This window comes from Rattus rattus, chromosome 6 (assembly GCF_011064425.1).
Source record: "Rattus rattus isolate New Zealand chromosome 6, Rrattus_CSIRO_v1, whole genome shotgun sequence".
Lineage (NCBI taxonomy): Eukaryota > Metazoa > Chordata > Mammalia > Rodentia > Muridae > Rattus > Rattus rattus.
This window is the reverse complement of record NC_046159.1, coordinates 24,244,402-24,304,477: the sequence shown is the minus strand read 5'-3', so window position 1 is coordinate 24,304,477 and position 60,076 is coordinate 24,244,402. Positions and strand designations below refer to the sequence as shown.

The 60,076-nt window shown below is 47.4% G+C and overlaps 2 protein-coding genes across 3 annotated transcripts; one reads left to right on the top strand and one right to left on the bottom strand.

Moving 5' to 3' along the window:
- The first annotated feature begins 19,822 nt into the window (after positions 1-19,822).
- Positions 19,823-46,603, top strand: Foxj2 (forkhead box J2). 2 transcript variants are annotated; one of them, XM_032905734.1, is made up of 12 exons: positions 19,823-20,870; positions 21,290-21,502; positions 28,148-28,494; positions 31,921-31,995; positions 33,301-33,369; positions 33,520-33,660; positions 34,013-34,208; positions 38,983-39,423; positions 39,829-39,930; positions 40,781-40,990; positions 41,509-41,607; positions 44,034-46,603. In XM_032905734.1, exons 2-12 carry the CDS (start codon positions 21,397-21,399, stop codon positions 44,120-44,122), a joined length of 1,875 nt encoding a protein of 624 aa, XP_032761625.1. In that variant the 5' UTR covers positions 19,823-20,870; positions 21,290-21,396; the 3' UTR covers positions 44,123-46,603. The 2 variants fall into 2 exon arrangements, with proteins under 2 accessions (XP_032761625.1, XP_032761626.1); XM_032905735.1 differs by lacking the exon at positions 21,290-21,502.
- Positions 46,604-51,268: 4,665 nt separating this feature from the next.
- C3ar1 (complement C3a receptor 1) lies at positions 51,269-52,775 on the bottom strand. The gene has a single exon (XM_032907393.1). It carries the CDS (start codon positions 52,773-52,775, stop codon positions 51,345-51,347), a length of 1,431 nt encoding a protein of 476 aa, XP_032763284.1. The 3' UTR covers positions 51,269-51,344.
- Between the last annotated feature and the right edge of the window lie 7,301 nt (positions 52,776-60,076).

Genomic DNA, 60,076 nt, shown 5'->3' with positions numbered 1-60,076 from the left:
ATAACACTTTTTGTGGGAAAACTCCCCTTGCCAGAGCAGAAATGTAACACTTCTGTGGGAAACTTTCTCCCCAAACAGGAGCAGATCTGTAATACTTCTGTAGGAGAAGCCTTTCCCTTTAGAGCTGCAACACTTCCTGAATCCAGGGTAACAAGTATGGTCCACCGCGCTTAACTTTGGTTTGCCTTTTTTTTTTTTTAAAGATCGATCTCTCTCTCTCTCTCCCTCCCTCCCTCCCTCCCTCCCTCCCCCCCCCCCAACTCTGGAAGGGCACCAAGCACTCTGAATAGCTGAGCCAGCTCTCCAGCCCTGGTTTTGGCCTTTTTTGGACAGGGTCTCACTGTGTACCATAGACTAGCCTTGAACTAGTAGCAGTCCTCCTGTCTCAGTCTCAAGTGCTGGCCTCAAACTCAGAACCACCACATATAGTCCATACATTGTTAATGGGTATGTAGACAGATAAATGGGACCCCTCCCCCAAAATGTTTGGAAAACTGGAAATACTTATCGAAACATACATAAGTCTACATATCATACAATTCAAAAAGTAGGTGTTAGAATGTTTGTTACAAGGACTTTGGCTTTTTTTTTTTGAGATAGGCTAGGCTCTCTGAGTATCCTTAGACCAGGCTGTCCTCAAACTCCGAGATCTGCCTGCTTCTACATCCCTTGTGCTGGGATTAAAGGCATGTGCCACACCGACCGGCTCTTGACTCTCATTAATACATTTATGAGGAGGTGCACGTGGAGGTCAGAAGACATCTTGTGGGAGTTGGTTTTCTCCTCTTACCACATGGGTTTGGGGTATTGAACTGAGTCATCAGGCAGGGCAGTAGGCGTCCTTTCCTGCTGAGCTATATCACAGCCTTGGTTCTCGAATTCTTGAAAGAATTAAGAGACACAATTCAAGCAGAAGTTCACTAGCAAAGCAAGCAGACACTCCGATGGGAGATGGGGGTGGGCTGCCAGGAAGAACCACTGAAGAGACCGGAGAACCAACAGCATCATGGTGGGCACTGCAGGCATCACGGTGGGTACTGCAGGCATCATGGTGGGTACTGCATCATGGTGGGTACTGCAGGCATCATGGTGGGTACTGTAGGCATCATGGTGGGTACTGTAGGCATCATGGTGGGTACTGCATCATGGTGGGTACTGCATCATGGTGGGTACTGTATCACAGTGGGTACTTCATCACAGAGGAAGGCCTGGGAGGAGAGGAGAGAGGGCAAAATTTAAAAGTTTCTATGAATATGAGGTAAGTGACATGTTCACAGGCTAAGGTGTCACCCTTTGGGTACTCCCCTCACAGTCCCCTAGGAGAGGCCACAAAGAAGGGGGAGTCACAACTTCCGTGTAAACAGCGGTATAATGAGGCTGAGGTCTTGGAGGCTGGTGCACACTTGTTTGAAAATGCTCTGATACCTTAGTTCTCAATATGCCCGGAACAGCCTATCTGCAGCCTGAGGAGAATCAACCACAGAGGGGCACTGTGCCCATCCGGGACACAGCTTCCAAGATAGAGCTGTGGCTTTCTTGCTTACCTCATCGCTAACTCCTTTTTGAGACTTCAAGGTCCTCCATGACTTACGGTGTTTGTCAGTGGAGACATTCTACTCAGTATTACTAATGGGTTTTCAAGATGGGGTTTCTCTGTAACAAGCCCTGGCTGTCCTGAAACTCGCTCTGTAGACCAGGCTGGTCTCTAACTCACAGAGATTCTGCCTCTGTCTCTTGAGTGCTGGGATCAAAGGCCTGTGTCAACAAGCCTGGCCTTTGTTATTATTTTTTTAAATTGAACCTTTATCATGAAAACTGGGGCCAGTGTTTTGAAGTTTATGCTTTTACAATTACGTGTATGTGTGTGTCTGAGCGGGTATGGGTGCCTTCAGAGGAGAGAGGTGGACCCAAAGGCAGTTGTAAGCTGATAGACCTGGGTCCCCTGGAGGACCAGGAAGTGCTCTGTTGAGGGTGCTGTGCACTGTGTGTTCAGATCTGATTTCCACGCCCAGACTAGCTGCATCATCTAGCTGCAGTCCGGATGGGCGATGGCGTGGGCAGGCATCTCTAATCTCAATGTTATGTAAGAACCGTTTTCCATCCTGATTGGTTAATAAATAGCTGATCAGCCAGTGAGCTGAGCAGACTAGGATAAGGTGTGATTTCCCATTCCGGTCAGGCAGGTCCCAGGGAGACCTGAGGGTGTAGAACAGAGGAGGAGAGACAGCGTGGATGGACCAGAAGGACTCACCATGAAGTCCCAATGAGAGAGCATCCACAAGGACACACAAGGACCAGATGGAGCCGAGGCAAGGCCAGAAGTTAAGTAACAGGGCACTTGGCTGGGTAGAGGTAGCCTGGTTGGGTTAGACTAGCTCAGCATCTGCCCAGCTTAGTCTTGTTAACAAAAACACCAGCTCTCTGTGTCTTTATTTGGGAGCTAAACCAGGCAGAGTGGGCATAGACATGCACTGCAGTTATTTGGGAAAAAAAAAAGAGGACAATCACATAAGACAGCCCCTCCTCTAAGAATTACATTTACAATCATCCTGAGTGAGGTAACACAATCACAGAAAAACACACTTGGTATACACTCATAGATAAGTGGATATTAGCCTAAAAGCTGTAACTACCCAAGATGCAATCCACAGACCACAGGAAGCTCAAGAAGAAGGATGACCAAAATGCGGATGCTCCCATTCCTTCTTAAAAGGGGGAACAAAAATATCCATAGGAGGGGATGTGGAGACAAAGTTTAGAGCAGAGACTGAACGAACAGCCATTCAGAGCCTGCCCCACATGCGGCCCATATATATACAGCCACCAAAACTAGATAAGATTGATGAAGCTAGAAAATGCATGCTGAAAGGGACCGGATATAGATCTCTCCTGAGAGACACATCCAGAGCATGTCCAATACAGAGGTCAATGCTATCAGCAAACCACTGAACGAGAATAGGACCCCCCCCCTTTGGGAGAATTAGAGGAAGGATTGAAAGAGTTGAAGGAGCTTGCAACCCCATAAGAACAACAATGCCAACCAACCAGAGCTTCCAGGGACTAAACCATTACCCAAAGACTATACATGGACTAACCCAGAGCTCCAATTGCATATGTAGCAGAGAATAGCCTTGTTGGGGCACCAGTGGAAGGGGAAGCCCTTGGTCCTGTCAAGGCTGGACCCCCAGTGCAGGGGAATATGGGTAGGGGGCAGTAAGGGGGATCAATGGGGGATACCTGTATGGGGTGGGAGAGGGTTGGGGGCTTATAGACAAGAAACCGGGAAAGGGAATAACACTTGAAATAATAAAAAAATTACATTTACAGTGCTCTTAAATGCCCAGCTGTCTCTCCAGCCCTTCTCTTTTTCTTTTTTTTTTTTTTTCCTTCTCTTTTTCTAGACAAGGTTTCTCTGTGTAGCCCTGCATGTCCAGAACTCGCTTTGTAGACCAGGCTGGCCTCAAACTCAAAGTTCCACTTGCCTTTGCCTCCTAAGTGCTAGGATTAAAAGCGTGTACCATCAGTGCCAGGCCCTGATTGTTTTTTTTTTTAAAGATTTGTATGAGTGTTTACTTCCCTGTATGGATGAATTCCACATATATGTCTGGTGTCCTAGAAGGCCAGAAGAGGGCGTCAAGATCATGCACTAGAGTCACAGCTAGTGGCTGCCATGAACCAGACTTCTGCAAGAGCAGCAAGTGCTCTCAACCTCTGAGTCATCTCCACAGCCCCCTAATTATTTTGAGACAAGGTCTCTCATATAGAAAGATGTGGCTGGCCAGGACCTTTCTGTGTAGACCAGGCTGTCCTCAAACTCAGAGATCTGCTTGCCTCTGCCTCCCAAGTGCCATTACATCTGCTTCCCCTAATGTTTCTTTTTAGGAAAAATTACATTTAGATGTGTGTGAATGCACGGGTCTTATGATATGGGGAGGAGGTCAGAGGACACTTTGCAAGAGTAACTTCTTTTCCATCACATGGGTCCTGGGGATTGTCCTTAGATTGTCAGGTTCAGTGGCAAGCACCTTCACATAAGGAACCTTGTTATTGTTTATTTTTTAATTAGTAAGCAAACTATGAGTTTCTTTAGGAGTTTTTCCATTTATTCACTATACATCCCAATTCCAGCCCCAGCCCTCCTCCCAGTAGTCCCTCACACAGTCCCTCCCCCTTCCCTTTACCTCTGAGAAGGCGGAGGTCCCCCTTGGGTACCAACACACCCTGGCACTTCAAGTCACAGCAGGACTAGGTACAACCTCTCCCACTGAGGTCAGACAAGACAACCCAGTTAAGGGAACCGCAGGCAGGTAACAGAGTCAGGCTAAGTCTCGGTTGTTGGGAGACTTGGATAACTGTCAAGCCGCATTGCTGCTATACAAGTGTAGGGTGGCAGGGAGCGGGGGGTCTAGGTCCAACCCTTGTGTGCTCCTTGGTTGGGGTTTAGTCTCTGGGAGCCTCCAAGGGTCCAACTTAGTGGACTCTGTTGGTCTTCTTGTAGAGTCCCTATCACCTCCAAACCCTTCCCCCCAACCCTTCCATAAGACTTTGGTCTAATGTTTGGCTTTGGGTCTCTGCATCTGTTTTGGTCAGTTGCTGGGTGGAGTCTTTCAGAGGATGGTTATGTTAGGCTCCTGCCTGTGTGCAAGAATAATAGAGCATCATTAATAGTGTCAGGGACTGTTTCTCCCCCATGAGATGGATCTCAAGTTGGGCCGGTTATTGGTTGGTGAACCTTAGGATATTTTCATACATACATTGTGTTTTGCTTAGAGTCACGCTCCTCATTTGCCCTTCCTTGGGCCACCTCCCCCTTTCCTTGGTCCCCTTTCTGCTGATCCCTTGTGCTTCAAAAGTGTTTTAGGGGAATTGGAGAGATGGTTCCGGACCCAAGTTTGATTCCCAAATACCCACATTGTGTGGCTCAAACCTGTGTTTAACTCGAGCTGCAGAAGGTTCTGATAGCTTCAATAGACTCTGGTCTCCATAGGCATCTGTACTCATGTACACTTTGGAGGAAGAGACAGGCAGATCTCCATGAGTTCAAGGCCAGCCTGATCTATAGAGCAAGCCCCAGGTCAACTAGGGCTGCACAGTGAGACCCTGTTTCAAAATAAATAATAAAAGTTTTTTTTTTTCCATCAAAGTGAGAAAAGGCTGAATCATTAGATTTCTCTCAATTTCAGTTCAACGAATACTCACTTTAGAATCACTACTATAAAACCCTAGCAAATACTGAGGGTACTTCGAGGGATAGCTCTCTGACTTTGTGGAATGCATAGGAGGTGATCTATACATAAGAGTCATTGCTTGAGAGCAGTCTGATATGGCTAATTAAAATAAATATTTATTTTTACATGTATGTGTGTGTGCCTGAATGTACTTACACACGCCACATGCATGCAGAAACCTGAGGACATCTGAAGAGTCCCCTGGGGTTGGAGCTACAGGAGATTGTGAATGGCTTCCTGGGTGCTGAGAACCTAACCCGGGCCTCCTTCAAGAGCAGTAAGAGCTCTTACCTTTCAAACCACCTCTCCAGCCCACGATAGGGCAAATTGTTAGGGAAAGTTCAGAATGCTCTATCTGAAAGGAAGCTGGGGAAACACTGATAGAAGAAACCGAAAGGCCAAGTATGGGGGCCTGCACCTATGATCTTAGCCCTTCTGAGGAAGGGGCAGAACATCAGGAGTTCTAGGTCATCCTTGCCTCTAAATAGCTGTGTACCATCGTGGTTCTCTCATGGTTCTTGTAGGCAGGAAGTAGGGTGATGTACTATCTCAATTTTCCTAGAACTGAGGCGTGGCTCTTCATTGTTAAGTACAGACGAGAGGCCAAATCTTTTAAATTCAGACTCCATTTTAGAAAACCTGACCAAAGTTTGAACTAACAGGCTGGTACCTAGCATTAGTTTCCAAGTTATCCCCCAACAAAACCCAAGCCTAACTCAAGTCTCTAGGCTCACCCCCAACAGGACTTGTATCTCCCATTACGCCCCCAACAAGACCAGCATCTCCAGGTTATTACCCCAAAAGATCTGCATCCCCAGGTTACAATCCCACCCGCTGCTTAACGACCACCAATGCAGAGGGAAATAGAGATTAAGTTTATGATTTGACTCCCAGCACCAGCCAATTATGTTAAAGGCCATAGTAGCTTTCCAACTAGATGCTTGCATACTAAACCCCTCCCTCATCCCTGCACTTGTCCTGATAGACATTCAGGGCTCCCTCTCCACCAAAAACCGTCCTGCATGATGGTGGTGGGCCAAGGGCCCAAGCTAGCTAGAATAAAAACCCTACTGTTGAGTTGCACTGGATCAGCTGTGTGTGTGTGTGTGTGTGTGTGTGTGTGTGTGTGTGTGTGTGTGTGTGTGTGACTAACATTTCCCTGGCACTACACAGAACAGTCCTGGATAACCTGGGTCTGTGGTCTTAGTAGCAGGGACCTGGTAGCCTGACATGCCTTCCAGCTGTTGAAGTATCTCACAGGAAGTTCGGTACACAGCAGGTGCTGAGAAATGTCAAAAACTACTTATTGGAATTATATGAGGCGGGGGGGCGGGAATCATAAAGGAGGCTAGCAATCTTGGCTACAAATTATGACCTGCATACTTTACAGAATGTAAAACAGAACACCCGCGGCTAGTCAGTGTGATTATGGGGCCGTTTCAGGCCTTAGTCTACCATTCCAGGACCTAATCACTACTACTTCATGGGCATGATTGGTTATCAAGGCCGTGGTAGCAACAACAGTAGCTTTCTGACCCGGATCACAATACAGTTCGGTGGGTTCATCAAGTTAACAATGTCAGCAATACGGCGCTGATTCCTTATCCTCCGAGGCTTCCCTGGTAGATGGGTTTAGTCATTGAATTCTTGGAGTCATTTCTAAGATGCTTGCAATAATTTTGTAAGCGCCTGAGTCCCCGTCATTTAAACCTTTTTTTTTTTTTTTTTAATTTTTTTTTTTTTTTTTTTTCGGAGCTGGGGACCGAACCCAGGGCCTTGTCTCTACCACTGAGCTAAATCCCCAACCCCATTTAAACCTTTTATTTATTTATTTATTTTTTATCCAAACATGTATTTTAAAATAAGTTTTAAACCTTTTCTACATAAGGCCCTTTCTGTTCACTGTAACCTACTCTGTTAAATATAACCCACGGCTAAGCAACTTCCCTTACATCTCCCCATAAACATCCATTGCAATAATATATTATATATGTATATATATAATATATACATATATTATATATATATTACACACACATATATACACTTTTTTGTTTTTGTTTTTTGAAGACAGGGTTCCTCTGTGAAGCTCTGGCTCTCCTAGAACTCAAGTAGACTAGGCTGTCCTCGAACTCAGATTTGCCTGCCTCTGTCCCCTAAGTGATGAGATTAAAGGCCTGAGCCACTACACCTTCCCTTCCCCTCCCCAACTAGCCTTTTGCGGTCTTATAGCTGGTTTTGGGTTTCCAGATATAACGGAAATTGGCGACTACTGTTTTGGAAGAGGGAGCCAGACTTCAGTGAACCAAGGATTTCCCTAGAGTCCAAGGTTCTATCTGACTCAAAAATCTCAAACTACCTTTTTTTCAAAACTTAATCATGAATGAATGAATAACGTAATTATTTTTATGTGTATGGGTGTTTGGTTTGCATGTATGTCTGTGCACCACATGAATGCCCACACAGGCCAGAAGAGAGCATCAAATCCTCTGGAACTGGAGGTACAGACAGTTGTAAACTGTTACGTGGGTGCTGGGAACAGACCACTCAGCTATCTCCTCAGGCCAAGATCTCATGTATCAGTCAAGGTACTGTCTAGGGACCGAGGGTGTAGCTCAGCGAGAGAATGCTTGTCTAGCATGCTCCAGACCCTGGGCTAGCTTCCCAGCACCACAGGGGATGAGACAGTACTGCCCATGTCGGTGGACTTGGATTTGTGATTAGAACAATTCTCTCAGGCTTGGTTCTTGGCTCTAGTTGCTAACTCTACTCTTCTGTCCTGACATTTTAAAAAATTTCCACTTCTACTTATCGGGTAATGTGAAAGTGAAAGTGATTAGGCTGAGTTTATCTATTTACTTTTAGGAGTAGTTTTTTTTTTTAAAGATTTATTTATTTATTTAATGTATATGAGTACGCTGTGGCTTCTGGTGTCAGACACACCAGAAGGGGGCATCAGATCCCTTTACAGATGGTTGTGAGCCACCATGTGGGTACTGGGAATTGAACTCAGGACCTCTGGAAGAGCAGTCAGTACCCTTAACCGCTGAGCCATCTCTCCAGACCAGGTTTATTTATAATTAACCCAAAAGGAATAAAGTATTTCTTTAAAATTCTTGAAAAAATCCAACGTTTTTGTTTCCTTCTGGCGTAAACATGTGCAATAATTATCTGTAGTCTCATAATAATTTCCCCAGGACAGTTTTGCTATTAGAAATGACCATGCTTCTAAATGACTTTTATAATGATGCTAAAGAAAAGCATAGTATATACTCTAGTTGTTTAATGTATGTACATGTGTGGGTGTGTGTGTGTGTGTGCAAGTGGAGGTCGGACAACATTCTTGGGTGTCATTCTCAGAAATACCATTCACTTTACCTCCTTTGAAATGTGGTCTACCATTGGCCTGAAGCGCTAGTCAGTGGTAGGTATTTCCTTTCCTTTGCCTCCAAGCAGGGGACTGCAAGCATCCACCATCTTGGCTGGTTTATAATGTGTATTCTCCGTATCAAACTCAGACATGTTTTTGAGGCAAGCACTTTACTGAATGAGCTAACTTCCTCAGTCTCAGTATACAGTCTTGAAACCACCTGGGTTAGAAGATTCTAGAAGAATCTTGCAGATATGGGATCCCTTTGGATTAGTAGAAAATGTCTATTTTAGAGTCCCGACCGATAGCTCTTGCAGTGTCCTATGGTTCTGTGACATGTGGATATTTTATTTATTTTATGTATATGAGCACACTGTAGCTGTCTTCAGACACACCAGAAGAGGGCATCGGATCCCATTACAGATGGTTGTGAGCCACCATGTGGTTGCTGGAAATCGAACTCAGGACCTCTGGAAGAGCAGTCAATGCTCTTAACCGTTGAGGCATCTCTCCATGGCTCACATATCCTGACATGTGGATATTTATTCATTAGTTAGTTGGTGGTGTCTGGGACCATTCATGCTTTTACCCATATTAACACTGCATGGGTACTTTTCTCAGATGGTAAGTTCTTTCTAGCTTCTATCCTTTTCCAGGTTAAACATGTTTATTATTCCCTTACTGACTGTAGAGGACAGCTTTTTCATAACATTGTGCCTTCCATTTTTTTCCGGGAAAGTAGCTTAAGGCGGGAGGTGGGCAATCTTGCTTCAAAATTTAAAGGCCTCTAGGTATTAAGGAAAACCAAAACCCAAACCAGTCGAGACTGGATCGGTAAAGTGCCTCCTGGCATGCTTGGAGCCTCGGGTTTCATCTCAAGCACTTTATAAAAGAGGCACAGGGGGTTGGGGATTTAGCTCAGTAGTAGAGCACTTGTCTAGCAAGCGCAAGGCCCTGGGTTCAGGCCTCAACACAGAAAAAAAAAAAAAAAGCAAAAAAAAAAAATAAAAGAGGCACAGAGATATAAGCCTGTAACTGTGGACAAGGGAGGTGGCACCTTGAAACACCGCCTCCCTTGCACAGTGAGATCAGACCTGTGGGCTTTGGTGACACTGTTTCCATGAAAACAAGCATTTTGTCCAACCCCCCTCTCCCCCAGCTTTCCCGGAAGACTCCGGAAGAGACCCATTTCTGAAGTTATGGTTGAATTAACCCAAGTGGTTAAGTGAGAATTTAAAATGAGGGAGGGTTCATAAGATATGCAAAAACACCTTTAAAAATATTCCCCCCTCCTTATACATTGTCTTCTCACTTCAACAGGGGTACACCACCTGTGTATTCACTGCCTGTCACTGCACACAAGAGGGTAAAGTGCCTGCCTATGCAGAAAAGTTTCAGAGGAACGCTTTTTTCAAATCTTTTTCTTTTTCTTTCCTTTTTTAAAATCTAACTGGGCTGTCCTGTATCTCGGTTTTTTTTGTTTTGTTTTGTTTTTTCTTTTTTTTCCGGAGCTTGGGACCGAACCCAGGGCCTTGCGCTTGCTAGGCAAGCGCTCTACCACTAAGCTAAATCCCCAACCCCCTCTGTATCTCGTTTTGTTAGAACAGGCTAGCCTCAAATTCAGACACTAACCTGCCTGTGTCCCAAACTCCAGGATTAAAGGGGTGAGTCACCAAGCTAGGTTATTTTCAGCTCTTTTCACTTTCATCCATCAGCAGCTCCCCTCCCTCCCCAAGTCAAAATTAATCCAGACTTGCTTCTCTATGTAGTCGAGGATGACTTTGAACTTTTGAACATCCTGCTTTCACCTCTTCAAATGCTAGGATAACAGGTGGGCGCTACCACGTCTAGTTTTGTCTTCTTGCCTGCATGAAGACAATCTCCGGCCCCACTCCTTTTTCGTTCTCCGCATAGAGCTAAATCCCCTGATTTCCTTTTCTCCATCTCATTCATTCTCATCGCTACCGTGACGAAGAGGAAAGCCTGGGTTCAAAAGTTAAGTGCGAATACCGGTTATATTCCAGGAAGCGAGTGTACACGCTCCCTCCCCAGGAGTAAGTAAACAGGAAACTATCGATCCCATGCAGGAAATGACCTTTGAGAGGGCAAAAGTAGGTGAGCCGGCTTCCCTCGCTTTCCCTGAGTTCCCTTCCTAACTCATTTCCGGGTGTCAACCCATTTGGTCCTCCCTTAACAAAAACAGCATCGGCTGGTTCTTCACAGTCCAACCTAGAATTCCTCCCTGAAAGACTGGCCAATAGGCCCCGTACCTTTACGGACATTTTTATGCCCTGTTTTACTTCACCGCAAACCTCCACCAATCAGTAACTGGGAGAGGAGGTACCAAAATAATCTTCACTTCCTCCCCAAATGGCCACCCTTCATCGCGTCATCCTTTGATGGACTACCCAGGTGGCCAATCCTCGAGAACTCCACGGCCCAGCCCCTCCTCAATTCCACCAATCGGGACAAAGGAGAGGCATGGGGACACCCCCCCCAGGTCCCCCCTTTTTTGGAAATGCCTTGACGCTAGGCGCCGGGCACCAGGGAAGTTACAACTTCGTATAGTCCGTGCTGCCAGCCTCCGGGTCTATCTCGGATCCAGTTCGTTCCCCTGGCGCCCACCCGGGATGACCCCGCGGTCCCCGACCCAGCCGCCTTTGCAGTGGCTCGTGGGCCCATCTCTGAGCCCGTGCTGCGCTCACTGTCCGGGACGCTCGGCCCGCAGCCGGGGGCGCGGATCTTTCCATCCGCCGCCGCTCTCCTCCCTCCTCTCCTCCGCGTTCCGGGCTGGGCTGACACCGGGGTGGGCGGAGCCGAGCGCTTGCTCTGAGCGGGGAGAGGCTGGCGCCTCTTAAGGTGGAACAGACCCATCGCTGGGCCTCCCTGGCTCTTCGACTCCCGCCTCCAGCCTTGCTCCAAACGCTTGCTCTCATTTCCCCTATGAGCCTCGATTCTCCACATAGTTTAGAAATTAATCAGGATGTAAAATGAATGCATAAACTTTAAAAAAGTCATGTCAAGAATTGCAAATTACCCAGAGAACTTTTGTGATTGAATTACTTGTGTTCTTTATTACAGGGACTAGTCTTTAAGTAGCAGTTTTTTTTTTCTCTCCCTCTTTCAGATGTTCAAATAAGAACTCACATTTTGCTTGTATGAACATACACAAGAATCATTTGTGTGTTGGCTTAGTGACACCCCCCCCCACGCCCCCAAAGACCAATACACTAAGAAGCAGAAACCTCGAGTCTGGTGGCTGTAGGCTATCCCTCGTAGTTGGCCAAGGATTCCTAGAGGGAGCTAAAGAGCAGAGGTGCCACTATCTCAAGGCCTTTGTAAAATGGATGAAAATCTGCTGCTTTCTGGATTTGGTTTGACCCAAACTGTTCCTGTCTAAAGGAAATGCAGGAACGAAAACGGAGCAGAGACTGAAGAAAAGGTTATCCAGTGACCGGCCCAACTTGGGGTCCATCCCATGTGCAGGCACCAAACCTCGATACTATTACACACAGGAGCCTGGCGCATGGCTGTTTTCTGAGAGGTTCTACCAGCAGCTGACTGAGGCAGATGCAGATACTTACAGCCAACAAACCATTGGACTGAGGTTGGTGACCCCCATGGGAGAGTAAGGGAAATGATTGAAGGAGCTGAAGGGAATTGCAACCCCATAGGAAGACCAACAGTATAAACTAAGGGGACCCCTGGGAGTTCCCAGAGACTAAGCCACCAACCAAAGACTGGTCCATGGCACATATGTAACACAAGACTAACAGCCTCGTCTGGGCTCAATGGAAGAGGACGCACCTAATCCTGTAGAGACTTCATGCCCCAGGGAGGGGGGCAGTGAGAGGGGTGGGTGGGAGGCCCTTTAAGAGGCAAAGGGTTGGTGGGGATGAGTGAAGAACTCTGGGAAGGGGAACCAGGAAGAGGGGGCAACATTTGCAATGTAAGTAAAATAATAATAATAAAAAGGAATGTAGTGTAAATGAAAGGTGCAGCTACGGGGTTGGAGATTTAGCTCAGTGGTAGAGCGCTTGCCTAGCAAGCGCAAGGCCCTGGGTTCGGTCCCCAGCTCTGGAGAAAAAAAAAAAAAAAGGTGCAGCTACGAGGCAACAATATATACACAAAACAGGATAGCAAACACCTTATTTCTTTTTTAGTGTATCTTAAAGCTCTGTTGTAAAATTTCAAACACGAACGTAGAGAGAACGATGTCTTACATTTTAATCCTATTAATATTTATTTATTGTGTATGTGTATAGATCACATTTCGTGCATGGTGCAGCAGAGGTCAGAAGAGGGAGTTAGTCTCCTGCAGCTGGGCGTTTACAGGCAGTTGTGAGCAGTGGACAGCAGGGCTGGGCTGGGGTCCTCTGGAAGAGCAGCAAACGCTCTCAATCTCTGAGCCATCTCTCCAGCCCTAACTTTATTTTCAATCTTGTACATGTATGTGAGCATGACACAGAGTAGTACATATGTGACTACACATGCCCTCAGCACCCAGAGGAGGGAGGAGCTGGAGTTACAGTAGGTGGTTGTAGGGCTGGACTTGCGTGCTGGGAACTCAATTTGATCCTGTGCAAGAGCAGTACTCTTAGCTATCTCTCCAGCCTGAGAATAACATGTATCCTTAAATGTCGCAATAAGCAATATTTGGCCAATGTTTTGCCATCTATACTTTTCTCCTGGTCACTTGATTATTTTGAGACAAATTTCAGACACTTCATGGTTAAGCACTCTAATACATATTGTCAAAAAAAAACCCTTTAAAATAATGGAACTTCATTAATCCACCTCTGATTGTTTTTCAAGACAGGGTTTCTCTGGTGTAGCCTTGGCTGTACTGGAACTCACTCTGTAGACCAGGCTGGCCTCGAACTTAGAGACGGTGTGCCTCTGCTCCTGAGAGACAGAGACCTATTTTATTTTAAATTACGTGTATGTGTTTGTGTATGGATTTGTGCATGTGAGGCAGGCGTTCCGAAGTGTCAGATTCCCTGTTTGTCCAATATGGATGGGTACTGGCAGTGGAGCTCAGGTCCTCTGGAAAACCATGTGCCCTTTCATCACCGAGTCTTCTCTCCAGCCCCATAATTATTTGTTTATCTAGGTTTTTGTTTTTGTTTTTGTTTTTTGTTCTTGTTTTTGAGAAAGACTGGCCTCCAATTTACTACCTACATAACTGAGAATAATTTTAAACTACAGGTTCTCTTGCCTGAACCTCCTGAGTGCTGGCGTTACAAGTATGTGTTGTTGGACCTGGCTCCTTTAACATCTCTAAAAATGTAGGAAATCTGGATACTAAGCAGTGTGCAATGGTACACATCTCTCTACCTACCGTACTTGGGAAGCAGAGGCAGGAAATACCTGTGGGTTTAATGCCAGCCAGGGCTCCATAGTGAGACTCAAAAGAAATTGGAATTCTTGATATTACCAAGTTGATTCAATCAGGATTCCCTGAGAAGGGTCCCATCCTGTATTTTACGGACATACCTCTTGGGCCACAGTCATTCAGTTTTAAGCCCCCTGCTCTCTAGCCCACTCCTCTAATCTAAGGGTGTTACGTGGATGAAGTCATCCGAGCCTTCTGAAAACGATGAAATATTAGTACCCCTCAAGTTCTGATGAGGAAACTGCACAGGAAGGCAGTTACAAAAGCAGTGATGAATTGAGTTATTACGTTTCAAAGCGGATGTTTCAGTATACAAACATTACTTATCACGTTTCACGCAATATATCATCTTTAAAAGTGACCATTTGATCAGGAGTTCAAAGTCACCCTCTGCTATCTAATTAAGTTCCAGGACAGTTTAGGCTACAGGAAAATTCCTTTCCAAAAGAAGAAAAAGAAAAGGCTTGTAAAATGTGTCTGTGATATGCTCTTCCAGAGGACCTGGGTTCACTTCACAGAGGCTCACGGCCATCTGTAACTCCAGCTCCAGTGAATCAAATGCTCTCTTCTGGACACAAGTACACAGACCAACATATATACACATCATCAAAACTAAACATACGTGATGCACGCTTTATCACAGAGGATGAGTTCTCACATTTTAATTTTTAAAAATTCATTTATTTTTTACTGTATGTTCATTGGTGTTTTCCCTGCACGTATGTCCGCATGAGGTTGTCAGACCTTGGAGTTACAGATGGTTGTAAGCTGCTATGTGGGTGCTGGGAATTGAATCCTGGGCCTCTGGAAGAGTGGCCAGTGCCCTTAACCACTGAGCAATCCTGCCAGGCCCTAATTAAATAAAAGAAAAGAATTATTGTGTGTAGAGGGGAATGGGTGCCACATATGTGGAGGTCAGGGGATAGCTTTGTGGAGTCTGTTCTCTTTCCAGAGATCAAAATTCAGGTCACCAGGCTTCTGTGGCAAATGCCTCTACTGTCTGAGCCATTTCAATGCCTTCCTCATTTTCTGTTTTAATCAACATCATTTTTTAGCAGAACTTAAAGGAAGGATGAATGTAAGTACCTCGTCCTGTTTTAGGTCAAACAGAACCAAACTAAAACAAACCCAAACCACGCCCGGCTTATGTTTTTTCTCCTCCTCCTCCTCCTCCTCCTCCTCTTCCTCCTTCTCCTCCTCCTCCTCCTCCTCCTCCTCCTCACGTTATTTTCTTCAGTGGTAAGTGTGTCAATGCCCAGGCCTCAGTGCGTGTGTGGAGGTCAGAGGACAATCTGTGGGAGTTGGTTCTCTTCTATCACACGGATTCCAGGGATCAACAGACCTATGGGCAAGTGCCTTTTCTTGTTGGGCCATCTCACTGGCCCCCAAACTACAAATAATCACATAAGCAAAACCCATATAAACACTATCTAGAGACAACAGTAAAAAACTGAAGAAAACTAAAATGACTCTTAAATTATTTAGTGCATTTCTATCCACGTGTAGATAGCACACAAATAAATATCACATATTAAACATGTTTTGAGCTTATATAATTACACCATTTATCTTTTCCTTTTCCACTCTTCTGAGGCTCCCATATGCACTCCTCCCTCATCTCTTTCAAATGTATGGCCCATATATATTATATAACCTATATACACACACACACACACACACACACACACACACACACACACACACACACACACACACACACACACACACACACACACACACACGCCTGTTTCAGTCCATCTAATGTAGCTCAGTATGTACATGTTTTCAGAGCTGACCATTTGGATAACTCATCACTGTGTCCTTCCCTGGGGAAGATCATTTCTCCTGCTCTCAGCTTTCCGTGGTTGCTTATAGTCCTTTGTCTAGGGTTGAGGCCTTGTGAGCTTCGTCCCTTCCAATGGCGTGTCTATTAGTGCCACAGCTGCTCAGATACATATTTTTTTTCTTTTTTTTTTCTTTTCGGAGCTGGGGACCGAACCCAGGGCCTTGCGCTTGCTAGGCAAGCGCTCTACCACTGAGCTAAATCCCCAACCCCCAGATACATATTTTTAAAAAGCACCTAGTTGATTAAATGAGACGAATCATTACGATGCAATTTTATTTAAATTTTTTACCTGTATGTGTATGTGCCTGATTGTATGTGCACTACAAGCACATAGGTAACCGAGGAGAGAAGAAGAGAGGTTGGATCTCCTGGAGCTGGGGTTAGAGAGGGTTCTGAGATGTCATGCTGGGAACTGAAGCCAGGTCCTCTGCAAGAGAAACGTTCTTACCTGATGAGTCATCTCCCCAGCTCCTGAAATGAAATTTTCTTACTCAAATACAGACATATAAAAATGATTGGTTAAAGTTATCATACCCACTTCAAAATATTTAAATGATGATCTATCTAGACATGGTGGTACAAGCCTTTGATCCCAGCTCTCGGTATATAGAAATAAAAACAACTTAATTATTCTCTTTCCACGATTAAATATAATTACTCTTTATTTTTGGGAAGGGTTTATTTGGGCTCACATAGAATTAAATAAAATTATTCTTTTAAATACCAAACAATATTCTTTTATGTGGAATTGTATAACTTCTTCTATATTTGCCTTATTTTGGAGACTAGTTTGTTTCTATAAAAATGCTAGAGCCAATGTCTTGTATATATGAGACAATATTTGAGCGTTTTAATTTTTGCCAATTTTTTAGAAAAAGAGATTCTAATTTTTAGTTTTCCACTTTTAAAAAAGGATTTTTATTTAAAATTTCAATTATGTGCACGTATGTGGGTCTTGCACATGAGTGCCTGTGCCCTCGGAGGTGCCGGGTCCTTCTGGAGTCACAGGGAGTTGTGAGCGCTGTACTTGGGTGCTGGGAACCCCACTCTGTCCTCTGTGAGAGTGGCGTGTTCCAGGCCCTAGCCATTCCGTTTTATGTTATTTCTACCTCTGGCCCCTGCCCTGCAAATATCAAATACCAGAAACACCAGAAAGTGTTGGAAAGTTAAACAGACCATCCAACACAGACCCAGAGACGTTTACAAATGCCTTCTGACTCTGAAGCCCAGGCTGGGCCTGGCATTCACTGTGTAGCTTGGGCTAGCCTCAATGGTGGCGACCCTTCTAGCTCAGCTTCAGATGTGCTGGGAATTATAGGCGTGGCCATCCGTGCGTCCAGCTCTTCTGATCTGTCTCAGAAAGCCCCTCGTTAGCTCGGCTGGTGGAAAGTTTGCCTCAGTATTTTGACTGTGCGGGCCCAGGGTGACGCTCTGTAGCTAACAGTATTTGCTGCACTTGCTGAGGAACTGCATTCGCTTCCTGGCACCCACAATCAGGCATCTCACAACCGCCTGTAACTCCAGCTCCAGGGGATCCCATACCCTCTTCTGCCCCACAAGAACATCCGAAGCCCCCATAGAGGTGCATAACTAAAAACCAAAGAGCCATCTTGAAACCAAACAAAACCAGTAACAGCAGAGTGCTTGTGTACACAGGCCTGCAATCCCAGCACTTGGGCAGGTGGAGGCAGAAGGTCAGAAATGGAAACTTATCTATTTATTTATTTTTATATGTATGAGTGTTTTACCTGCATGAGTGTGTGTCTTGGCGTGTGTTTCTTGTCTGCGTGCGTGGCGTGGAGTCTGCAGTGTGTGGCGTGTCTTGGCGTGTGTCTTGCGTGCGTCTGTGTGCAATGGGCGCGCGATGTATGTGTGCGGTGGGTGTGCGGCGTGTGCTGGCGTGTGTGTGCGTGTGTGTGTGTGTGTGTGTGTGTGTGTGTGTGTGTGTGTGTGTGTGTGTGTGTGAACCACCCGTGTGCCTTTGGAGGTCACTAGAGCATATTGGTTCCCCTAAGACTGTTACAGAGGGTTGTGAGCTTGCATGTTGATGCTGGGAATTGAACCTGGGTCTTCCGGAAGAACAGGTGCTCTGAACTTCAAGCCAAAGCTTCCCCCCAGGATCAAAAGTTTAAAGTCATCCTTTGCTACACAGAGAGTTTGAAGCTAGACTGGGCTAGAAGACCTATTTTATAACAATGACCCCCTTCCTTAACTCATTACCTAGTGTAGGCTGGCCTTGAACTCCTCATCTTCCTGGCTCCTCTTCCCCAGTGTTGGGACTATAAATACTTGTCCTTATATAGGGTTTGTGCTTTTGTGGTACTAGGGTTGGAACCCAGGGCCTCATGCTTGCCAGGCAAGCACTCTACCAACTGAGCTATAACCCTAGCCCCATCTTTTTCATGATGTAGTCTAGTTGGTCTTGAACTCAAGATCCTCCTCTGTAATCACAAGTGGGTGCCACCAGGCTGGAGGAAATGAATCTTTTTTTTTTTTTTTAAAAAGGGCATCAGATCCCCATTACGGATGGCTGTGAGCCCCCATGTGGTTGCTGGGAATTGAACTCAGGACCTCTGGCAGAGCAGTCAGTGCTCTTAACCGCTGAGCCATCTCTCCAGCCCATGAATCTTTTCACATGGACACTGGAAGTGTGGGGAGAGAAGCGGCTTTGTTGGGGTTGTTCACTGACTGGCAACTTGAGAATAACATGTTTTCCCAGTTCAAGCCAATGATATACTAGAGGTTTAGAACCTGGTTCTAAGGCCCTTTGGGTTCAACACCTGACGCAAAGTAACAGTACTAATTACATAATGGTGTGACTTACATGAACTCAGACACAAACAATATCTTCGAGCTGTACATACACTCTAAAAGGCATGACAGTGCTGCATGGAATGGCCACAAGAATCAGATGTGAGAACACATGAAGAGTGTGGAGCCTTTATGCCTGCACGTTGTATGTGTAATGTAGTTATATGTACACAGAACTTACGTAAATGGCAGTAGCATATATTTAGCCAGAAGACAAATGACATTGCTATCTAAAGGGAGACGTCAAACTGCAATCTTTTTGAGTAATTCAGATATCAAGCGAACAATTTCTTTTGCCTCACCATTTTATAATAGAACACAATTGGAGAAAAGTAAGTGGGAGGGTGATATACCTAAGGGTTTGTTCCAGAATAGCATGACTGGAGAGGTTAAGAAGAGATGGGCTACTCTGGTTGTATTTCCTGTCCCGGCATGGAGATTATTCTGTAAGAAGTAGAGGGATGTGTTGAGAGACCGTTCTATCTCCCTGTGGCACTCAGGATAACATATTCTACAGAAATATCACTTGACTTTGGCACAAAGGTAAAAAAAATGACATTTTATAGGCATGCCGAGGGAAATGAATAATTATGCTATGCACCCTTTGTACACTGTACCGTTTTAAAAAGTCATCTCGCAAATCATTTCCTTTGGTGACTGCGACATCCATATTAGTAGGCAGGCCAGAGTATCATAGTCCCTTCTTCAGAGACTATGCTTCCAGAAACTAGGGCCTTGCACATTTGCAGAGCCGAAACTAACGCAATACCCCATTTCCCGATGCTCATTTCCCTATGACAGCCTCATCTATCTTTTTATACATCTACGATCCAATCTTTCACTGACCCTCCAGGACAAGAGTAAACTTTAACTTCACTCCCGGCTCCATAACCCTTTATAAGCTGTCTGGAAGAGAAAGAGGAACCATCAAATGCGTTTTGAAGAAAACTGGGAATACTTGTCTTAGGCGTGGACCACAGCACAATGAGAGGTGTGCGTGGCAGTTAGCGTGGACGCTGGCCCCGCCAGTACCCGGGACCGAGGGCGGGCGACCCGCGGGCTGCGGGGCTCCGCGCTCCTCCTTAACCCGCGCCGGGAGGCGGCGGCCGCGGCGGCGGGAGGGGGAGGGGCGCGGAGCGCGGCGCCGAGGCCGGGGAGGAGCCGGGGCCTGCAGCGGAGCCAGAGCGAGCCTGGAGCCGAGCCCCTGACGCGCCTGTCCGCCTGCCGGCTCCTGGGAGCCCCGACCGGCTGGAGCCTCAGAGGTGGCAGCGCGGGGAGCCCCACGCGCCGGGAAGCGCGGCGGACAGGGGACGCGACCAGGGAGGCGCTGCCGCCCGGCAGCTGGTAACCGGAGCCGGGACCGCGGCCTCCGGGACCCTGCTGCCCAGGCCGGCCGGCCGGGCGGGAACGGGAGTGCGAGGACCCCACCCTTGGGGCACCCAGTGCCCGGACCTGCCCCTCTCCCTTGGGAGGGGGGACCCTCCCCACTCCCGGGACAGCCAGAAGAGACCGCCGCAGGGCACGCGGCTGTCCCTCCCACGGTGGCTCTAGAGGAGACCCCTAGAAGTCGGGAAGGATAGTGGGACCTGAAGGACCTGGAGTGAGACCTCACGCCTCAACGCACTCCAAACAGTTCGGGACTTTTGAGGCAGAGAGAAAGGGAGCTATGCCTGTGGAGTAGGCACCCCGCGTCCCACCCGGGACTCACCGCGGAGAGGCGTCCTGACACGCACAGCCAGGACCCTCCAGGGAACCGCCAGGAATTGGTTCCAGTTTGCTGGAGAGTAGAAGACCTCGCCCCTCAACTTCCGTGCACCCAGACAGTGGACCGGGGCCGAGCCCCTCCGCTCAGATCACCAACTGACAGAAAGAGCCCTCAGCCCCTGAAAGATCCAGTTTGGGGGGGAGGGGGATTCCCCCAAAGGGGAGGAGACAACTCCTGGCTGGGAGAGGCTCCTCCCCTCCTCCCTAGGGTAGCAGGCAGGGTGTGGGGGGTGTGCCATCTTCCCCAGGTAGGTCCTCCCTCTCCCCCTCCTCCTCCTTCGGCTCCTGGTCCTCAGGGGACTCAGTTCCCCTCTCCAGCCTGGGAGGCTCCGCCAGGCACTGGAAGAGTCACTGAGGATGTCACCTGTCACCTGCCACTAAAGAGGGGAGTCCCTGCAACCTCAAACTTCTGTACCAGGTGGTTTCCTCCAGCGGCCGGGGGAACCTTGGAGACAGGTTAGTGCTTTCTCTTCTGTAGTCTTTAGACACCAGTAGGTATGGGGAGCTGAAATGGTGGATCTTAGGGTTCATTGGAAGAGAAGGTAGAGTAAAAGCCCAGACCCCCGGGAAATGTCTTCTGATGGAGCCATTGCACCGGAGGCCACATGTTGCTTCAGAGACTCTGAGAAGTGGCCTTTTTAGATTTTGGAGTCCAAAGGGATGGGTCATTTGCAGTCCCTAGAGAAGCTGATGCTCTGAACTGAGAACAGACAACAGGTGCGGTTCAGGACGCCGTGGTGTTAGTAACTGAGGACACAGCACAGCCAGAATCCCACAGCACTGTCCATTTTTGGGTCTTGTCCTCTGCTGAGTGGACCTGCAGTAAATGACTGCAGTCGTGGCGGACATTTTATATATTGTATTGTATTTTCCAGGGCATGCCTAGGTCGGTTTAATATTCAACAGGAACCTTCTTTCCAGTCTATCACAATGACTGCTTGCCCGACTGACTGGCAACCGGTCCCTACCCACTCTATCTTGGATGCCAGGAGGGAGGCCCCTACTTCAGGCTGGATATCTGCCTCTCTGTGTAAAAGCCAAGGGGAAATGCGAATCCTCATGTCCCGGGATGAGAAGAGACTGTCAGGGTAATGACATTGGTGGGCTGGAGTCTTTCTAGATACCCAATCTGCCTTAGCACCTAATGCCATTTGCTGACAGTTCCTCAGGAAAAAAAGTCAGATGTCTGGAGGAAGAGAGGAAGGTGCTTCACAGCTGCCCTCCACTTGTCCTCCTGTCTGCACCAACTGACCACCAGGGAGGTCTGACCTCTGAGGTGTTTAGAGTTTCCTTCAGGAAAACACCTACTGGTCCCATCCTCCCTTGTTTAGTTCTGGGTCCCAGGAACCTTGAGTTGATTTTTTTTCTCCCTATTATAGGAAATCCTCAAAATTCAGAATCCTTAGAAAAAGAAGGGGAAAATGTGCTAAGAAGTCTTCTTGGGTGCTAAGAAATAAAGCCAGGGCTTTATTTGTAACAGAGCTCTGACCTTTCACCCGAGGTCACTCTGCATTTCCTGTCTGGTGGTTGGACCATGCCTCATCTTCTGTATGGGGCTTCCTCCCCTTGGGTTTTCAGTCTCTGCCTCCCTTTATGGGCCACGGGTGGATTACCTGGCTTGCCCAAGTCTCTGCCTGCCTACTTGATCTTGGAAGGTCTGTGTAGTGGCGATGCATGAAACGGGGATGTAGTCCACAGTTTCAATGGCTATGCTGTAGAGTGATGTGCACGTTTCTCAGTGGGAGTGACTGTGGCTTGGTGTCTGTGTTTTGAGTATGTACATGGAGAAGGCTATCCTGGTGGTTTTTAGACCGTGCTTTTGATCCCTTAGAACCATTTCTGGCAGGCCTGTAGAAGCAGGAGACTCTCTGCCAAAACCTAGAAGAGGTGAGGGTGCAGATAACCAGTTGGGAGGAAAGCCGTCCCCCTCACCCACCAGTGGGAATTCCCATGACACCCCCACCCCACCCCCGCCCCAGCCCCAGCCAAGTCATCCCAAGCAGCTTGGCAGGCCTTTCTCAGGTTGGACCTGTTTTCTTCCAGGACTGGTAAGAAAGCTTCATCCTGAGACCCTTTACTTCCATGTCTAGAACGGCCTCTCCTACTTTTGAGAGATGTGTCAGCCATAGCAGCGGTCTGTTTCTTACAAAGCACTTTACCAGATGCTGGAGTACGACTTCTGAGTGGCAGGCACAGTGTGGGCTGTGGTGTCGCTACTCCAGGCAGACCACTCATTCAGCTGGCTCTGCTACAAGTTCCGTAACTCTCTTGCCTCTCAGTAGTCAGTGAGGGGCTGCTTGCTTTTTTCCCAGCCTGTATCTTATGACTGCACCCAAATCCCCTGAAAGACAGGTGATGATATTTCCCCGCTTCCTACATCCTCTGAGGCTTCTTGATCTTAATCAGTCCTGGGCTGATGAACTCAAGGGAAATGTTTGAAATTCTGATGTCCTGACAGCCACGGCAGGCTTGCTTCAGACTTGGCAACACACTCACTGCACGGCTGATGCTCTGCGATCCGCTGTAATTTTTGACGTTCTCTTTTCTTGAAAGATTTATTTCCCATGTGTTTGATATGTATATGAATATTTTCTCTACGCATATGCACACCAGAGGAGGGCATCAGAACCCATGGAACTAAGGTTCCGGATGGATGTGAGCCACCGTGTGGGTGCTGGGAATTGAACTCAGGTCTTCTGGAAGAGTAGTCAGTGTCCCTAACGGCTGAGCCATCTCTCTAGCCCTATTGTTCTCTCTTCGTTAAAACTCTTTGGTGTTTGGCATTGAACTATGGGCTGTATCTGCCTGTTAGACACACTGAGACATACACCCGGCCGACTGATACTCCTGTTCTTCCTTCGTTCAAAAGCAAAGTCTCACTTACTAAGTGCTTTAAACACACTAAGACATAGTACATAATCCTCACAGCTCCTGTAGGAAAGTTAATCTTTATTTCAAAGAATCTTAAACTGGGCGGTGGTAGCACACACGTTTAATCCCAGCACTCGGAGGCAGAAGCAGGTGGATCTCTGAGTTCAGGGCTAGCCTGGTCTACATAGCGAGTTCCAGGACATCTTTGTAGCCAGGGAGATGTAGAGAAACCTTGTCTCCAAAAAAAAAAAAAAAAAAAAAAAAAAATTTTTTAACTTTTTAGGTTGTGTGTGTGTGTGTGTGTGTGTGTGCGTGCGTGTGCGCTATAGCCATGATAGTGTCTCACTATATAGCCATGGCTAGCCTTAAGCTTACTATTGGGTAGCTCAGGCTGGCTCAAACTCATGGTCACCCTCCTTGCTTCAACCTCCCAAGAGTGCCACCAGAACAAACTTTTTAGAACTTTTGTCTTCTCTTACAGAGATAGAAATTAGGATACAGGAGAAGTTAAGTGACTTGTCTGTCAGAGCTGGGTTGAAAGCCAGGCGGCCTGCCGGGTCACGAGGTGGTTAGTTTGGCTGGGGAAGTTTACTCCTAGATACTGACTTGGGTACCATGTGGAGAGCAGTTCCTAGCTGTCGGGGTAATATGGGCAGTAAATGTGCAGGTTCTCGTGGATCTTACAGGTCCCACCCCACTGGCTGCTCATGCCCCAGAGAAGACTTTCTGTTTGGCCCTGTTTTGGTTGTTGCCTTTCCCCGGCACTGTAGTCGGCACTGTGGTCCGTCATTAGCTGCCCGGTGGATGTGATGGAGTCTGCCCTCTGGCTACCTTTCCCAGACTCTGTGTTTCCTTCCAGTCTTCCAGCACGCAGAGAAGAATGTGGCCTGACTCGGGTTCTGCCCAGGCCAGTGGCACGAGGCCCACCTGGAGAGAGAGGTCTGGGTAACTAGGTTGGCTGGCCCGAGAAATGGAACTACCTCTCATTTGCTTTTCTAATAATAGCCCTGGACATTAGCCTTGTGCCATTATTTTGGGGAGCATGGAATGTGTGGCAGCTACGAGCTGATTAGCTTCCTTCCTGTCCCTGCAGGGATGAAGCCTTGGTAGGGGCTATGACTTCATCGCTTTTACTGGAGGGGGAAACTGAGGCATCGAGACTCCACCAGGGAGCGAGGGATCCCTAGGGGGCAGGCATTGAATGAGTCAGTGCTGGGGTGAGGAATAGGACAGAGGAAGCTCAGTCAGTCTCCACTGCCTTTTACGAATGGGGAAGTGAGGGGGTAAGGCCAGGCTAAGGAGCAGAGGAGTGCTGTGAGACCAGGAGGACCAGGCCCTGTGAGCACTGAGGTTTGCATTTGGAGGGCTGCCCTGGGGGAGGGAGTGGTGGAGAAAGGTTAGTGTCTAATCTCAGTGTCCTGTGGGGCAAGGGTGCAGGCAAGAGACAGGTATGTGTGTTGTGTGTGCTTCCCTTTTAGAAATTCCTGGTGCTTGGCACATGTCAAATGGGCTCTATGAGGCCTCTACACACTTCAAATCCATCTCCACAGTCCTGGTTAGGGTCGAGAGTATTTCAGAGGGAATAACTGAAATTTTCTGGCTCTGGAGATGAGATTTTCTGGGGTTCTTTACTGGGAGATAATGGAGGTTAGGGAACTGATGTCTGTAGACCTGGCAATTTGGGAAGCTGATGCAGGAGGATTGCTTGAACCCAGGAGTTTGAGACAAGCATGGGCAGTGTAGACTCATTCACACACACACACACACACACACAGACAGAGCTGAGGAGGGCAGCGCTGACTAACTAGGGAGAAGGGTAACGAGCCTTTCCAGGCTTCTTCCTGGGAATGAGCCCAGTCCTTGGGAATTTGCCTATTGGTATTTCACTGTTGGTTTCGGAGATCCCACCTATGAAACCGACACTGCTCAGGCTCCCTACTGTAGTCCAGAGGCCGGGGTGCTTTGACACAGCAAAATGCTAGAAGGTGTGTGGCTTCGTGGAAAGATGACGTGTCCCTATTGTTTCCCAAGTTTCCACGTTGATGGTTTGGGGCGAGGTGGTGCTATGAGGGTGGAAAGGAGGGCGCTGGTGAGAGAGCTAAGGCCGAATGGGTAGGCTTTCTTGGTGCCAGCTACAGACATGGCCCCTTTGTTTTTCTCCGCTCAAACAACGCTTGGGGTGTAGTTAAGGCTCTTGCTTCCTCGACCCTTGAGGCAAGGAAGATATTCTCTTCAGCTCTGTAGACTAGGTGTGCTGCTGGTTGGGCGCACTGGGCCAGGTACATGTGAGCACAGGTCGATTCCAAGGGTGGGACCTGGTCAGGAGGGGAGTGAATGAGCATTCTGGCCTGTAGGAAAAGGGCAAGTGTCTGTGTCGAAACTACAGTTTAGGATGAGAAAGTGAGCGCCTGGGAACGGTTTGTCGGCAGTGTTGGGGTTAAGAGAGACAGTAGGGGTCCTGTTGAGACAGTTTGGGCTTGCCAAGTGTGTGAGTCTGCATCCTTGCAAGTGTCTGGTCTGGTGTGGTCTGGTCCTGGGTCTTTTGGCTATGGATTGGCAGATCACCAGCCTTCCAAGCATTCTGAGGGGGTAGCCTTGGCTCGTGCAGAGCACTGATCTGGTGGTACTAAGCAAGAAATGCTCGCTGGAATCCGGCGGCTGTGCAGGCACAGACCTGTTAGACAGCAAGGGCTTAGGGGGGCTTGCCGGCTTCAGCTCCGAGGAAGTGCCTGTTTGCCTCACCAGACCCTGCCGCCACAAAACAGATTCTATCCCTATTCTTCACCCTCCTCCACTAAACTTGTCACACCTCCCTGGTGGTGAGAGCCTAGGCGGTTTGGTTGGCGGCAGGGCTGGCAAACATCAGGCGTGGGCGGAATCGAAGCTCTAGGAGTTTGCATGGAGGTGCAGCCAGCCTGCGTGCCTGACTGGGAAGGAAGGAGGGAGGAGAAGGGCGGGGAAGGGGAGCCAGCTCTTAGCCCTACGGAGGCTATTTTTAGCCAGGCTATCTGATTGTTACCGGTGTGCACACAGCTGGGTGTCTCCCTGGCTCGGTAAAGCCCAGCAGGCCCGGGGAGGTGGGAGGGCCTTGCTGATGACTTCTTCCTGGTGCTGGTGTGTGTGGGCAGGAACCTGCTAGCGGGAGCTTTAAAGGTGTGAGGGCAGCGGTGGTGTACTTAGAATCTGTATCTTCTGTGTGACTTTGTGCTGTGTTGGTAGTGTATGCCGTGTATATATTGTGACCTCCGGATGTGCGCCATTGTCCACGCGTCAGCCTTGTACCTCGCTGATACTGGTTGTCATCAATTATTTGTTTGTTTATTATTTATTTATTTATTTATTTATTTATTTACTGTGGTGCTGGTGATGGAATCCAGGGACTCAGGCAAGTACTCTATCTATACCGAGCTACACTTGCAGCCCCACTTTTGGTTTTTAATTTTTTTTCCCTTTTTCTTTTTTTTCGGAGCTGGGGACCGAACCCAGGGCCTTGCGCTTGCTAGGCAAGCGCTCTACCACTGAGCTAAATCCCCAACCCTTTTAATTTTTTTCTAAAGTTATTTTATATGTGTGTGTGTGTGTATGTGTGTGTCTCTCACCTGCATGTGTCTATGTATGAATGTGTATCACGCACACGTGTGTGTGCGCGAGCGGGCGTGTGTGTACATGCGTGTGCACATCATGCTCTAGGAGGTCAGATGAGGGTGTTGGATTCCCCAGAAGTGGAGTGTATAGATGGCTGTGAGCCATCATATGGGCTCTGGGAATAGAACCCGAGCCTTGCAAGAGCAAGGAGTGCTCCAAACTGCTGAGCTATCTATTTCCCCCGATTTTACTTTTTATTTTGAGACAGGATCTCACTGAACTGCCCAGGCTGCCAGTGAACTGACTGTGTAGCCCAGGCAGACCTTGAACTTGTGATCCTGCTGCCTCAGCCTCTGGAGTCCTTGAGATTGTGCTTCCAGGCCCAGTCACTTGTTAGACTGCGCTTTGGCTGTGTTCAGGACGAGTTATGTTAGGCACGTGTGTGATGAAGAGCTGATGTTGAGTGTGAACCATCTTTAAGGGTGTCAGCGTGGGCTTCATTAGTGCACACTTACGTTTGCTCTCTTTCCATGTGCTATTGCTATGTACTTGTGGATGCTATATATAACATACAAGTGTCACGTAATCGGAGAACAGACATTGGCTAATTTTACCTGCCGTCTAAGTGGGGTTGATTTTTTTTTTAAATTATTCTTATATTGAGTTTAAAAATATTGTTGTTGTGGGACTATAAAAAGAATCGAGGGAATAGTTCATTTTCTGTGGGGTTTGATATCTGATCCTTTGTGAAGGGAGAGGCCTCATGGTCATACTCTCTATTAAGATGTGGTGTGAGGGGCTGGAGAGATGGCTCAACTGTTAAGAGCACTGACTGCTCTTCCAGGTGTCCTGAGTTCAAATCCCAGCAACCACATGGTGGCTCACAACCATCCGTAATGGGATCCGACACTCTCTTCTGGTGTGTCTGAGGACAGCCACAGTGCACTCACATACATTAGCAGTGGTGCACGCCTTTAATCCCAGAACTCAGGAGGCAGAAGCAGGCAGAAGATGGCAGATCCCTGTGAGTTTGAGGACAGCCAGGGCTACACAGGAAAACCCTGTTTCAAATAACAAAAGTAAATAAATAAACGAATGAATGAATGAATAAAAAAGAAGCACTCAATCATCTTGTGGATGTTTGGTACTTGCACTCGGTCATCCCAGGAGAGAGTTATTAAATGGGAATTAAAATGGAAAGAGGGTGCTTGCCCTCCATGTTAGAAATGGAGTAAACAGAGGAAATTCATCTGCCTTCCTACTTTGTCCTTCTGCAGAACCTGGAAGTACGATGGCCTCCGACCTGGAGAGTAGCCTCACCTCCATAGACTGGCTGCCACAGCTGACTCTCAGAGCCACTATTGAGAAGCTTGGGAGTGCTTCTCAGGCTGGGCCTCCAGGGGGCACCCGGAAGTGCTCGCCAGGCTCCCCGACAGATCCAAACGCCACCCTCAGCAAAGATGAGGCATCAGTCCACCAAGATGGCAAGCCGAGGTACAGCTATGCCACCCTCATTACCTACGCCATCAACTCCTCTCCAGCTAAGAAGATGACTCTCAGTGAGATTTACCGCTGGATCTGCGACAACTTCCCCTATTACAAGAACGCCGGCATCGGCTGGAAGGTGGGACTGTTTCTGTGAGCAGGGCTTGTATCCAGCCTTTAGCACCCTTCTCTGCTTTTGTCTCGTCCTGGTCTGGTTCACTCTGACCTGTCTCAGGCATACGGGAACTTAAGATCCCTAATCGTCTACCCTGGCTTCTACTTACTGTGGAGCTCATCGGCCTCAGAAGCTTTATCGTGGAGACACTAGGGGTGCCAGGCCATTAAATATAGTTAGGAAGTGGCAGGACGCTGTTGTGCCACACCCTCTCATTGTCCGATTCCCCAAAAGGGCAGTCTTTGACTTCATGTCTTTCTTGCCACTCTGCTCTGTTCAAGTCATTGAGCAAGGAAAGGTCTGACTCCTACTTTGGTAGGAAACTCATCAAATTCTATAGCTTCCTTGCAGATAATCGTCGTCTTTTGAAGCATTGTGTACTTAGGAAAAAAAAAAGAATAGTTAGGGTCTTTACCAGTAGCTGGTTCACTGGCAAGACAATAGGAGCCCTCTTTAAAGAGGAGAAAGAAGGCTGATATATATCATATATATATATATATATATATATATATCTGTGTGTGTGTATAAAATTTATTTATATATGATATATCATATATAAATATGTGGCGAGTATGCTGTCGCTGTCTTCAGACACACCAGAAGAGGGCTCAGGATCCCATCAGAGATGGTCGTGAGCCACCATGTGGTTGCTGGGAATTGAACTCAGGACCTCTGGAAGAGCAGTCAGTGCTCCTAACCACTGAGTCATCTCTCCAGCCCAACTATATCTTTTTTAGCCAGGTGTAGTGACACACACCTTTAACCCCAGCACTTTGGAAGCATAGGCAAGTGGATCTCTGAGTTCAAGGCCAGTCTGGTCTACACAGCAAGTTCCAGTCCAGCCAGGGCTACATAGTGAGACCTTCCCCCTACGAACAACAACAACAACAACAACAACAACAACAACAACCCAAAAAACCCCCAAAAACCAAACCAAAACACACAAACCACAAAGATAGATCTGTCTATGTAGCGCTCTCGCGCTCTCGCGCTCTCTCTCTCTCTCTCTCTCTCTCTCTCTCTCTCTCTCTCTCTCTCTATTTTGTGACACTGTCACGGGTGGCTCAGGCTGTCTGGCCTAGAACTTACGATGTAGCTGAAGCTGACCTTGAACTACTGATTCTCCTGTCTTGACCTCCGTATACTTGGAATGGCAGGCATGTACTGCTAAGCCAGGCTTCGTTGTAATCGTTTGGAGCAGCCACTCATTTGCCAACTGTTGAGTAGGAATGGGAATTAAATGTGGTTTTCTCACTCTATAAATCACCAGTTGACTTCCAAACCAGATGATGAACTGGGGCTGTTGAAAGCATTCAGTCTTCCGGTGGTAAATGTGTCCCTCTAGGCGACAGCTCTTTAGGCGCCGACACATGCGCGCTGCGGCTTTTCCTTTCTCCAGATGTGGTCGTTCGCTGACACATGCGCACTGCGGCTTTTCCTTTCTCCAGATGTGGTCATTCACTGACTGACACATGCGCACTGCGGTTTTCCTTCCGCAGATGTCCATCTGTTATTGAGAAAATGAAAGTTGTCTGTACTTTTGTTTCAGCCCTGAGATTAGTTTTGTTTTAGTCTTTGTTGTATGCGTTTATGTGTCTTGCGTGTTAGTGAGGGTGCAATAGTACCATAAGCTTGTGTGCCCCAGCACCGTCTTCCGACCGCCAACCTCGGGTGTTGGTCCTTGCCTTCTACCTTGTTTGAGACAGGGTCTCTATTAACCACTGTGTAGAGCAGGCCCGTTGGCTTCTGGGCACTGTCTCGTGTCTACTGTAAGACAACACAGTATTCCCAGTGCTTAGCATTGTAGACCATGCTACGCTCCTGGCTTTAGGTGGGCTCTGGAGGGTTAACTTATTCCGCACACCTGTGAGCTTTACTCACTGACTACCTCCCCATAGAACAAGCATGGCTTTTGACTTGTTTAATGTCTATAAACAGTATAAAATATTGCTCTCTTGCTTTTCTGTTGTTTTAGTATAGAATAGAGTTTATTCAGGGCATGGGGAGGGGATTTAAGAAGGTAATAAAGACAGAGAAACACACACACACACACACACACACACACACACACACACACGGGGGGGCGGAGGAGGAGGAGGAAGAGGAGGAGGAGGAGGAGGAGAGAGAGGAGAGAGAGAGAGAGAGAGAGAGAGAGAGAGAGAGAGAGAGAGAGAGAGAGAGAGAGAGGCACAGAGTAGAGGCTCTCCTGCTTTTCATAAGGAATTGAGAAATGAGGTAGAGGTGACTTTGAGGTGTGTGATATTTGTTGGTGTGTGTGTTTAGGACGTGTATGCAAGCATGAGTCCATGCATACCACATGTGGCTGTGGAGGTTAGAGGACAGCCTGGTGTATAGTGTTCATCTTCCAACTGATTTGAGGCCGGGCAGACTGGCTAGTGTGATCTCCCAGGGGTTCTTATGTCTCTACCTCATATAATCCTAAAACCTCTGGGATAACAGGTGTGGTGGGCTACACCTAATGTGGATTCTGGAGACTTGAATTTAGGTCCTCACGCTTAGGTGCCAAACTCTACCCACTGAACCATCTCCCCAGCTCCTACTTAAAATTTTTATGATTATTATGATGTGTGTGTGTGTCTGTCTGCGTGCCCCAGGATGTGCATGTGGAGGTCAGATGATAACGTCAGAGTTGATTCTTTCCCATCCATCTGCATGTGGGTTTCAAGGATTGAGCTCGGGTACCCCAGGGTTGTGTGGCAAGCACTTTGCCCCCTGAATCATCTCATCAGCCCGTCAGCAGTCTTTCCCTACTGCCTCCAACCTCACCATGTAGCTCTGGTTGTCCTGGGACTCACTGTGTAAAACAGAATGGCCTCAACTCAAGCTCAGAGAGATACACTGGCCTCTTGTTCCTGGGAGCTGGGGTTATTAAAGGCACGCACTACACCTGGCTTATTCAGAGAAACGGTCTTTATGCAGTCCCTAGAACTCACTGTGACCGTGGTCCCTCCCCTGCTTGTGTCTCCTGAGTGTGGGGCACCACCCCCGACCAGTTTTATTGTTGTTTTTGTTTGTCTTTTAAGACAGGGTCTTATGATGTACCTCAGGCTATCCTGGAGCTTGCTGTCACCAGGCTAGCCTCTAATTCAGAGATCCTCCTGGCTTGAGGCATTTATATATGTGTTGTCAATTTGGTAGGAAGGCGGCAAGCTATAAAGTTAACTTTTATGACCATCTGGTCACCGTCACCTCTAACTTTGGTGGTTTTCTTCCCTCACCCCTCCGCTCTCTGTGTTCTTCTCCCTCCAACAATACAGCGCTGGGGTGCTGCACTCGCCCTGGAACTTGACTGAATGTTCTTCTGTGTCCCTTTGGGAAAACTGTGGTTTACCCAATGCTCAGACCTAACTTGCTTCTTTGCTTCCCCAGAATTCCATTCGACACAACCTTTCCCTTAACAAGTGTTTCCGGAAGGTGCCCAGACCTCGGGATGATCCTGGGAAGGTGAGCTGCTGCAGGAATCAAAGGGAGGAGGAAGGAGAGTTGACACTCAGAGTCCCGTGGCTGTTCTAATTACCGGAAGAGGAAACCATGTTAGCTTTAGAAGCATCGTTGTTTCCCCAAAGGAAGAGCATGGTTGCCAAGCTGCTGGGCCTTCTCTAGAATGGGTGACTAAGGAAGACTCTGAAATCCTTTTCTTTTAATAGAAATGTTTATGATAGAGTTGTCTTTGAGGTTCTTCTCTGTCTTTCCTTCTCTCTCTCTCTCTCTCTCTCTCTCTGTGTGTGTGTGTGTGTGTATGTGTGTGTGTGTGTGTGTGTGTGTGTGTGTCTCTGTCTCTCCCCTCTCTCTGTCTATGTTTTGAGACAATGTCTCACTATGTAGACCTGGCTGACCTGGAACTTAATATGTAGACCAGGCTAACCCCAACTCAGAGATTCAAGAGGCAGGATTAAAGGCATGCATCAAAATAGGTGTGGTATTACACATCTTTAGTCCCAGCACTCAGGAGGCAGAGACAAGTGAATTTGTGTGAGTATGTAGAACATTCCAAGACAGCCAGGGTTTTAGAGAGAGACTCTGTCTGAAAAAAATTAAAAAAACAGAAACCAAAACCAAACAAATAACAAAGCATGTACTTATGCCCAGCCTTTTTATTTTTATTTTTTGAGATAGAGTCTCACATTCAGTAGCCAAGGCTCCCGAGGCCCCTTCTTTTGTTTCTACATGTAAAATGTTGGCTTAGTCACCTTTTTTTTTTTGAGACAGGGTTTTACTAACCTTTTGGAAGCTTTTCTATGCAGTCTCAGGTCTTCCTTTCCAAAGGGAGAAGGGAGAGGTTCTCTCTGAGTGACAGATTTTATCACCCAAGGCACTTTTGCCTCAGGTCATTGGGGAAAGGAACAGGCTTTCTGGCCTTTCCCAGCTCTTTGACCTAATTACCATTGTTCTTCTGCCCCTTCTGAACGTTTAAAGCTTGTGTTTGCTGATCCGTGACCTTTGAGGTCAGATTTACCCCTAACTAGTACTCAGCTTCCTCTGGATTCTGTCTGGAGGTCCAGCCCGGCTTCTTCTCTCTCCCCTCCTTCCCTTTCCTTTTTCTATTCTCTCCTGCTTGGTCTCACTTCCTTCTTCCTCTCTTCTATTCTGTCCTGGGGAATCCAACACCAGGCGTTTTCTATGCTGGGCAAACACACTGAGTTACATTCCCAGCCTCACCCCATCTTCAGCATGACTGCTATTAGAGACTTTCCAATAGGAACGTATAGGTAATGCTTCTCTCCCTCTGGGGTTGGCTTCCCCTTCCAGGGCTCCTATTGGACAATTGACACCTGCCCTGACATTTCCCGGAAGAGAAGACACCCTCCAGATGATGACGTAAGTTCTCTCTTCTTTGGGAGATCCCTTTCTTGGATTTTAGTCATTTCTGTGATAAATGTGGGTTCACACCAGCGAGGTGAAGCAGCATGGATCGTGGGCGGGTGTCTCACCCCTGCATACAGCTTTCTCTTCCTTCACAATTCTCAGCTATCCCAAGACTCCCCAGAGCAGGAGGCCAGCAAAAGCCCCCGGGGAGGTGTTCCAGGGAGTGGAGAAGCCTCACTCTCTCACGAGGGCAATCCTCAGATGTCACTGCAGAGCCCCTCCTCCATGGCCAACTACAGCCAGGTAGGGAGCTGAGGTGACATGCATAGGGTGACTGGATGGGTGGTTCAGTGGGTTGGGCTATCTCTCTGTTCACAATGGCATATTTGGGGTCTGTGGTATGCTAGGCAGATAGATTGGGAAAGAAGGAAAAAACAAAAGAGGGAAACCCAGGCAGAAGGAAGGAGGGACAGAGAGGCATGGGGTGCATTAGAGAAGGGTGCGTGGAGGTGGAGAGTGATGGCCAGGTTCAAGGTGAGCCAACAAGATCAGGAAGAGCAGGTGATCCTGTGTCATTGGCTGGAGCCCCTGTGGCCTTTGGAAGGTTATACTGCTTCAGAAGGGACATAGGTCACTCTTTTTGCTGTCTTTGCAGGGCCCAGGGCCTGTGGATGGTGGAGCAGTGGCAGCAGGGGCCCCAGGCCAGGAGAGCACAGAGGGTGCCCCTCCCCTCTACAACACCAACCATGACTTCAAATTCTCCTACTCCGAGATCAACTTTCAGGACCTAAGCTGGTCCTTCCGAAACCTCTACAAGTCCATGCTGGAGCGGTCCTCCTCCTCCCAGCACGGTGAGTCTGCAGGGGCACAGGCGTGTGACATCCTTATGGCTGGTCTGGAACTTGCTAGGTAGATCAGGCTGGCTTTGAACTTACAGAGTTCTGCATTGCATGTCTCCCTCTTCTGGTTGCTGGGACTGAAAGTTCCTCATACTGTCGAATAAGTGGTACCATTCTCTTCTCTCCCTGCTTTCTGTCTTCATTGGTTTTCTGAGATTACCTTTCACAGTGTGTGTGTGTGTGTGGGGGGGTGTGTTGCACATGTCATAGCACACAAGAGGACAGCTTGTGGGAGTCAGTTCTCTTCTTCTACCATATAGGGTCCCAGGGATCAAACTTGCATTGCATTTGGCAGCGAATGCATTTACCTGAATACGCCATCTTTCCAGCCCCCGATTTCTTGTTTTAATACATGGACCTGGTCTCTAGTCAGAGGAGACACAAGGACTGAACTATTGGTACAGACAGCTGACTCCCTAGGTTATTACCTTCAGAAAACGAACTGGAGGGTCATCCAGAGGCAGTGATTTCTCCGGCACCCTCTACCCCGATCCTGGGATCCCGCCCAGGGGCTGCGTGTGCTAGGCGAGTGCTCTACCACAGTGCCACAGCTCCATTCAGGAGCCATTCAGAGTATGACCACTAGGGGGCAGTGCTGACACCCTCTCCTCAAGAATCCTTACGCTTTGTAATAAGAACGACTTAACTTTCTTCTTCAGTCAGTCAGTCAGTTAGGGTGAGAGAGAATTACAGATATCCCAGGCTGGCTTCGAGTTTGCTATGTAGCCAAGGATGACTTTGAACTTCTGCTCCTCCTCTTATGCTGACTGCTGGGATTACAGTTGTGCTCCATTACATGTGCTGGGGGTGAAGCCAGGGCTGTACAGTGGGAGCTCAGCTACCCTCACTGACCCTCACTCCGCCTACTGCCCTATCCTGTTTTGTTCTTTCCTTCCAGGCGGGGTCTTGCTGTGTAGCATTATCTGTCCTGAACCTCACTAAGTAGCCCACCAGGCTGGCCTTGAACTTGGAGCGATGGCCGTCTCTGCCTCCTGAGTGCTGGGATTAAAGCTAGTGTGGTTTTTTTATCTGTTAGTTTTTAATGTAAAACAGTGCAAATAGAAGCCACAGCAGGGTGGCTGTGGGAAGCCCCTGGCCTCGTTACCCTTATTTCATTGAGCTTATTTCATTCGCCACTGAACTTGTTTCGAAGAGGAAATAGTTGAGTGGATTTCCCAGGCATCGTGTTGCACTCTGTGAATGCGGTTGCATCACAAAGCAATGCGAGCCTCTCCTTTACCTTTCTACACTCCATCACCACACCCAACACAGTTAATAAAGTACTTTTCCAACAGCAGCCAAGATCTTACCCATTTGCAAACTCCACAGTTATCGAGAGTGACTTAAAGTCCTCATTGGGTGGGAGAGATGGCGTGGCTCAGCCCTCCCCGATGACCATATCTGTGTAGTATTCTAGTTTGCTTTCTGTTGCTGTGGTAGCCACCATGACTGAGAGAGCCTTGAGGGGAGAGAGGCGGGATCTGATCGGAGGCCATGGCGATGCTCTTACTGCCTTATGTCTCATGGCTCGCCCAGCCTGCTCTCTTCTCTTTTCTTGAGTTTCATGGTTTCTCTGTGTAGCCCTGGCTGTCCTGGAACTTGCTATGCAGAGCAGGCTGGCCTTGAACTCATAGAGACTTGCCTGTCTCCACCTCCTGAGTGCTGGGAAAGCTGTGTGCCACCATGCTGGGCTTCAGCTTGCTTTCTTACCCTCCTGCCCAGGGTCGGCATTGCCCACAGTGGTCTGGGTTCTCCATATCAATCATTAATCAAGATAATGTCCCCACGCGTCTACTGCCCAGTGTGATGGAAGCATTTTCTCAGTTGAACAATGGATGTTCCTTCTTTCTAGATGACCCTAACTTGTGTTAAGTTGACAAAAAAACTAAGCTCACACACATACCACACACACATGCGCGTGCTGGAGCTCTTTCACATATGCACACATTTTTGCATGTGTGTTTGCATGTTCGTGTGTGTGTGTTTGTATGGTCAGGTGTGTGTGTGTGTGTGTGTGTATACAGTTGTCCTGTGTGAATGAGTAGATATGTATGCCTATGGGGCCTGAGGTCAATTCAAGTGTTTTCTTCAGCCGTCCCCCACCTGTTGCTCTATTGAACGCAGAGCTTGCCCATTAGGCAAGTCCAGTCACCTTGCTCTGGAGCCCCCTCGTCTCTGCCGCCCTGAGCACTGGGGTTATAGGTGGGCTGCACACCTTCCTACTGCTTACATGAATGTTGGGGATCTGAACATTGGTTCTCACAATCACAGAGCAAGCACTTTACCCAACTGAGCCATCTTTCCAACCCCGGTTCATGTATTCTTAAGAAGGAAGTTAGAAGCGGTGGGGCTGAGAGTTCACGGGAGCTGTTGGACCTTGTGGTTCTGTTTGGTAGTCCAGTGTAGGCAGCGTGGGCTACGCAGAGTGATGAGGGACACAGGGCCTCAGTCACATTAACTCTTCTCTCTGAGGTCTGCGATCTCAGCTGAGAGAAACTGTGAACACTGATATGGTCTGTCTTCAGTTTCCCTCCTCCTCCCCTTTCCCTCTGCTCCCTCCTCCTCCCCTTTCCCTCTGCTCCCTCCTCCTCCCCTTTCCCTCTGCTCCCTCCTCCTCCCCTTTCCCTCTGCTCCCTCCTCCTCCCCTTTCCCTCTGCTCCCTCCTCCTCCCCTTTCCCTCTGCTCCCTCCTCCCTCCCCTTTCCCTCTTCTCCCTCCCCCCCCCCTCCCCCCTCTCCCCCCCCCCCCCCCCTCCCCCCCCTCCCCCCCTCCCCCCTTCCTTCTCCTCCTCCTCCACCTCCTCTCCTCCCCCCCCCCCCCCCCCCCCCTCCCTCCCCCCTCCCCCCCCCCTCCCCCCCTCCCTCTCCTCCCCCCTCCTCCCCCCCTCCTCCCCTTTCCCCTCCTCCTCCCCTTTCCCTCTGCTCCCTCCTCCTCCCCTTTCCCTCTGCTCCCTCCTCCTTTCCCCTCCTTCCCTCTGCTCCCTCCTCCTCCCCTTTCCCCCTGCCCCCTCCCTTTCCCTCTGCTCCTCCCCTCCCCTCCTCCCTTTCCCTCCCTCTGCTCCCTCCCTCCCCTTTCCCTCCTCCCTCCTCCTCCCTTTCCCTCTGTTCCTCCCTTTCCCTCTCCCCCTTTCCCTCTGCTCCCTCTCCTCCCCTCTGCTCCTCCTCCTCCCCTTTCCCTCTGCTCCCTCCTCCTCCCCTTTCCCTCTGCTCCCTCCTCCTCCCCTTTCCCTCTGCTCCTCCTCCCCTTTCCTCCCAGGTTTCCCTCTTCCTCCTCCCCTTTCCCTCTGCCATCCTCCTCCCTTTCCTCTGTTTCCTCCCCTCCCCTTTCCCTCTGTCCTCCTTTTTCCCTCTTCCCTCCTCCTCCCTTTCCCTCTGCTCCCTCCTCCTCCCCTTTCCCTCTGCTCCCTCCTCCTCCCCTTTCTCTCTGTTTCCTCCTCCCAGGTCTCTTCTGCCATCCTCCTTTCCTGTTTCAGTCTCTCTTTTCTCTTCGTAACAAGGCTTCTGTAGCACAGGCTGGCTTCCACCTCAGAGATCTCCTGTTTCTGCCTCTGGAGTGCTGGGCCCAGCATGATCCTCCCACCTTGGCCTCCTAAGTGTTGGGAGTGTGGGCAGTGGGCTCTGTGGCCAGCAATTAATTTCTTCTTTTATAACCTAAGGGATCAGTCTCTAGAGTGTGGCCTAAGGTGTTAGCATTTGCTTGAGAGATTAGCACAACTCATATTGCTAATGGATTGGAGGGAGGGGACCTGGAGAGACTGCCAGAAACAAGTCAGAAATCAGACTGTGTGCAGTGAGGACATTGTGAATATTTACTCAGGCTTCCGACGATAGCAGGTTTGTCCAGCATTTTGAGATTACAGCATAATGTCACCCTCAGAGTTCACACATGAGCACTGTGTGGTTAAGCTACAGAAAACAAAATGTAAGAAAACGTCTTGGGTGGCTCAGAGGTTAAGAAAAAACACTGGTGCTCTTCCAGAGGTCCTGAGTTTAATTCTCAGCAACCACATGGTGGCTCACAACCATCTGTAATGGGATCTGGTGCCCTCTTCTGGCTTGCAGGTGTAGATGCAGGCAGAACACTGTATACATAATAAATAGATAGGTAAATAAATAAATAAATAAATCTTTAAAAAACCCTCATAATTTCTTAAGAGACTCAGTGATTCGGAGAGATTCAGTGAGTATGATTTTGTGTTCGCTGTATCCATAGCTATCCTGAGCTGCCTTCATTCGGCCTGGGGCTGCAGGTTGGACACTCCTGCAAGTTAGTTCTTCCTTGCCCATTTGGCTTGAGAGATTAATCTGTCCGCATGCCGCTTCCCACCCAAGCTGCATTCCCTAGGTACTGAATACAAGTAGGGGACCGAGGGACAGTCAGGTGCAGCAGTGTCTACCCAGTAGCTGTGTTTTAATTAGAGTTTAAGTTTTAAGTTTCACTTGCTATGTGAGTTCCTTTGAAACCAATCCCAGTCCTACATCGAAATCCCTTAAAAGTAGTATGAATTGTCACTAGTGAGGTTTTAAAATTTTTTATTAATATTCCCATGGTCACCAGTGGGGCAGACCTAACTGCTTTTTCCAGTCTCTTATCTACTAGAAGCGACACATGGTTCTCTCTTGCCGTCATTTCAACTCTTCCTGCCTGAGCTCTCATCCTGAGAGAAGATGTCATTTAGCAAAACCGTGTAGCCCAAATCATTTGCCGGCTTCCTCTTCTCCCTGCAGGCTTTTCCTCACTCCTTGGAGACATGCCGCCTTCCAACAACTATTACATGTACCAGCAGCAGCAGCAGCAGCAGCAGCAGCAGCAGCAGCAGCAGCAACAGCAGCAGCAGCAGCAGCAACAGCAGCAGCAGCCACCGCCGCAGTCTCAGCCCCCACCCCAGCAACCACAACCGCAGCAGCAGCAGGCACCCACTCAGGGCCCCTCAAATGTAGGGGGTGCCCCTCCACTGCACACCCCAAGCCCCGATGGCTGTACTACACCAGGGGGAAAACAAGCAGGAGCTGAAGTCTACGGCCCCCCTACTGGGATGGCCATGCACCCTCCCCCACTGCAGCATGGAGGCTACCACCCTCATCAGCACCATCCCCACTCCCACCCTGCCCAGCAGCCACCACAGCAGCAGGCACAGAGCCAGGCACCCATCAACAGCACCGGCTTTGGTGAGTAAGAAGGGTACAGAGAAAGCTGGGAGGAGCAGGAGTGAACTGTTTCCTGACCAGCACGGAGGTACCATGGGTGAAAAAGTTAACAGTTGGTCTCTTAGGGTCAATCTCTTGCCTTCCTACCTCATCTCAGCCCATGGAAGTCACTACCGAAAGCCCTGTACTCTGGAGGATTGAGGTTGGGGATTTCCTTGTTCCCGGTCCATATTCGCAGATGAACTAGGATGGCTTTACATCTCTGCTCGTGGTGCCTAATGGACAGGGCACCTTTCCGTTCCTGCATCTCCAGGGAGGGAGTGTGCCCAGCTCTGGTGCTGATGCAGCTGTTAAGCTGGGTCGCCGTGAGAACCTTGCATGCGTAGACTGCTCTCCCTGTCTCACCACCTCACGCTCTCTTCACAGCCTTTCCTCCAGACTGGTGCTCCAATATTGACTCCTTAAAGGAAAGCTTCAAAATGGTGAACCGGCTCAACTGGTCCAGCATCGAGCAGTCCCAGTTCTCAGGTTGGCGCTTACGGGGACCGGGACGCTTCTGAGAAAGGGAAGAGGGGAACCGCTTCTGGGAGAGGGAAGGGGGGGCCGCTTCCGGGAGAGGGAAGGGGGGGCCGCTTCTGGGAGAGGGAAGTGGGGGATGTGCTAGAACCCATGTGCATGGCCAAGTGCGTTTGGGACAGAGTTTCATTTGCATATTATACAAGATAGACATATTATCGATATTTTTAGATTTGACCGGAAATTTTGCTATTATTCAAATATTGCAATGTTTTATGCTAGTCGTCTTCTGGGGAAGAGGAAAGGCTCCTGAGAATTCAGAGACTCTGGGCCACCATTTTGCAGTTTTGCTTCTTGGCAGAGAGATGATAGTGAATTCATTAAGTCACTTTGAACATTTTTATTCATCAAGGAGATGCAAATTAAAATAAGAATTTGGCAAGGAACAAATAATAGTAGAAGTAACTTGTGGCCTCTGGGTAGTCACGTTAGGACTCCCATTAAGCAAAAAAGAAAGTAGTCTCAAGTTTTGCAAGAAGCATCCTTAGCTAGAGTGAAAAACGTAGACTTGCTTCTAGTCTGTGTTTTTTATTCTAAAAGTGTCGTGCAGCATAAGGTTAATGTATGCAGTCGTAGAGAAGAAAATTCTAATTAAAAACTGGCACGTTTAATGATTCTTGTTACCATATCACATTTCAATAAATGCTTATAGAAGCAAAAAAGAGAAAGGTATAAGTCATTATCGTTAGTACCCGACATTAGTGGTACAAGATGTGAGGAGACCGCGCACCAGGGACGGGTGTGGTGCGGGCTTTGGCAGCGCCTCTCTCGGGGTTACCATGGCTGGCGTTCTTGTTTCTAGAGCTGATGGAGAGCCTACGGCAGGCAGAGCAGAGGAACTGGACCCTCGATCAGCATCACATCGCCAACTTGTGTGACTCCCTCAACCACTTCCTCACCCAGACTGGTCACATGCCCCCGCAAGGGGGCTCCCACCGACCACCTGCCCCTTCCCGGATCACTGACTCCTGTGCTCTCACCAGCGGCAAACCGGAGCCGTCTATGAACCAAGGTAAGATGCAAAGTTGCCAGAGAAGCGGAGACTGAACTAAGTGAAGGGTGAAGGGAAGGGAAAGAGAAATGCCAATCAGTTTTCCAGGCAGTGACCCGGCTGAGCCCGGGACCAGCTTGTTGACGGAATAGTCAATAAGTCCTGCGGGCGGGCCTAAAGGATTTTTGCAGAAGCCGCAGACTAAGTTCCTTTTACTTAGATAAGATAAGAATTACTTTTTGAAAGGAGAGGGGACTTGTTAAAGAAAGTCCTTATTCTAAATTGTCCCCATAATAACCATCACCTGCATCCCACTCGAGCCAGTGAAAATGGAGACTTGATCAAGTGTCTGGTTGTTCTCTCACCTTTGATCCAGCCCTTCCCAGCCTAAGAGCTGAGGCCGGTGGCTTCTGCAGAATGCTTCCTGCATGTAGAATCTATAAAGCAAGACCAGAAGAGAGACAGAGACATGTTTTCCCTTCCTGCCGTGTTGACAACAGTAATCCCCCATTAAAGTGACTCTTGTTTTGCTTTGGTAGTGAACTCTTATGGGCACCCGCAAGCCTCTCATCTCTACCCTGGCCCAGCACCAATGTACCCAATCTCCACCCAAGACTCAGCAGGATACAGTCGCCCACGTAAGCCCTGGGGAGGGTTTCACAGACAAGCACACCCACCTCTCAGTGTTGTTTTGTTTTCCTCTGACATCTTCTCTCTGCCCTTCTGTCTGTACCTGCTAGAATGGGTGAGGCGTCATGGTCTCCAAGACTGCAGGATGAGATGAGCTACCCTCTAGGGAGGTGGGCATAGGTGCGACTAAGAAAGGCACTCTTACTTAATTAAATTCGCTTTGTTTGGTGGTACTGGGAATGGAGCCAGGACCTCACACACACTATACAAGGGCTTTACCTCCGAGCTCCCCCCTGCTAGCTTGGCTTTAAATTTACCTTGTGGGGCTGGAGAGATGGCTCAGAGGTCAGGAGCACCAGCTGTTTTTCCAGAGGACCTGGGTTTCATTCCCAGCACCCACAAGGTTTACCTGGCTTGCAGTGGTCTGTAACTCTAGTTCCAGGGGATCTGGCGCCCTCTACTGGCCTTTGCTGGCACTCATGAATGTTATGCACAGATGTACGTGCAGGCAAAACACACACATTCAACAAAGTGATTTTTTAAAAATTAAAAAAAGAAATCCTGCAACTACAATACCAAAAGGAAATAAAATTATGAATATAAGTGAAGGACAGCTGTGAGGGATATTTATGTCCAGCTTTGGAACCAAGAGGGAAGATGGGCAAGTGAAGTGAACGCTTCACATAAACGGCTTTTACCCATGTCTGGTTTCCTGTCACCTGATCACTAGTGTCAGACGTCTGGGGCCAACACGTCGGTTTTTGTTTGTTTTGTGTTGTTGTTTTGTTTCTGTATTGTCATCTGTTGGGCTGAACTTAGTTAGGGTCTCTCGCATGCTGGGCAAGCGCAGTGCCACTGGGCTGCTTCCTCAGCGTGGGCTTGAACCGTCTTTGATGGTGGGGAGGCTGAGTGCAGGGAGGCACTGAACCACCGCAGACAGTGCAGAGGAACAGACTCCTCATGTTGAAAAGGCGGTTCACCGTCGCCATCTTCTCTGGTCACAAGTATTTTCAGTGTTGAGGGTGATGTCGGTTTCTTTGTCCGGGAGCAGCAGATGTGACTTTCTGCACTGCTCTTTCATACGCTATCACCTAACTAAGGTGTTTTATCACTGTGAGGTACTCTTCACAGATGCAGAGTTTACGGCAGGATAGCGCCAGATCACCACTTGCTCCAGTGTGTTTCCTGGGGTGTCACTGAGTTGTTAGTCTGCAACAGAAGGAACCCAGCTGTCATCACAGGGGTGTCATCCAGAGAGACCCACTGCCAGACGCTGGGCAGGCGGATCCAGGGGAGCCCTGTGAAGATGGAGAGGAAGGGTCGTAGGAGCCAGGGGATAGAGGGGCTGAGCTAGGTCCTCTGCATTTACTTGTGTAGCTTGGTGTTCCAACAGCGGGGGGTGGTATCTCTGACTCCTTCGCCTGCACTTGGGATCCTTTTCCTCATACCAGGTTTCTATGTCCAGCTTTGATATGAAGGTTTGTGCCCAGTCTTACTGTATCTTGTTTGATGAATATCCTGGGAGGTCTGTTCTTTTCTTCTCTTCTTTCTTTTCTTTTCTTCTTTCTTTTCTTTTCTTTTCTTCTTCTTCTTTTTTTTTTTTGAAAGGAAATAGGAGGAATTGATCTGGGGGAGAGGGGAGTTGGAGGGAGGGTTTAGGAGAGAGAATAACTATAGTCAGGATAAAATGTATGAGAGAAGCATTAAAAACGCTCATGCACATGAAATAAAAAATTCTTTAAAGTTAAAAAAAGAACTGTAGGCTAATTGGACTGTAGGCTGACTGACTCGACTGTAGGCTGACTTACTCGACTGTAGGCTGACAGACTGACTGACTCTAGGCTGACTGACTGTAGGCTGACTGACTGACTGTAGGCTGACTGACTATAGGCTGACTGACTGGACTGTAGACTGACTGACTGTAAGCTGACTTACTGACTGTAGGCTGACTGACTGTAGGCTGACTGACTGTAGGCTGACTGACTGGACTGTAGTCTGACTGACTATAGGCTGACTGACTGGACTGTAGACTGACTGACTGTAAGCTGACTGACTGTAGGCTGACTGACTGTAGGCTGACTGACTGTAGGCTGACTGGCTGTAGGCTGACTGACTGTAGGCTGACTGACTGGACTGTAGACTGACTGACTGTAAGCTGACTGACTGACTGTAGGCTGACTGACTATACGCTGACTGACTGGACTGTAGACTGACTGACTGTAAGCTGACTGACTGACTCTAGGTTGACTGACTGTAGGCTAACTGAAGACTGACTGATTGTACTGTAGGCTGACTGGACTGTAGGCTGACTGTACCAGTGTTATCTCCAGCTTTCTTCATGGTGTCATTGGGGTAGAGCACTCATTCCCCGTCCAGACTGATGGAACTTGCTTCTCCTCCAGCTTCTTTCATGATCTGTCTTTCTTCTTGACAGCACACCACATGGTTCCCCGGCCACCTGTCCCACCTCCTAGTGCCAATGAGGAGATCACTGATGACTTCGACTGGGACTTGATCACTTAACAAATCACAGCGGACATCAGCCTAAGGCCTGGTGGTGAATTCCAGCCACGGGGGAAGAACAGTCCTGCCCATTCTCCCCAAACCTGTATATAGATATATAGCTTCCTTCTGTTCTCTCTGTCAGAGAAGCCACTGCAAGATGCTGCCGAGGATAATCCTCTTTCCCTCCTCATTCTTCGTTCCCTCCTAGTTCTTTTATTATTATTCTAATTATATTATTATTGGTTATCTGCTGCCCAGTCTCCTGCCCTCCTACCTGGGCTTTGCCCATTTGAAATCTTCAGGCCGCAAGATGAGGCCATGATAGCTGTCAAGGAAGGCTTTACATTCTAGTTCACCTTTCTGTCCGAGAAGCTCAGTGCTGATCCCACCTTCCAGCTCTGAATTGTGTTCTGGTCCTGCCTGTTTCAGGCTGGCCTGCAGAGGCCTCAGTCAGTAGAGGGGAGTCTAAGACACTGCTTGGCAACCATGACGTTGCAGCTTTACTCAATGGTGCTAATTGTGTCCTCTGAGCTCGCCCATTATACATCCAATCTTTACTTTATGTTCGGCAGTCCTCATGCCATGACGGCTGGACTTGGAGAGCTGGACTCGGTGGAATGCCACGGAGCCGGAGTCGGTATAACCCAGCGTGAGGTTGGGTGTGCACTGCCACGCCAAAGCACCCCTGGCTTCTCCCAGCAGTTGCTCTAGGAGGTTTGCTTGTCTGCTCAGGCACGAAGACCACTGTCCATCATAGTTTAGCTTCTCGGAAACAATTTCAATTTAAGGCATTTTGGCTTTGGAAAAGGAATTCTTTCTGAGAGTTAACTGACTATTCTGCATATATCAATGACCTTCCATCATCTCTTCTCCTTCAGCAAATACTATTTTGTCTTTCTAAAGCTGTTTGTCCAAATCCTCCACCTGTCTTATCTTTTGTTCTCCCATTTTCTGGGATTCTCAAAAAGACAAAAGGAAGGCATTCTCACTCCTAGTCCCTTCATGTCGTAGACATGCTGTGGAAACCTCTTTCCCTCCTGCCTTGGCAGACCTGTGGTACTGCTGACGGGAGGGTGGGGGGACGTGAGGGAGCTGGCGTAGGCCTGGGTGGGGACCTGTCGTTTGTTTAACTGCACAGGGAGATGCTTCTCTTGAAGTTCCTGTTGGTGGGGTGGAAGCTTTTGGTTTTGACAGGCAATGAAAACTGTAAGACGGAAATGACTAATACAGAGTCAGGGCTCAGCGAGGGCAAGGCGCCCTCGTAGGCTCAGAGTGAGGAGTCTCCATTAAAATGAGCAGCCATGATTTATCGCTGCAGAGTTCTTAGCAAGTGTGTGGTTGTCTGGCGAGAGAGAAGACCAATCTCACTTCCATCTTATTTTCACTAAATCTTCTGAAACAGACAAAATGTATTGTATCTTCCACAGGGCCAATCTCTGTGATTTTCGTTCATATTCTCTTATTTATCCATGATTTCCAAGACACTGAGCTTCCCATTCTCACTTCCCCTCATCAACCCCTTTCCTTTCTTTAGAAGGGGGCTTATGTATGAGACTGGTGGAGTCCAGTGAAGTAAAGGGGGCAAGATGGGGGCAGTTCACTAAAGAGCACTTTATTTCTTTGTAAGGAAAATAAAAGGGAGTATAAGGAAAAAGAGTGCGCTCCAGCACAGTGTGCAGTGTACTGGAGAGCATCTGGTAGGGCCGATGTATGACAGACGCAATATTTCCCTCCCGGGAGAGGGGTGTTTCCCTACACACCTTGCCTGTGTCCTACTAGACATCTCTTGCTGTTCCTTCCATTCAGGTGTATTCTACACGGCTCCCCTTTGGTTTCCTCAAGGTCTTGCCCTTGCAGAGTACCACCTCTTTTCCTGAGCACCTTTCCTGGTCAGATCTGCCCCAGGTTGGGGGGCATAGGCTGAGTCATACTCCCTGATGCCCCTGGCTTCTCCATGTCTTGAGAGCCAGTCTCCCTGGTGGGCAGCCTGAGCAGCTGCCTTGGGCTGGAGACTGAAGGGAGGCTTTAGGCCCCCCTGAGGCTCTAGCCTCTCCTGGGTCAGGCTTGCAGAATGGGGCAGTTCAAACCTGGTCCCCCTTGGGCCTCAGTTTCCCATGCCCTCTGTGACATGGAAAGAGAACTACGCTTATTTTGTTGGTCCGATGTTGCTGGACATGAAGTATAGTCATTGCTGTTGTCTTGGGTGATGTGTGCACAGTTGTAGGGGTCACTGCCTGTAAGAGGAAACAGGGGAGACAGCAGAGGAGCAGGACAAAGGAGAAGTCATTTGTGTTGATTCACCTATCCTAGGCTTCCTCTCCTCAACCCCATGTTTCTGGTTTGGTGAGTTCTTTACACCACCCATAATGCTTTGCATTGGTGCAGGCTGGGAAGGGGGGGTGTATGGGCTCACAACTTGTTTGGTTTTTTTGTTTTGTTTTGTTTTTATTTTTGTTTTGTTTTTTGCATGCTTTCTTAATAAAAAAAGAAAAGAACGTTTCTAGTTTTTATCTCATTTGGCGCTTCTCACTACTTTTTGCCAGGTTGGGAGAGGAGAAATGTGAAACAGGGTGTTCTTGTTAGTACCCTGTCAACCCGTCATGGTTAGGGTTTACTGCTGTGCAGACACCATGACCACAGCAACACTTATAAAGGAAAACATTGAATTGGAGCTGGCTTACAGGTTCAGAGGTTCCGTCCATTATAGTCATGTCAGGGAGCATGGCAACATTCAGGCAGACATGGTGCTGGAGAAGGAACTCGGAGTTCTACATCTTGACCCTCAGTAGCAAGGAGAAGACCGTGCGTGTTTCACACAGGATGTGGCTTGAGCATTTAGGACCTCAAAGCCCTGCCTCTACTATGACACACATCCTCTAACAAGGCCACACCTCCTAATAGTGCCACTCCCTATAGCCAAGCATTCATCCCTACCACTGGGTTTACTTAGCTTCTAAGTGATGGAAAAAGAGAAATATATATAGTATTTTGTGTTTAAAATGCTATGGAATGTAGTAGCATTGGAAGAATTGGAAGGTTGGTGGGTAGAACAGGCCCACCTTATTTGCATGTTAGTTTAAAGAGTGGATACAAAGTCCCACCCCTAACCAAGACGCAATTAGTAATTGATACCTGATGAAAAAGGGGAAAAAATGACTTTTCTTCAATGGAGTGTCACTGGGCATATAAACCACACTCCAGTGCAGTCCCCATGCCGAGGAGTAGTTGGCCAACACAAAACAGATCTCATAATTTTTGGTTTTCATTTTTTTTAAAATATCTTTATTTTATATTCTTTTTTTTTTAGGGATTTACTTTATGTATGAGTACAGTGTTGCTGTTTTCAGACACACCAGCAGAGGGCATCGGATCCCATTACAGATGGTTGTGAGCCACCATGTGGTTGCTGGGATTTGAACTCAGGACCTCTGGAAGAGCAGTCAGTGCTCGTTAACCCCTGAGCCAGCCCTTGTTTTTTTTTTTTTTTTTTTTTTTTAATATGCTTTTTGACTAATTTTCTTTTCTTTTCTTTTTTTTTTTCTTCTTTTTTTTTCGGAGCTGAGGACTGAACCCAGGGCCTTGAGCTTGCTAGGCAAGCGTTCTACCACTGAGCTAAATCCCCAACCCCTAATTTTCTTTTTTTAATCTGAGTGTCTGTTTTGATTTTTTTTGTCTTTTGCTTTTCTTTTTTTTTTTTTTTTTTTTTTTTTTTTTTTTTTTTTTTTTTTTTTGAGAGAAACCATGAAGTTGGGTTGGTAGGGAGGTGGGGAGGATCTTGGAGGAGTTAGGAGAGGAGAGAGGATATGATCAAAATATATTGCCTAAATTTTATTTCATTTTTAAAACTTTTGGTGTACATTATCTAATTAAAAAAGGATCCAGGACACTACACTGTAGGGGAGAGGTTGGGCCCTTACCCCAGACCTTCTAGAGATGAGCGTACAGAACTGGTGAAGGCACTCATCAGAGTTTTAGAATCTGAAATGAGGAGATGCAGTTATGAAGCTCCACTCAGAGCAGAAATCCCAGGTAAGTAGAGGTCTTGGAAGAAATCAGTTACTGCCAGAGTTAATGTTCTTTCAGGCTTCACGTCATGCGGACTCTTCACATTGATGCTCTTTATATAACCCAAGGACAGGTAACCAGACACCCAGAGCCCCGGAGGATCAGAAGGCTGACATCCCTACCTGCCACAGCAGGTCTGCAGTCATTCACCATGAGTCTATTTGCTGCCTATTGGGTTTTCTGTGCTCCCCTGTAGTGCTCCCCAGGTGCCAGAAAACAACCCAAGTAGTGAAATGGATCAGCTGTTATGAATACTTTCTGCTCTTGCAGAGAGCCGGGATTGGCTTCCCAGAACCCACATATTGGTTCACAACTGTCTGTGACCATCAGTTCTAAGGGATCTGATACCCTCTTCTGACCTCCATTGGCACCAGGCTTGCAGTGTCATGTCCAGACACACATATAAGCAAAATGCTCAGACGTATAAAATGTAAGAACGAAAAGGATCTCCGAGTTCCTGAGCCTTGTAGATAAAAGCATTTATTCGTAGGGAATAGATAAACAGCTTACACTGGAAAGGCGGAATTGCAGTCTTACGCTCAAAATACCTTGCCAGAAAAAAGATCTTTTTAGTGATTTGAAATTTCTGCATAATAGTTCATACAGCAGTTGTAGCCTAAGGTCCTTCCCTCGACGGCAGAAGGCATGTATCACAAGACTGATCTACATTCCGTCTTCCGTCTATGTAGATTAACTCATTCATCTTAGACATGCCCACTTATGCAAACAAGCTTGACTTCTCAGTGATTTAACACATGGACATGTACGCCAGAGGATAGGTTATGGTGGGAGATTGCTGGTTTTCCTTTTTTAAACCAAGGGTTGAGTGTAATACTATGTATAATAGCTACGGTACAGAGTCTGCTGAGGCGTTGGTTAATAGATGGGTCGATGACGGGGACATTATGTGAGTGGACGCAGAAGTGCCATGCAGTCTCATATCTGAGGGCCAGACACGTCAACCTGAGCAGGCTAGGGTAGTAGCTTAGTTGACAGGATGCTTAATTACCGTGCACGAAGCCCTGGCTTTGATTCCCAGTACCACATAAGACTGGGCATAGTGTTCCCTGCCTATGATCCCAGCCAATGGGAGGTGGAGGCAGGGAGATTTGAATTTCAAAGTCATTTTTGGTTGCATAATAATCTTGAGGCCAGTGTGGGATTCTTAAGACCTATTTTTTTTTTAAAGAATATTTATTTAATGTACACAAATAACATTGTAGCTGTCTTCAGACACACCAGAAGAGGGCATCGGCTCCCATTGCAGATGGTTGTGAGCCACCATGTGGTTGCTGGGAATTGAACTCAGAACCTCTGGAAGAACAGTTGGTGCTTTTAACCTCTGAGCCATCTCTCCAGCGCGCCCCCCACCCCCTTTTAAAGTCAACCAGTAAGAAGAAGAATGATTAGGAAGAGTCTGGGGTGGACGTGTGAACGTTGTGCGCATGTACGGATCAGTCATGTCGAACCTTCTTAATATGTACAATGAATATATGTTAGCATGCGAAGCGAGAGGGCAGAAGAAAAGCTGTATGCTATTGAAATGTGTTGACAGGAAAACTGTGTAGTCAGCTGGGGGGTGGTGGTGGCGGTGCTCAGCTCTGGTACTGTAACAAGAAATCTGTGAGTCTGAGGCGAGACTGTGCTACACAGAGACCCTGGAACAAAGGCAAGGAAAATCTGACAACAAAAGGAAGGAAAAAGAAAGTGGAACGGTCACGAACAGATTAAAACATGATACCAGTCAACCCTGGGATGCCGGGCGCAAATACGAAAGTAGGTAAGCAGGTAAAATCTTTCGAAACAACCTTTTCTTCACATCTACAGAGACCAGCAGCGTGGGCACATGCCTTAGGCACATCATGTATCAGAAGACACAGCTAAAATTCTTGCAAAGGTTATCTCTTGGAAGTAGGGAGAGATGGGAATTACTGGGCGCTGGAGAACCAGCCCTTCTGCATTTTATTATTAACTAGTTCCTTTAAAATTGGGTGCATATAGTACTTTATAGTACCATGGTCCCGAAAAAAAAATTAATTTGAAAAAAAAAAAATCCCAAAGAGAGTGTGCCTGACACTTTTGGCATGTAAAATACCTAGACTCAGGTTTAAAATCTTTTGATATTGCTGTCGGAGTGTGCAGTGAATTGAAGAATTGTAGCTTCACCCATCCCATTCCTCCTTCCGTTTGACATGAGTTTGGAGAGAAAGGAAAGGTACGTTTAGAATACTGTCTTGTTCTATGTGAGGCACAAAGTCTCGCGGGAAAAGCTGAAGAAGGCGGGGCCAGGTATGTGCTGCACACTCCTAACCACAGCAGGAGATGGCAAGATCCTGTGTAGAAAACAAAAAGAAGGAATTCAGGAGCTTAAGAAGACACCTGGGAGGCAGAGGCAGGCTGATCTCTGAGTTTTAGGCCAGCTTGGTCTACAGAACAAGTTTCAGGACAGCCAGGGGCTACTGTCTTGAAAAAAACAATGAACCAACAAACCAACCAACAAGCAAAAAGGAGATGAGACATAGATGGTTGTATGAACACACAGAATACACAGGGAAGAGAGCGCTCCAGGCTACAACTTCCGAAACACTCCAGGGATAGGAACAGGCTTATTTATGTGTTCTCTGTGCTCACTTAGGAGTAATCATGGACACTGAAATGATCTCAGGACGATTCTAGTAGGCGGCATTTGGCACCGTGTTCTGTCCAAAGTCTAACTCATCACTCCTTGCTTCCATAGACCTTTTATTTCTGTGTCTTTCTCCCCCGCCTACCCCCAAAAAAATCACTGCTACCACCACACAAATGTACAATAAAGAAATATCTTTCACCCTGGACAATAGCAGCCTCCCGCACAAACTAGAGGATTTAGATGATGCTATGCAAGAAGAGATTAATACTGGAAACAGATGGGAACGTTATTCATTGTACATGGCCAAGTCAGGGATGGGAATAGAATGAGTTGAATAAAACTTAACATTGGTGGAAACAAGGGGGCCTGTTAAGACACTGGTCCCCACGGGCCAGAGATTCGGAGTCAACACATCTGGGATGGGGCTTGAAATTTTGAGCCTTTAGTGTTTTCAAATGATGCTGATGTCAAAGGTGTCCCGCTCACAGGTCATCCATCACCAGTATTCACCTCAGAACATCTGCTTAGGTCCCCAGCACAGCATCTTCACACATCTGTACTCATATGGTTTCTTTTTGAGGGGGCTTTGTCCTGGGTACAACTGGTAGAGTGCGTGAGCTCTTCACTGAAGGCTGCTTCCAGAATGCCCTTTACGGACTGTCTTGCTTTCTTCCTGAAGTCTTTTCCCAAGAGGGCATAAAGGAAAGGGTTGAAACAACTATTGGCAGATGCTAAAGCAATGGACATGTGGTCCCAGGGTAGCACAACTTCTCTCAAGGCGCTTTCTTGGTCAGTAATCACTAACAGGACTCCGACAATATGGTATGGAATCCAGCAGACAAAAAAGACGGTGACCACCGCCACGGCCACCCGAAGGGTTTTGTTCCGCGACTTGGTGAGGTTGGTTTTTCGCATTCTGAAGACGATGAGGCTGTAACAGGTTATCATGATGAAAAAGGGCACCAGGAAGCCCACCACCAGCCTCGAGATGGTGATCGCCACCTGAGGTGTCCACGCGTGATTGCCATACATCAGTTGGTCAAAATAATCATCCGGGAAATCATGGGTGTATAAAGGATTGCTAGAAGCAGTGAGGGACGGCTCTGTGTGGGCAGAGAGAAAAGCATCAGTGTTCAGTGTGTTGGATTTATGATCTTCAACAGGAAACCCGCCGGCTATGGTGGCTATGAGCACATTAGGAGGCTTCCCCCCATAATGGGGTTGCTGACTTGCTGAGTCTCGAGAGAATGGGTCTTCAGGAGATGTGTGGAACGTTTGTGACTGGAGAGCAGTGGTAGCTGTCCAAAGGTCCCTTGCTGGTACAGAGGAAGGAGCTGTCCTGTCATGCACATGTCCAGGTAGCTGAGCAGTGGAGTTGTCAGGAGGGTTGATTTCTGGTAAGTGTGAATTGTACATGTAGTCCCAATAATCATATGCCCTGGAGGAATCAAAGTTATAGCCACATACACTGTAATCATCCACAACGAGCAGATCACGGTATACAAATACTGGTACACACATCACAAAGGCTACCACCCAGACGCATCCACAGACGGCGAAGGCTGTTCTCACGCTCCGATGGTTCTGACACCAGATTGGCTTGTGCACCATCAGACAGCGGTCCAGGCTAATGGCAGTAAGCAGGAAGACACTGGCAAACATGTTGAGGACAATGACGGACGGGATAAGTTTGCACAGGAACAAGCCATAGGGCCAGTGTCCTCGGAGGATCAGGTGAGCCACGGAGAAGGGCAAGGAGAGGCAGCAGAGGAAATCGGCCAGGGTGAGGTGGAGGAACCAGACTGTGTTCACGGTCCTCTTCATCTTCACGCCAGCGACCCACAGCACCAGCCCATTGCCTGGCAGTCCCAATAAACACGTGAGACTGAGAATGACCATGGAGGCAATGTCTTGGGGTTTAAACAGAGGCTGTGAGTGTAGGTCAGTTGAGTTGGTGTCAGCAGCGAAAGACTCCATTGTCAGTCTGTGAAACGATAAAGAAAGGTGTTAGAGCTCATTGTGAGTTTATAAAGATAAAGTCCCTATGTGATGTGCACCCTCTCAAAGCCAGAGGCCCCCTCACAGAGCCTTGTTTGCACGCCTTCCTCAGAAAAGACACAAAGTGGCATTCCCTGATAGACAGTTTAAGGTCTTTAATATTGATTTAAATGTGTACCTAAACGGTAACTTTACTTGGAAGTCCACATCAACTTAAATTTCCCTTTTTTGTTATACCTCCCTACTTTTCGTTGTTTGATTTTTTTTTTTCCAGTGTACATGCTGGACAGTGCTCTGTTACTGAGATTCAGTCTTACCAAGCGGCTTTCGGCACAGGGGTCTCCATGTTGTCAAAGCTGGCTGACTTCCAACTGACTGTATTGTAGAACAGACTGACTTGAATCTATGATTTCCGCCTGCCTCTGTCTTCTGAGTGCTGGCCCGATAGGCATTGTTACCAAGCACTGCCGTGATATGTTCTGTTCAGTGTCTGCTGCCCAAACTTTATAGATGCCTAAATGAGTAAATATAGAAGACCTCGTGGGCAGACTCTCCCCAATCTGGAGTCATCGGAGGACGTTACAAACTTTAGCACACCGACAGTAGCTTACGAAGGCTGAAATTTGCATATTCCCAGTCATTCATTCATTCATTCATTCATTCATTCATCCAGTGAATGTGTTTGTGTGTGCGTGCGCGCCTGTGTGTGAAGGTCAGAGGACTACTTTTGGGACTCAGTTCTAGCGTGCACCCACTAGCTGGCCCTCAGGGCTCCTTCCTTCCATGTCTATAGGGTTCCTTTTTATGTCTATGTACATTTAAAAAACAAAATTTAACAGGTTTCAATTTTGCCAGGCATCTTTAAAATTTGATGGTGATAAAATACACATACAGCATAGAGTCAACCTTTCTAATGAACCGTTTCAGGTGCACAGTTCAGCAGTGCCTGGCTTAGTCACTTTATATACAGCTAATTTCCAAAATGTCCCCATCTAATAAAAGCATATGTATGTATGTATATGTACACACACATATAATATATATGTTTTGTTTTTCAGGACAGGGTTTCTCTGGGTAGCCTTGGCTGTCCTAGAACTTGCTCTGTAGACCAAGCTGGTCCCAAACTCAGAGAGATCTGCCTGCCCCCGCCTCCTGAGGGCTGAGATTAAAGGCCTGCACCACCACTGCCCAGCTGAAATGGATATTTTAGTGTGTGTGCACAGCACACTTTGTTTATTTAGTAATATAGCAATGGCCATTGGACTGCTTTTACCTTTAGGGCACTTAAACAGCACATTCTCTGCTTTCTATTGCCGTGATGAAAACTGACCAAAACACAACTTGGATAGGAAAGGGTTTTATTTCCTACCTATTCCAGGTCACAGTCCGTCCAATGAGGGAAGCCAAGGCAGGGAGGGACCCACAGGTAGAAATGGCCGCAGAGGCTACAGAGGAATGCTGTTCGCTGGGTAGCATCTCATGTCTACTCACACGAGAGCACAGTGGGCTGGACCCTCCCACGTCAATGTTAATCAAGAGAATGACCCACGGCCTTGTCTACAAGCCAACGTGACGGAGGCTCTTTCTCAATTGAGTTTCCTCTTTCCAGACAACTCTGGTTTGTAGCAGGTGGTGGCAGGGTGGCAGCTGTGGGCCTAGGGCGCAAGTACTTTCTAAACTTGCTGTTTCCGCTCAAGTCCCACCTTACACACGTTTAATTTAAGGAAGAGACAGGGTTTCTCTGTGTAGCCCTGGCTTTCCTGGGACTCACTCTGTAGACCAGGCTGGCTTCAAACTCAGGGATCCACCTGCCTCTGCCACCTGAGAGAGAGGGACTTAAAGGTGTGCCACCACGCCCAGCTCGCACGGTAATTCTTAATTCTCTTCTTTGTGGTTTGGGGATACTTTTATCCTCTGCTCTTACTTTTCTGCTAAAATTGTGTCTAGAAGTCAAGCCAAGACTGACTTCTTCCACAATGCAGTTCCCAGCAGTTTCTCCTCCCAGGCTGTGATATCTTTCCCCGATTCTGAGCACTCACACAAGATACCCTTTCTTCCCGCGTGTCTATTCCTTCAGACCAACGCTGTTTGACGTTCCTAAGCTGGGAATGCTCCTATAATGGCTTCTTCCTTTCTCTACATTAAATTTCTACCCACCAAAATACTTACTCCTCAAGGTTAAACTCAATGTATTTTACCTGAAATATTCTCCTAACAATCCTTGAAGAAGTTTTTCGGCCTCTCACTTGTGCATGTGCGTGCTGACTCGTGCACATGCCTGTATTAAGTGCGTGGCTGAATCTTTTCTGAGATGCTCTATGAGCAGACACACTTTATCTTCTGTTGTAATTTTTTTTTTTCTTTTCTTTTTTTCGGAGCTGGGGACCGAACCCAGGGCCTTGCGCTTGCTAGGCAAGCGCTCTATCACTGAGCTAAATCCCCAACCCCTTGTAATTTTTATAATGTCCCTAAACTGTGCAATGGTAAAAGCAAGATCTGCCTATAATTTCTTTATGCCTATGTTTATAACCCTATAGGACTTGGCATATGGATAAATTTTCTTTCTTTCTTTCTTTTTTTTCTGACATGAAGTTAGGTTATATAGACCAGGCTGGCCTCAAACTGGAGTCTGCCTTGGTGTACCAAATGCTGGGATTACAAGGCATGCACCTCCATGACCAGGAGAATGCTTACCTTTTGGGTTTAAATTTTTCCACTTTCAATTACATCTAAAATATTAGTCCTTAGCCGTTTCAGTTTTTCCCAGATGGCTTCTTAATTCCTATGCCGTCTCTTCTAAATTTCTCTTTTGATTTTAAATTCCCAAATATTACGGGATATAGTAACAGTTTATATTTTTAAAAATAATTTATTTTCGGGGTTGGGGATTTGGCTCAGTGGTAGAGCGCTTACCTAGGAAGCGCAAGGTCCTGGGTTCGGTCCCCAGCCCCGGAAAAAAGAAAAAGGAAAAAAAAAATTTATTTTCATTGCACGCGTGTTGGCGTTTTGCTTGCCTGTGTGTCTGTGGGACGGTGTCAGGTTCCCTGGAATTGGAGTTATAGACAGCTGTGAGCTGGGACTTGAACCCTGGTCTTCTGGAAGAGCAGCCACTGCTCCCAACCATCTCTTCAGCCTTCCAAATTTTTAGTTTTTAATTTAATTTAATTTCAGTCTGTTTGTTTCTACATGGAAGCCCGGACATTTGGAAGTGATTCTGCTGACCTTTACAAAGTTTGCGACAAGCTTTGTGTGGTAAGCAGAAGTTAAAATATTGAGTCAACCAAATGAGAAAAGGAGAAATGGTACCCACTCTCATCTCTGTCTGTTTCAAGTCCTACCGTTGCCTCGTGCGAATGGCAAGAACCTGGATCTAGTGTCCCACCCCAACCTCTCCCTAAGAGGCTGAGAGGACAGCATCCTCAGAGGCTGCTAGGAACAAAACAAACCCCAGTCTCCTCGATTTGCAGTTCTTGATGGTGAGATTCTGGAGATGGTGTGGCTTTCACATGACCATGGCCGGGGAGAGTCACGGCTGCCTCCCCTAATAACTCCTAGGCCACTGTGCTGTTACTGCAGGGATCACACAACTGAGAGACGGTGTTCTCGATAATAAAGTGGACACAGCAACTTAAAGCAAAAGAAGCTGAAAGGAACAGAATTCCAGTATAAGAGACACTGAGTCCCGTTATAGTTTAAATATCACAAATTATCTGCCTTGCGAGTGTTTGCAAGTCACACCCTAAAAGTCAAACAGAACAAGGCCACGTTACATTTCCCCAAGTTTTGAGCAAAAATAAAAATACCTCTATGTTTAAGATTATTAGTTACTTTTTTTTTTTATAAAGACGACTTCAGGATTGAGTTGGCCAGAAGTAATTAAAAAGATAACATGCTGAAACTAAAATGTATCTATGATGAGTAAAAAATTGATTTAGGTATCAAATAATAATTATGGAATGACAGAAGCAGCTACAATAAGGAGCAGCTCAAAGAACAGAAGAGAGATTTACAGAGGGTGGCAGAACAAGAATCCACATATGGGCATATACCCCCACACACATACCAAGCATGTGTGTACATCTGCTCAGGGATTGCAGAAACAAAACTAATGGGAGAAAACGTGGTCAGAGGTCAGGAGAAGCAGCCACGTTCCATGAAAGGGAGTAAACGACATAAATCCATTATTATCTTCAGAATGATTATATTAAAAGCCAAGGCAGATAGAATATATAGCATTTAGAAAAAAAAAAGTAGACATGGAGAAAAGACAGGAGAAATAAAAGTTAGGGAAAGAACCAGATACGATTGTGCACACCTTTAATCCCAGGAGAAGGAGAGATCTCTGTGAGTTTAAGGCTAGCTTGGACTATGTGGTGAGTTCCAGACCAGCCAAGGCTATCTATAAGACTCTCTAAAAAAAATGAAAGCTTTAGGGAAAGAATAGAAGGAAATAGAACCCAAGGAACTGGAAACCATTCTACATAAATAGCAGGCCCAACCAAGCATGAACTCTAAGGCTCGTCGGTGTTTTCTTACCAAGAGCCCTGAGGTGGAATCAGAAGGCTCCAGGACTGATGATCTGCGAGCCACCAACAAATCCTATCTGGTCCAGCCGCCGGGGAGGATGTTGGACTAGTTGCCGAGTGCTTACTTTTCCCAGAGTGAAGGGAGCTCGGGATCGAGACTGCTATCTGACTGCGCAGGAAGGGCTTTTCCATGAGTCACCTCCTAAATTAGCCAGCGTAGATAAGAAAAGCAGAAGGACAGAGGAGGGCGGGTGGAGGAGGACGATCAGGGCGCAGATGTGTCCTGCAGGAGCCTGCCGTCCTAGCTACGAAATGCCAAGACGCAGGCAGGCAGGCAGGCAGGCAGGAATTCCGAGGTTTGTCTGCGCTACAGTGAGGGTTTTTTTTTTTTTTTTCCTTTTAAATTTACTTTGTTTTATCTTTTATAAGTATGTGTGTGCCATCTGTGGTTGCTCAGAGGCCAGAGAGGATGCTAGATCTCTCAGAAACTGCAATGTAACGTGGGTGTTGGGAACTCAAGGGGTCCTCTGCAAAACAAAGCTGTTCTTAACCTCTGAGCCATCTCTCCAGCCCCATAGAATGGAGTGTTTAAAAAATTTATTTTTCTTTTTATGTGTAATAGTGTTTTCTCTCTCTCTCTCCCTCTCTCTCTCTCTCTCTCTCTCTCTCTCTCTCTCTCTCTGTTTATACATATTAGTGCCTGGTACCCATGGAGGGACAGAAGAGGCATGGGGGTCCCTGGAACTGGAGTTATAGTTGTCAGCCCCCCATTATCTCAAAAAAAAAAAAAGTAATAAAAGATCTAAAGTGGGCGGGAGAGATGGCTCAGTGGTTAAGAGCACTGACTGCTCTTCCAGAGGTCCTGAGTTCAATTCCCAGCAACCACAAGGTGGCTCACAACCGTCTGTAATGGGAATCCGATGCCCTCTTCTGGTGTGTCTGAAGACAGCTACAGTGAACTCATATAATAAATAAACCTTTAAAAAAAAAAAATCTAGGGATACAGATCATCAATGAGCGCTTGTCTAGTATGTCCTAGGCCCTGGGTGTTTAATCCCCAGGACAGGAAAAAACTGTGTGTGTGTGTGTGTGTGTGTGTGTGTGTGTGTGTGTGTGTGTGTGTGTGTGTGTTGGTACAATGGGAAATGGTTATGATCAAGATACATTGCATGTATATGTATTTGTTAAAGAACAAATAAGAACACATTTAACAAAAAATGATGGCTGAGTTGGGGTGAGGGGTAGAGCATACATTTTTGCAACCTACTTTTAATAAGTGTTCAACCTCCTCTCTAGCCACCACCCAGGAGAGACCGTGGAAGAGAAAAGTTATTAGGATATGGGGAGAAGTGGACCTGTTTAGCAATAGTGCTTCTGGGGCGAGCTTATCTTTCTCAGCAGTTCAGTCCCATAGCAAACAGCAAATACAGCAGCTGCAGACCAGGTACTCAGGCCAATTGGCCTGAGGCAAGGCCACTAAAGTAGCAAGCTGCTGCAGGAACCGAAATTCTTGGGTGTGTTTCTCTCAATGGCTTCATTACTACAAGTTGAGCTCAACAATGCTATGTAAGGTGATGTGTGTGTGTGTGTGTGTGTGTGTGTGTGTGTGTGTGTGTGTGTGTGTTTTATCGAAGAATAGCGAGACAGAGCAAACCAAACCAAGGCTCAATGCTCCTCCCCCACTGCCTGTGGGGTCATGTTTATACTCCTTCCTCAAGCGTCCTTTCACATGTCTGCAATATCAAAACTTCCTTTCACCTGCATCTGCTTCAGGAAAACATTCTCTCACGTGTTTACTTTAGCAAGACATCCTTTCACCTGTGTGCCCCAGCAAACCATCGTTTGACATAACTGACTTTCCAAAGAAACTAGAAGTTTCCACTTGAGGGGGGCTTTGAGGAAGAATGCTGTAAAAATACATTTAATTAGTCTCAAATAGTATTGCTTTTATGTTTGATATGTGGAAAAACTATGCTATGCCAAAATGAGAATGAGTTAAGCTGTGTTCTAATCTCTGCAGATTTACACACACACACACACATGCACGCACACACAATGCACATGCATGCAAGCACGCTCGTGCACATACCTGCAATACAAACATACTTTGCATATAAATAGAAATAAACTGGAATGCAATGGGTATGGATGTGTTTACTTGTGGGAATCTAGGAAGAAAGTATGAGAGAGAAGGGAGCCATAAACAAGCCCTTACGTGACTGTAGGGCTGGCAGGGAGGGTGCCAGAGGCTCTGAAGGGAGGAAGCTGTGCTCAGGGCTAGGGCGAGAGTGCTGCAAGCTCCTGACCCAAGCCTTTGGGCTGCATTTCAGCAGAGAGGCCTTACCGGCATTCCTGCAGTAAGGAATTCTCTCTGGTCAGTCAGGCAGGTGGCCCATATCTGTAAGAGTGGGATGCTGGGAGGGGGAGGATCATGGGTTCCAGGCAGCAGGAGCTACAAAGTGAGACACTTACTCAAAACAGACAGACAGACAAAGACTTCTGCTTTCTTCTTCTGCGTATATACATACAAATAAAGCTGATTTTGTCTGTGTCAGAGGCTCCAGTTCACATCATCAACTCGTCCAGAAAACAACTTTGCCTCATTTCTTTTAATCAAATAATCTGGGGTGTCTGAGAGACAGAAATCTTTAAAAAAAAAAAAAACAAAAAAACCAAAAAACCAAAAACACAAAATAACAAGAACAAGAGTTGGATAATATCCATTAAGGTATTTTGACTGAAGGGTTGGGGATT

Bases quoted from the DNA above. Each gene is read 5' to 3' on its own strand.
- Foxj2 (XM_032905734.1), top strand. From the start codon at position 21,397: ATGCCAGGAGGGAGGCCCCTACTTCAGGCTGGATATCTGCCTCTCTGT. The intron at 39,424-39,828 runs GTGAGTAAGAAG...CTCTCTTCACAG, and splicing joins CATCAACAGCACCGGCTTTG to CCTTTCCTCCAGACTGGTGC. The intron at 39,931-40,780 runs GTTGGCGCTTAC...TCTTGTTTCTAG, and splicing joins CGAGCAGTCCCAGTTCTCAG to AGCTGATGGAGAGCCTACGG.
- C3ar1 (XM_032907393.1), bottom strand. From the start codon at position 52,775: ATGGAGTCTTTCGCTGCTGACACCAACTCAACTGACCTACACTCACAG.